The 72089-nt window shown below is 39.5% G+C and overlaps 2 long non-coding RNA genes across 2 annotated transcripts; both read right to left on the bottom strand.

Moving 5' to 3' along the window:
* Positions 1–25789: 25789 nt before the first annotated feature.
* LOC117243731 lies at positions 25790–48650 on the bottom strand. The gene is made up of 3 exons (XR_004495577.1): positions 48030–48650; positions 27538–27651; positions 25790–27439 (listed from the first exon to the last, which is right to left on the bottom strand). It is a non-coding gene; the product is annotated as an uncharacterized LOC117243731 (long non-coding RNA).
* Positions 48651–48762: 112 nt separating this feature from the next.
* Positions 48763–54577, bottom strand: LOC117245631. The gene is made up of 4 exons (XR_004500518.1): positions 54497–54577; positions 53160–53295; positions 52324–52464; positions 48763–48935 (listed from the first exon to the last, which is right to left on the bottom strand). It is a non-coding gene; the product is annotated as an uncharacterized LOC117245631 (long non-coding RNA).
* Positions 54578–72089: the final 17512 nt, after the last annotated feature.

The following is a 72089-nucleotide window of genomic DNA, read 5'->3' as shown; positions in this document are numbered from 1 at the left end:
AATCAGGATCACCCTTTAGGAGGTGAAATAATAGTGCGAATTGTGGGGTAGTCAACTCTAGGTAGAGTAGATAGATAGATACTTTTGGTATGCAGAAGTTTTTGTACATCATTTAAATCTTTAATTTTTGTTGGGAATTGAATTTTCTGGGGCTGTATAGTCTGATCCATAATTTTGAGTCCAAGGTATTTCCAAGGTTCACAATTAGAATATCTCAGTTGGCAGGAATCATTGCAGGAGATGGCATGCCTGGTTGTAAGGTGCTGTTGTTCTCCATGGATGAATTAATCTTTCCGAAGTCATGGAGCAATCTCTATTTCCCAGTTTTCTTTTTTATAACACTGGAGTGTTCTAAGGGCTTGTGGATGGCTCTATGTGCCTTTGAGCCAGTTATTCCTATACCAAAGACTTAAGGGCGTGTAACCTCCTTCTATAGGGACCACTGTGGTATCCACACAGGCTGAGTGATAAGCCATTTTAGGGCTAGTTTGGGATATTTTACGCCCTTTAAAACAGTGAATCCTGTTAAAAATCTGTCCCCACTTGGACTCCCCAAGCAGATGAAACCTCCCTCCCCCACAGGTTAAGTGGTGCTGCAGTGATGTAAGGTCAAATGGTAGCTGTTTAACTCTCAGGATTTTTTATCAAGACAGATTTGCTGCTCAAGCAGCTCTGTGTGGTCCGTCTGAGGCCAGGAGCAGCAGATCCTGCAGGTGTGTGGTGGGCCGTGATGTAGCATTGGCAGAGATGTTGGTGACATCTGCCCCATGTCAGTCATCCCACTGACCTTTATTTGTGAGGGCCCAGGACATCTTGATAGTACACACTGTGTTGGGCCTCTGATCACCCTCAGCCTGGGTTCAAAATACCTGAGGTTCTTCTGTTGACCCTCTTGACCCGAAGCCTTGGTCTCCTTGGGACCTGTTCTTGGGACACAAGACTTGAAAAGGATAAGCTGGGAAATTTTGTTTTTTCAGGGATAGTCACAGGTGGAGTAGGGGTTGAAACCATTGGATGTATTCGTCCTGTGAAATCTGCATCAATAATAGCAGGCTGTACAAAAATATTTTGCATCATGACACCGGACTTACCAACCAAGAGGGCACTCAATCCTCTTCCAATAGGCCCCTGGGCCTTGAGAGGGATCTTATGTCTATTTAAGATGGTTACAGTTACTGAGATAAGAGTGGCTATTCCATCTATTCCAGTGGCTCCTCAAGTCCTTCCTGTGAGCTGGTCTCACAGGCTTGCACAGGAAGGTGAGGAGATACTTGTGTCTTCATGTATGTCCCCCTTGCACTGGGATGTCTGTTTCCCTGGTTTATAAAAGATTCCTTAAAAGGTTGTTTATTAGTATAGATTTTGTATTTGTACTGTCTGGTCATGTGACCAGGTTTCCCACATCAATTACAACTAATGATCATATTCCTTTTCCCCTTGATATGTCCCTATAGGAGTGGACTTGTGGGGACAATTTGCTCTCAAGTGGCCTTGCTGTCCACACCTATAGCAATTTTACTTTTACTGCAGCTGCCATGGAATCTACCAGTACTGACATGTTATGGGAATTAGAACTAACTTTAGTGCAGACATTTATCATATCATTTAGTGATGGGCTCTCATTTGGTAGCAGTTCTATGGTGTTTTGACAGTCTTCATGAGCATGTCCCTTGCTTATTGTAAAATCTAATTATTTCTGGCTTCAATATTAGCAATTTGTTTTTCCATAGCATCTTGTAGTCTTTCTATAAATTGTAGATATAGTTCTTTGACCCCTTATCTGATTTTTTTCAATATATTTGGGTCAGGTTAGCTATCACATTGGGCCAGAGCTTATCTGGCTCTACCACTTCAGCCCGTACCTGGGATCACACCCCAGGAGCAGGATGACCTGAGGTGTGACTAGAGCACTTGCTCTATGGCTTTTTGGCTGTCAGTTTGCACTCTGAGGAGACAAGGACAAGAGGGAGGTCTTTTGCATGGGATAACAGAGGATTTATTGCTCTGGGGAATCTTGGGGGCAAAAGACAGAAAATGCAAGTGTGCAACAGCTGAAATAGGGAGGCGATTCAAAGGGAGAGTATAAGGCATCGACCAGTCAGAGATATCCTGAGGAGGCAGGGTTCATAAAATCATCATCCAATGAGGCAGGTAGGGGGAAAGTTGGGTCACATGGACTAATCAAATGTTGAAGTTTAAGGGATTTTAGAAGTGGAATTCCAAGCATGCAGTGGGCCTAAGACAGATTGACAGGAGACTCGGTGGATTGACAACGTGGGGTAGGAGGGTCTCATTAGGATCAAACCATTAACTTGGGCAATACCATTAACAAGGAACATATTGCAACAGTTATCCATGTTTACTACCTTTAACAATGCTTGCATTCACAATTCCTTTACTTGTGCCACTACCAATGCATGTAACCTGGCTTGGAGTTGTGGATCTCCCAGAGGTGGTAGTCCTAGAAGTTAAGGGACCCCTGCCTCATAACATAGGTCCTCTTGTGAAACCTTTAGGTTTTTTAACTCCTGTTTTTCAGGTCTGTTTTTCCACACAGATTTGAATACCATATATTGAACAGTTGTAAACATTAATTTTGCCAGTTATTTTATATCAAAGGGGGTTAGCTTGTCAGTGATTAGGAATTGTAGCATATTAGCAATGGCAGGGGAGCCTAAGCCATGCTTGGCAACAAGCTGACTCAGTTCAGAAGGAACTGGCCATTTGATAGGGGTACATTTGTCAGGTGTAGTCCTGTAACCTATTATTACTGGATGGTAAGATCCCACTGTCCTGTCCTCAGGCTTCCAGCTCCCCAGCACGGGTACATCAATTCTCTCTGCCCCTTCATAGTCCACACTTGAGATAATTGCTTGCTTTACCTTTTGCCAGATGCTTGCAGGATCGGGCAGGGCCGTCAGTAGTGCAGCAACAGCAGTGATTATCACGATGTTCTGCAGAGGGACGATGGCTCTGGCTCTCTCTGCCAGTCTCCTTCGTGTGCCTTGCTGGTATAAAATCCAAGGAAAGCTCCAGCTCTGGCAGCAGCAGCATGCTCAGGGCAGTGGCACTGTTTCTGGTATTAAGTCTCTGGGAACTCCTGCTGACGCATTTCCCAGGCCTGCCCCGGAGTCACAGTTCTATATATCTCTATGTCTGTGCCCCGACATCAAGTTCTATAGCCTCCTCCTTCTTTCCCAGGTGCTGGCAGGTGCTCTTTCCACTCCTCTGCTGGAGTCAGAGAGATTGCAGCACAGTGACTGTCCCAACTGTAAGTCAAAACATAGGAAAAACTAATATATTAAAGAATAGTTACTATTGAAAAGAGACTTGTGAAAACTCATAAAATAAATACATCTATTTTAACCCAGTTGTGATGGGCTTAAGAAAGCCTCAAAACCAGCCAATTTATATTCTCCTGGTTACAGAAAGGCAGAGCTGTAGAGGTTAAAACTAGAGTAATGTGCTGTACCTGAAAAAGAAAGTATTAAAATGTCTGCATGGTATTTTTTATTGCTATATATATAAATAAAAAAAAATCACGTGCAAACAACCCAATTAAATGAAGTTAGGAAAAAATTCTAGTTAATGTAGGTCAGACTGCAGCATCCTTAAAAAGATGTTTAAAAAGGCAACAATTCAGTTATTCAGCCCCCATTAGAGGTTAGCTGCTTCCCCAGTACTCCTAAAAGAGGAAACCATAATCCCACTATCCTTATGGAGACCTCTTTAGTTAATAAAATAGGTGCTAATATCTTGAGCTGTGTGAGTGAATTAATTATGCTAGTTTGTAATGGCTGCCACGTTTATGAAAACAGTTGCAGTGCTAACAGCATTTAATTCATTTTTCTGTGAAACACTGAATTTCATGACTTGGAAAAGTGTCTAGCAGGACTAATTTTTCTTTATCACATGGTTTTTTGTTTGACAAATTGTTTATGCCCTACCCAGGGCAATCTTCACTGAAAGATTTATTTAAATTGCTAGTGTTTTAAAACATAGATGTTCAAGGTGTTACATGATTGTCTAATGAGACAGTTCAGTAGGAATATATATTGTTGAGGCTGTGCTTTATGTTTTTAAAAGGTTGCACAAAAGTTAACTGTATTTTCTAATATTCACTTTCCTAAAAGTAGCAACTTCCACTTATTAATCAAATGTGATACTTAGCCATGTTCAGAGAAACGAAGGACAAAATTTGTCAATTAAGATTTTACCCACTAGGGGGACCCGTTGTTACGACTAAAAATTGGGCTCTGAAGTTTTAAGTAAAACCAGCATGATCAAATGTCAGGTGAAATTTTTATACCTGAATCTTTTCTCTCTCTTGGTGTGAATGCACATCATAAAAATATGTGGGCCTCTCCCACCCATGTAACTGAAATTTGCCAGCTAAGGTGCAACTTCCGTGCAGCACAGATAAGAATTATTTTGCATGTATTGAGGGCTTACATTTCTGTGTTGTATCACTTTGCAGATATGTAAATATAGAAAACAAAAATTTGGTTGCTCGTGGTGTGCAGAATTTACTTAGAAATTATGCACTTACTCAAAGATATGCTGGTAATTTTATTTGATTTTATTTCTCAATGGAGGGAAAAATGTGTCCTTTTTTTTGTTCTGGAAGCCAGATACTGCACTCATGTCCTAGTTTTTTCCTGCCTGAAGCAGTCACTCTGCTTTACGCTGGGCTTTGCGACTCGGTGCCTTGCTCTTGCAAAGGCTCCTTGCAATATCTTGTGCATGCATTTCCCTCATGCTAGACTCAGCTTTGTTCCAAGTGTGCTGCCTATCACTCTGTCCTGCCTCCCTGCTTGCTCTGAGGTGGTCCAGTGAAGAAGATCTGTGGCTGCCCCTGTCCCTTATCTCATGATCTGTCCCCATGAGTGCCATGCCACTCACCAGCATCCCTTTAGCTCCTGCAAGAGCCTTGCAGCTTGTCTTGTCTCTGATCCTCCCTGTTCTTTTCACTAACTCCATCACAGCCCTTACCTTGCTTAGGCAGATTAGGGAGGATCAAATTTATAAAAACCAGCAACAAAATGGTCTGTAAATTTCTACATGCAATATTTCTTGATCAGTGATCACTTCACCTCGTGGTGTTTCACCTTGTCCGCTCCTCCTATGCCCATGCCTGGGGTGGAGGCAGAAGAGGAGGGGCATTTTCTCTTCATTGTTCTGTTGCCTTTTGTCAAGATGAATTCAGCACCCAAATTTTACAAAATTTGAGGCTGCATATTTCTTAGATGTGAAGTAAAAAGCAATGTAAGTTATTCCTGCCTGCCTAGAGTGAAGTTATTTTAATACTGTTTCTAATGCTATAATAACTATTCTTTTTCTCAGAATGGATGCAAAACTTTATTAATCCTTGTTATTTCACATATTTATTATTTTAAACTCTTTCCCAGCTGTGATACAAATGGGATGCAGTAACATTTCTTTAGTTTTCTTAGCAGGGATTTTGTATTTAAATATGTTCAAATGAGTGAAAATGTACTTTTGGATTAGTATGTACTGAGGTAAAATTTTCTTCTCTTACATCAAAGACTGATAAACAACTGTGCTGTGTGACCATTTAAAAAAGTATTTCCAGCAAAGGGCCCATTTGGTTAAGTTCAGTGGCCCTTTTTGATACATTGTGCAGACCACTGAGATGAAATATTCAGGTCACATCTGATAAGTAGTGGATCTACTGCTTGATTTCCACAGTGAAACACAGGAGATGGCCATGTCAGTCACCAAGGTCTTAGCCCTTGAACCTCATGGACTTTCAAATTCCTCTGCTACCATTGGAAAATAAGTACCTGCGCACCCCTTGGAAGTGACTTTCACTTCCTAAATCACATAGTTTCTTTTGAAATTATTACACTCATCCTGTGTTGGAATCTTGATATACTACCTGTGGCAGACTTCCAGGTTTTTTTAATTTACTATGTATTTATTATCCTTGTAAGTTTAAAAAGTGGAGAAAAAAAAACTGCAGAAAAATTTGTGTGGTGTGATGAAGCTGAAGGATAAATCTGCACCCACATCTCCTCTATTGATATTAATGTGTCATGCAGAGCTGAGTCTGATGATGGCCTTTTCTGTGCTAGTCTTTATGAATTCAGCACACCTAATAATTCCAAATACAGGGTGGAAGGCAGGCATTTTCCAGGTGTTTCCCTCTACTTCAGTGAGATGGTACATGTCTGAATCATGGGGAATGGCTGTTACTTTGCAAATGGAGTGGAAATGAAATGTGTATAATTTCTCTTAGTCCTCATGTGGTTGATCTGTCCAGAGACTTGCCCCAGAGAGCTGCACTGGAGCAGCTGGAGAGGTGGTGATAGGATGGAATACAGTGGGGTACGTTTTGTTCTGGCTGCTGTGGGCTTTGCAGCATACACTAGCAGAAAGGACATTGTCTTCTCCTTGCTGCCATTGTAAAGTCTGGTATCTGTGCTCACCTAACTTTTTACGTTGGTGAGGTGCAAACTTGTACCTCTTCTGCCTCTTTTGTTAGGGTAGCATTTGGATTTTTTTTTGTCATGAGGCATCAGAGACAAAAGGGATGTTGACATCTGAAATTATGGAGTCTTTTACCTCCAAGATATTTGTCTGTTGAAACCTTGCATTGTGCTAATTAAAGGCTCAGCTTTGGTACCTGTAGCCTTGCGTTTTTCTTAAGGTCCATGGAAGGCAGTGGAGCTGTTGCATCTCCTGTAACAAACCCACTGAGTATTGGACAGGGTATGGAGGCTCCAAATTCTTGTATCATAGTAGTTTTTGGGTCCTCCCATGGGAACCTGCTGCAGACATCTGACAGTGAGTTCATGGTGCTGCGCTGAGTGCATCAGGCTGGTCTGTATTAGAAAACAGGCTTCAATGAAAAGAAATGTGTTAATTCAGATTTTGCTGTTGAAAAGAATAAAGGACAATATATGTAATCTAGTAGGAAATTACTGTTTTTAAGATGCAATGAAGATCTTTGATCAATAAGAGGTAGAATAAATGAGCTATAATTCCCTAATGATAATAATAGTTATGACCTTGTAATTTAGCACAAGCTCATACCATTTAATTTCTATCTGTTTCTGATTGCTAAATGACCACCTAAAATTTTGCAGTGGGTAGGTATTTATACAGATCTCCTTTGCGATCATTGAAAGTTTACTTTATTTTTTTAGCAGATCTAAAAATCAAAATAACTTAAATGTGCTACTAATCTAATTTGACTGTGTGCTCTAAAGAACCCAAGAATTTGGTGGCTGCTTCTGAGTCTGTTTTTCTCTTTAGCTTTGAAAAGAAATACAAAGACATGGTAATGTTACTAAATTTAATAAACTAAGGAGGCACTGAAAGAAACTTGTGTGTTCTGAAATTGATTAAAATACGTTCTCCTTGTCTAGAAGTGAGTTGGTGCCAAACTCATGTGGAAGATTAATTTCATTATTTATTTGTTTGTTTGTTTGTTTGCATAGCCTACAAAATCTCTGTGTAAATAAGCAATACACCCTAAATCCAAACTAGCAAGGTCAACAGCAGTGTTTAGTAAGGCCAGAGTGTACAATTAAAAAAGCCCAAACCAACTAATACAAACAAGAATATAATTACTACTAATCCTTACTATTTCTTTTTTGTAAACTGTTCCTGGTGTCTGACAGGTCCCTATGCTTGTTTTATATTCTGACACACATAGTAATATGACTCCAGTATCCCTATTTTAAATTGTTATAATGTTAACTGCAGTTTGAAATAACTACAAAATTTAATAAACTGTAGAATTGCATGAAAATTGCTTTTTTTCTCTCATGAACACCTGTTTTTTCTGCTCATTAGAAGCAAACTTTTTCAATTCTAACTGGCATCCTTCCTCAGATCTTGATCTAGGAGCAAATCTATGCATGATAGATTTGCATATTTTGCTATATTTGCATTTTAAAATCCTAATTTAGAAAAGACAAACAAATGTAAGTGGTTGGGGAATTCAGTGAAAGGAATCCAGAAAATCTACCAGGATCTACTAACTTGCCATTTAATCTAAATACAAAATAGGCACAGCAGTTGTACAACTGTATGTTTATATACAGCTCCACATTTTTTACTGAAAAGAGAGCTTTCTTAATATAGACTAAAGTGTGATTTTGCTTGAAAAAGTGAATCTGTAAACTTACCATCATGTTTATTGTCTTAATGACTTTTCAAATTCCAGACTTGATATGTACACTGGCACAGCAACTTGTTTATGCTATCTAAAAGCTCAGTCTGAGGTCAGCAAGTCTAGCTACATTCAAGGGCCCCAAATAAATGCATCTGTGGGAATGGTTGCGTAATTCAACATCTTATCAAGTCACCACATCAACCAGGGTTGTGGTGGTGAGGACTATAAAAATGCTGCTGCCTTGTCTCCAAGCATCTCCACGCTGTAATGTGTTTTCCTGTCTTCCTCCCTTCTGTTTTCCACACAAAAGGGAGTTCGTTGAAATGCCTGGTTTCTCCCCAAACTACTAAACATTGAAATAAGGATTGGGAAAAGAGCAAAGCTTTCAAATTAAATACTTAACTTGTCTTGTTGCTAACCTAAGGCTAGGCTCTGTTAAAGGAGTCATTCAACAGTAGCACATCATCATTTTCCATGCAGGCTTCCAGTGCCACCAGCTCTGTTCATCCTGCAAGGTGCTTTTGAGATGGGCTTGTGCCATCACAGTCCCATTCCTGGGAACATGTAGGCCTGGGTAAATAGGAGGAATGTGTTTGCTTAATACGTGAGGCAACCCTGGGTTGCTAGGTGCCTTCCCAAGACACGGAGAGCCCATCTGTGACTCCTGATGCCACAAAGATGAGTGCAAGTTACTTGTGTTCGGTAAGGCTGTGTCTGTAACACACAAGTCCACAGAACTTTTATTGTCTGTAAACATGGTACAGAAGAGCTGATTCAGCCCTTGAGGAGGGGAGAGTGCTCTGCAGTCCTGGCACTGCATTACTCAAGGCAGCTCACCTGTCAGTGGAGCAGATTTTAGAGCACTCTCTCACTACCACTGCAGTCGTAGTTAGGCTATAAATGTTGGGTTGGTTTTTTTTTAATGTGCATTTTGAAGGACATGACAGGATGCTGCTTCAGCATTGTGTAATGAGATCATTTGGTTTCAGCTAGCAGAGGAATAACTCTGAGAATGTCCTGCTGAACATATACACAATCTGCTTTCCCATCCTGCAAAGTTTTTTTGTATTAATAGAAGGGTTTTGGTGATGATTTTTTTGTTGTTGTTTTTTTGGATTTTTTTTTTTTCTTTGTGTTTTTTTTTCTTTTGTTTTGAACAAAAATTAAGTTGTTGCTGAAAAACGAAATGAGCTGCCATTCCTTTTTCTTTGCTGGGCTAAAGTCCAATTTTACACAACAGTTGCAAAGAAAAAGCAGAAACACCCCTAGATTCAGCGAGAAATATTATAACAGTATGTAATCTCTGTCAAGATAAAATTGCTTTGTGATTTACATTACAATAAATCCTGACCTTTAAGTGCTGCAGACTAAGCTAATCTGTGAAGTACTTTATTCTGTCACTGAATTGACATGTGAAGCTAAAGCAAAGTGACTGTGTTTGTCCCACTGTGGTGCCACTGAAGAGCACATAGGAAAGCAGATTATAATGCACAGTGCCACGTGCATAGCAGCTGTGATATAACTGAAATGTCTACTGTGGATTAATAGAGTGACTTGATACTGCTGTAGGAAGTAAAAGTTAATGTTTTTATGGATATAGAGCATATACTGTTTAAATTGACATGAATCAGGTCATTTAGAATTAAGTTTAAAAATCTGGGCTGATTTTCTAACAATAACTCTCAGATCATTATCTCATCTCTTGCTGCCCTCATTAATTTTGTTTTCATTTTTGTTAAGGATAACAACTTTTGTGTTAGCATAGATATTTAAATTTTAATTTACATTTTTTTTGCTTTTGTCTCTCAACATGTGTTGTTTGAATTCAGACTTTAGTAGATGTTGCTTAGTGATGTCTGGCACTTCATTTAGTGCTCTTTTCTTTGTTGCAGGGAAAAAAATCCCCAGAATGAATATTTCAGTTTCTTTAATCTACCCAGTGGTCGCTACAAGACAACACATAAATTCATCAGATTGTGTAAGTAGGTAACCAAGTAGTTATTAAAGCAGGAGTTCTTGACACATTATCCCGTAACAAAGCACTTAATTTTATTGTGTCATGGTTTGCTTGGAGCACTCTAGTGCAATCTACACCTTCTTCATGAGGGGAAGAGGAGGGGCAGACACAGATCTCTGTGGTGCCCCGTGACAAGACTTGAGTAAATGGTGTGAAGTTGTCTCATGGGAAGTTCAAGATGGATATTAGAAAAAGGTTCTCCACCCAGAGGGCACTGGAACAGACTGCCTGTGGTCTGGGCAGTGGTCATAGCACCAAACCTGACAGAGTTCAAGTAGTGTTTGGGCAATGCTCTCAGGCCCATGGTGTGACACGTGGAATGGTGCTGTGCAGGCCCAAGAGTTGGACTTGATGATGGCTCTGTGGGTCTTTTCCAACTCAGGATATTCTGTGGTTTTCTGAAGTGTTGGTAGGAACCTGATACCATGGAAAGAGTTTATCTGGTCGTCCTCCAGTCTTTAGGTCACAGCACCAATTTCTATTTTAATTTTATTTTATGTAGTATTCTGAAGCCTCTTACGTTGTCTGATAAATGTCAATCAATGCATGTCCCTTATTTTGTAGCTTTCAGTTGTTTATCATTGCTTCCATCTTATGAACAGGATGTATCTGTATCTATTACATTATATATATAGTAAATTGTTATGTATATATATAAAATATATTTTTACATGTATATACATATATATGTATATATTTTTGTTGATTATATATACATTTATTTGTGTACAAATATTCATATATAAATAAAAGATCCACTGGGATTACTCAAGGCTGCCTGTGATAATCCAAACCTGTATCTGTTAACCTGGGTCAAATCAGGAAGAAAGAGATGAGGCCAATAGGAAACATGCTGAAGATAGAGCTAGGCACTGATGTGCAATATTACAAAGAGGAATAAACAGTTAAAAGCTGGAAGGGCAAGTGAAAAGTGTTGTCATGAGAGGAAGAGCTGCAGAAGCTAAATATTCTAAACTGTAATCAATGGGAAGCTGTTTGGCAATGTAAGATTTGCAGTTTTGCACTTGCTGTGGTTCTGAACAGAAGTCATGGAAGATTTTCTGGTTATTCTTTTTCCTTAAGACAAGTTTAGAAAATGTCTAAATCAGTTCTTTTACAACAAAACCATTTTCTGGCAATAGTAACTTTTCAGTTTCACTTTAATTAATTAATATTTTTAACAGAAAGATTTGAAATTGCTGAATTGCTGAAATTGACTGAATCAATTTGACAATTTTTTAAAATTAAAATATCTCAATTTGGCACATAAGCAATTTCTTTGGAAGCTTAGGTATCTCAGCTCAAAAGCAGCTAATATCCATAAAAATGGAAGTTTTAGAAGTTTTGGAAAAGGGAGAATTGAAAAATTTCTCAGATTTCAGCTGTTGGTTTGTTCATATTGCTCCTTTGCTCTTGCCTTTGATGGTTTCCACTGAGATTTCACAGGTTTGACTGCCACATTGTTAGGGATACATTTACCTCCAGCAACCTTCTGCCTGCCTGTGGCAGGGAGTTTGAAATTAGATCTTTAAGATCACTTCTAACCCAAATCATTCTAAGGTTTTAAGATTCTGTGACTGTTCCCGATAACATCCACCTCTGAGGTGGCAGTGGTGATGCCAAGGTGATATATACTTATACTGAAGGACATGCCAAAGAGTGGCACTGGACTCAGATGCTATAGGAATATTTTCTATTACAAACTGTTCAAATATTCTGCTCTGGATGTTTCCAAAAAAAAATAAAAAAAAATTCTTCACTGCATGCAGTGAAGAAAGACGTGCAGACATTTCAACTAGATGCTAGAGGTCTTAAAGCCCTCCCTTGTCTGCTCACCAGGGACCAGGTCAGGCAGCAGGCAGGATAGGTATTAGCAGTCAGTTAGGCCATCCTAGGTGTCATCTAACCACAAAACTGGAATAAGAAAGGATGGGATATGGTGCTGTTTCATGCTTTGAGTTGGAAGGGAGCTCCATACATCAGAAATGCAAAGGCTTAGGGAAAACCCTGTTTTCTTTGGATCTTAACTCATCAGGAGTATTCCATGCAGAAGAAAAAAAGAAAAGATCCTGCGATGGGAAGTTCTGTTGGGTTCACTTATTCCCCTCCCTTCCCTGTTCTGTGCTCATTCATTACTCTTCCATGGTCAGTGCATCCAAGTACCTCCAGGTGAAAATCTGCCTCTCTAGGTTTGGCACTCATTTTCCAAGTGAGTTTATTTAGCAGTCTTCTCGTAACCCTTGTCTTCTAAGCAAAATGCACGCCATCACATGAAGTGGGCTTGCAAAATAGTTTTCTCAAAATAATATATATCAAAGCCTCTCTGGAAAAATACTCATGCCTGTGCATGAGTATCTTACATGAAGATTTTACAGCAGCTTGTCCTGAGATGTTGTGCTTCTGTTCGATATGACCTTAAATATTTAATCAGGTCTTAAAACACAGAAGTCTATCCATTTACTTGAAGTTGGAGTGGGGGGATTTCCTCCCCTTCCTGTTAGTGTATAGTTTTCACTCTCAATTACACAGCAGCTTTACTTTTTGAAAGATCCTGGATTTTTTAAAAAAACACTTATTTTCAAGCAAAAAAAAAAAAAAAAGCCAAAATGTCAAACACAAAGTGTTTCTTCACATTATTTTAGATTCCTTGGTCACCTTCAAGAGCTAGCTAATGACAGCATGCTGCAGACAGCTGGCCTCCTAAATTACACCATTGACTTCCTGTCTGTTCATGTGGGTATCATTCTTGGACACAACCCCCAAAGTGAGTAATTTCTTACAATAAGAAAAAAGAGTGTGGCTTTGTGAGACAGAGGAACTTTAAGTCCCTTTAAGAAGAGAGCAGTTAATCTCAGTAATCTGTTCACAGGTGAAAGCTATCACTGCAAGGAAAAAGTCTTTTCTAGAGTTCGTGTCTTTTTTTTTTTCCCTCCCTCCCCAAGTTGCAAATAGAGTTTTGGAGTTTTTTTCCAGGGAACAAGGTCTTGTCCATGTAGTCATAAGCCTACTCATACCAGTGGTGGTTTGGGAGGGTTTAACACAGTCTGTACTGTGTGCTGGCTGTAGCTGTCCCCATGTGTGGTTTAGTGAAGTTCTATCAAAGGCCAGCACTGCAAATGTCAATGGGGTTGTAATATTTTGGCTGCTTCTGTCACAGGCTGTGACACCTTTGACTTCAAAGGCGGACTTTGAGTGCCCTACAGGTAATGGAGAGCAAATGATTCTTTGTGAGTAAACATGATCAAAATAAAATCCCTGGGACATAAGATGAGGACATGATCAGTAGGGAAGTGCCAGTCCCTCTGCTGAATTTCCTTGCTGTGTTGATGTCCCCAGAGGCAGACTAATGATGTCTACATATATGATAAAGGTTTCCCAAAGTACTAAATTTTATATCTAGCCATTATTGGGTTTGATGATGTTGAAAGCCCAGGTCATTCTTGAAATTGCTCTTTTCACTGGCTCCCTGTGGAGGAATCTGCTCTGTGTGGTATGTGGTGGTCCTTCCTCCCTTCCCACATTTCCAGGCCTGGCCCCAGGCTCTCCACCCCAGGAGTGTCACCCTTGTCTACAGCAGACCAACAACCATGAGATGGCATTTTGGGTGGATGGTTTTTGGGTTCTGTAGGCACTGGAGGAATTGTATCCCTGTGCACTTCAATTTGTTGGGCACACTTGGCTCCTTCATCCTCTCCTGCTCCTGCAGGGACAAGCTGCTGTCCGGTGATTGCTGGTGCTGTCATGCTGATTACCTACATGGGGTCATGTTCCCTATGAACCTCTGAAATCATGTTCCCTATGACCCCTGTCCCTTTTCCTACATCTTAAAATGTAGGTGAGCATCTGGAGTAAGTTTAGAGGTTTCTCATCTAGTTTTTTCTGCGCTTCTTTTTTTTTGTCTGAAAATTGTGCAGCAGTAATAAATCTGAGATCACAGAAGGAGTTCACTGCTGAAAAGAATTAATCTTCATATGGTTTAAACCTTCATGAACCTGTTTCTATAGGTCTCCTCATTGATATTTGAGGATTTTTAAGGATATATCACCAATTTTTTCTACTGTGAGGATGGAAAACAAAAAGAAACAAAACCCAACTGTGTGATCATTCAGAAAATAAATGATGTTCATTTCAGAAATAGTATTAATATTCCTGGAATGATTGTAAATAGCTTGAAATAAACTAGTATACACAACAGAAATTTATAATTGTATCTTCTGTTTTATTTAGATTTATAGAATATTAACTGTAAAAAGTCCAATTACAGCAAGAACCGTGGAAAAATATTTTTCATTAGGAAACAATGTACTGGAAATTTATTCTCACTGAGCATTGTGAACATGTTGACCACTCAGTGTAAAACAAAGCAAATACTCAGTTTCTGAAAGGTTGTTTTCTCTCTCTGAGACTTCCTGAATGTTGCTGTAATTGGATTTTTGGATTGGTTTCTGTGGTCTGCAGCTATGCACAGCAGAAGAAATTGCAGGCATCTTCCAAGCTGAGAGAATATTTTTAGATGTTTTGTGGGCTGTGTATCAATTATTTTATAACATAGAGTTAGCAAAGAATGTATGAAATATATTTAGTGCCTTTGGAGAATATTTTAGGAGCACTGATTTTGACACATGGAATATAATTTACAGAGATGTAAGTTACATCATTATAAAATTATATATTGAGTAAATACCAAAACAAAAAAATTAGCCAACAAAAAAACCTGTGAACAAAATTGCCCTCAGTTATCCACCCTTGAAAAGAGTGGAAGCTTTCACTAAACATCCTGTGCTTTCCTGTCAAAGAAAGCTTTTGGAGGATTACACAACCTGTGATTTCTCTATAAATTATTGTTGTATCAGTGGCTATGTTAATGTCAGTTGCATTGCTAGCTGACTGTTCCTCTAGCCTTAAAATATCTTTCAGACATGTACCAATTTCCTTGGCTCGCCCTGTCTCTTGGCTTCCAAAAAAAGAAGGTAGGAGAAGGACCCTGATGAGGTTTTTTTCACAATTTTTTTTCCTTACAGAAAAAGGTGAGATGTTTTGGAAATACAAGGTTCTACAATTCATTTTGGTTAAAAGAAAAAAGAACCAAAATGGAATTAGTATATGATTCTTAATATGAATTACTGAGGCATTAAACCCAGGTGTTGATTTCCTAAATGTCATTGCAGTCAGTGGGTAGAGAGGAGGGAATTGCCAGTTTTCCTTCTGTTTTACTGGTGACTGGGTACATTGGTTGCATAAGGGTAGCTATAGCTTTATGCTGGCAGCATTAAAAAAAATAAATTAAACATTCTTCCTACTCACAAAGAATAGCTGGGCAAACTGAGAATGGAAAAACCATCCCCAAATTATACCAGCCTTGACAGAGGTGCCAGCATGAGAAGCACTGAAGGAGAGCATTGTGAGGACTTTGAGCTGTGTGAGCTCTGTGAGGACAGAGAATGCAGCTGCATATCTCAAAACACTGTTAAAGAAAGAAGTTCCCAAAGTATAAGCCACTAGAAGAGGAACTTGAGACAAGCACAGATTGCAAAACAGGAAGGCTTGAATTCCAGGTCTAATAGAGGTGAAGATTTGGAATTAGTGCACTGGACAAAATTTTACTGTACAGACTGTGGGAACTTAAAATGAGACCAATCAGGACAAAAATTCATATGGCAACAAACCATGAGAAAGGAAGGAACTGGTTACACAGATGCCAGCCCAAGCTGTGGGAATGGCTTTTTCACCCTGTGGATACCTGGGACTTGGCTGTATAAAAGCGGTTCCTGCAGAAGAACCACTCCAGGACCCCCACCACCGAAGACTAAGGGTAAAGTGGGATGCTTTGGGAATCCACGGGTAGTGATATCTTTCTACCTACTCACGCTCTCTCTCACTCTCCTTCTGTGCCCCTACTTCTCTCCTGTTTGTTTCTGTGTCTCTACTTCACATTTACTGTTATAAAAAAGTCTGAATTATGACTTCTGTATGTGGTCTTGCTTGCAACTTAATACAGCCAGAGGCATCTCTTATATCGTCATAAACCCAACAAAATATCCAGGAGGTGGTTTCCACAAAGATCTCTCCTGCACGCTCAGTCCCATTCTATTCAGTGGCATTCAGTATTAAATTTGGACACATTATGGGCAGCAGAAGCCAAGCTGTGGACCCAATAGAATTCCCTGAATATGGGTTCTTATATGGAGGTAAATCAGCCATGTTGTTTTTTTCTCAAAAATAGAAAATAAATATAACTTTGAGTTTATTATAATTATTTAATCTTGAAATCAGTCTGAAAAAGTCATTAAGTTGATGTTTTTCCTCTTTTAAATAAATATGAAGGCCAGTGAGCTTCCCAGGGAGGAGACATTCTTTGCCCACCACCTTTTGTGTGACTCACCAGGAGGCCATGCTGATATAGCCAGAAGGATTTCCTGTCTTTCTGAAGCTTGGTCAACCTTTTTTTTTGACAATAGGTGTAGTGGGGAGGCTCAGTGGTATTGTAAAGCATCATTTCTACCTGTAGAAACAAATTTACACCTGTGCTTGCAGATTTAGTGCCTGACTGTGCAGGTGCCTATTTGCAGAGACTATTGACCCTTTCACTGCCCCTATGCAAACACTGGGCAAAAACTAATTTTTTCAGTCTTGACTCAGACAATTAAGGTCTAGTAAAAAGGAACATCTCTGAACTGAAAATTTTCCACCCAGATCTCAGGAGGTTTCTAGACTTTTAAGATTTCTGCTTTCAAAATGAGCCATAACGTTTCACCTGCTAAAACAAAACAAAACAAATGCTCATAAAAATGTAGCTGTTCTGTCACACCTCACAAAAAGGTATCTGTCAAACCTCAGTGAGTTTCCAGAACGTTATTTCTTCCAACCAGAGCAACTGACCCGTCCCTTTTGATAACCATTGGAGAAGCTGAAAATATCTACTAAAAAGTGACTTCCTTATCCTAAAATGTTGCATCTCCCCTATTAAAACCACAGCTAAAAGCAGCCAGGTCTGCCCTCAAGGAAGAACTTGGTTAAACTTTGCCAGACTCTCCAGCACAGTCCTGTGTTCTGCGCTGAACCTACAGGGACCTCTCTATGGCTAGGAACTGTTTGGAGATTGGGCTCTATAAATCCTGAGGCAAAAGCTAAACTGAGAAATGTTTTGCAAGAATATATTTAGTTCTGTGAGGACTCAGACACCATAATAAGATCATACTATAGAGGTCACATACAAATCACAAAGAGCAGTCTGGTCTTCTCCTTGTCCTCCTGTATAAAAAAAATAATAATTATATCTTCTGCTTGCTTATCACAAGGCATATATCTCTGATTAATCTAATGAAGCTGCATAACATTTCTCACTGCCTCTGTACAGGGACACTTTTCAATGGAAATTGTGTAATTTGGTGGATTCTTCCATAATCTGTGCCGATTATCACAAACAGCAGCCAGAGGCTTGCCCTTTTTAAAAAAACTTTTAATATTTATTTAATCATAATAAATTCAAATTACTTATTTACCCATGAAACTGACAGCATGTTAAATTGTGAGACACATTTCCTTGTATTTTAGCATAGAGAAGTATTAATGCATACTTTGTTTTCCAGTGGCCTAGAAATAACTGCTAAAGGATCAGTGGCAAGGGAATAAAAATGCAGGGCAATTACTGTAGATTCCTGCTTACTATTACCTCACTTGGCACGCAGATTCAGCTGTTGCTGTGCAGAGGACATAGCAGAAATACACACAAGCATCAGATGAATTTGCCTAAAAGTAGATCATGCAATCAAGGAGGAGTGTATTTTGAGAAACCTGAAAAAAGTATGCATAAAGCCCAGCTTTAGGCAAAAACATTTGCTCACATCTGTGCCAGTCTAGCAGGACAGTTGACCTGACCTCAGAGACAGTAAAATTTGCATTTAAATGCTTAAATACTAGTTCTTGAAGGATTTAATTGTTCATATTTTGTCTTCACACTCCTCGAGGATGCTCCAGTGAAGAAAAAGAGGAGTGAGGAGCCTGGCCTGCAGGATTTAACCAGACAAGAGATAAGCAGCTGCTAGAAAGAGCATTAGCACAGACTAATTAGAAGCTTGCAGAGAGGACAAAGCTCTCTGTGGAGAATTTACAGCTTCTTTGAGTGCCTAAAGGGGGCTCCAGGAGAACAATTATTGTCGTTCAGGTGGTGAGACACTGGTACAGATTGTCCAGAGAAACTGTGGTTGCCCCATCCCTGGAAGTGTTCAGGGCCAGTCTGGATGGGGCTTTAAGCAACCTGATGAAGTGGAAGATGTCCCTATCCATGGAAGAAGGTTGGAATTAGATAACCTTTCAGGTTAATTTCCAAACCAAACCATTTAATTATTCTATATGCATCTCTCCTACAAACCTGACTTTTTGCACAGATTATTTTGAAATAGATTTAGTAATCTACACTTAGATCTTTCCATTAATCTGCTTCTAGTGGAATATCACACAGGCAACAGTTATAGGGACACTTGTCTCCAAAACAGATTGGTAAGTTGGATTTTCCTTCCTTGGAAAAGTTATCACTAATTATTTCTGCTGAATTCTCAGCTAACCTGGCATTATTTCTGTATGTGGCATCAGCTTTTCTTCTTTACAGAAGAATCATATCTGGGCCTTGCTATGAGGCCAAGAACTGAGAAATTTGGACCACACTTTCCTCTTCTTTCTACATTCATGTTTTTTAGGACTTAACTGAGTAGCTAGAAAGGTGAGAGAATGTGAACTTACTAGTTAGCTGCAGGAAAAGTGTCTCTATCAAACCTCCCAGATTCACTCCAGTTTAAGAACAAATGTTTGAGAAGAAAATTAAAATAAATGTAGGAATTCAGGAACTTAGAGGATTTGTCCCCTTCTGGATTACTTCATCAACATATTTTCTTTTGATGGAAACTTAAAATGGTGAAAATTTAATGTTGACCTTAACTGAAAATTCAGGGTTTAGGAGATGATCCAGTGTTTGGTCTTCTTTCTGTGTTTACCAGTCAAACTGAAGACTTGTCCTCTTTCTGCCTCTGGTGTGATTTTGGTACACATTTTCATCAACATCATATTGCAGATGTTGGTGGAAATGTATAGACTTTGGTAGGCTTTAAAATCCATCTTCAGAAGAAGCATTTCTGAACACGAAAGCTTTAACACAAAGGCAAATTTGGGACTGGGAGCAAGCAGGAAATAACAAGAGATTTGTCATGCACTGAGTGTATGATGGTTTATTTAGCTGTTCAGTGTTGTGGTAGGATTCATTGGCATTGAGTTAGATAAATCACAGATAAAATGACAAGTATGCAACAATGCTGAAAAAGATAAATATCATTTATTATCATGAAGATCTATGTGCTAGTTAATTCCACCAAGATTCACTTATCAGGATGCTAGATGCAATCACTGTCATAGAAGACTTAGTTGGGACATGACAATATCTCCTGTTGAGACAGAACGGGTACAGCTGTCTTGTCAGCGCTTTCTTGGGGCTGCATATGGAACAATTTTTCTATCAATTCCATGTTACACATTAGCTATGCTGAATTAAAATACTGTTACAACGTTAAATGTATTGAAATATTGAGAAGGGAGCACTGCTGCTGCCTTGTTTATTATTTTGGTCATTAAGAGATAAGAACCAATAGCTGACATTAAACAGTATATCTGTGTGAAGAGATAGATTTATTTGCCAGCACATAAATCTAACATTCAAATTCTTTCTGAAGAAAAGAAGTAGTAGCAGCATCAACAGAGACCTCAGGGTGAGGAGCTCCTCCAAGTGTGGTAAGCAGCTGGATTACACGGTTCTACTTCAAGCAGTGTTGGCTGCTAGGACATCTTCCCTGTAAATTGCATGGTTCCAGGTGTGACATCAGGTAAGGTGACAGCAGTGGTGCTGTCCCTATGCTCAGCTGTGCTTCCCCAGCTTGTGGTGCCACAGGGTGAGACCTCTCAGTGCACAGAACACTCCACAGCTGGGCACAGGAGCTCAGACACATCTTGGAGCAGATTTCCCAGCCAGCACAGCTGCTCCAGTCTGCCCACGGCCAGCACAGACTCTGCGGCATCTGCTGCTGTGCTGGTTGTGCTCTGCACAGCTCTTGTAGCTCTCTTATCTCAAGCCAGGGAATTAAATTTAGCAACAAGGTGGACAAGCATTTCCCTTTCTTCAGCAGGCCCAATATTGAGAGTTCTGGGCCATTTCTTCCCTGCTGCTTTCAATGGCACAATGATTGTAGTGTATCCTTTGCAGCTCTGTCCTCATTATTCACCATATCCCGAATATGGCCAGCTCAGGCAGGTTCATTTCAGGTCTGGACCAAATATTGCACCACCTGTTGAAAGCACAGCCTGCTTCTTGGCTCCTGCTCTGGAAATTACAGGATAAGAGGCACTTTCCAAAAATGTCAGTACAAATGAGCAGACCATGTGTTGCATGTTGCTTGTCATGTACTGCATGCATGCCTGGGAGCTTTACTTGTGTGGCTTTGGAAGCAAACATAATTAAAAAAACCAGTTGAAAACGGTGAGGTTACTGCTTCCCTGACTGAAAGATGGAAAAAGCCAGTTCCACCATTGCCAAAACCATCTGGATTTATTGGCAAAATATAAAGAAAACAGTAAAGACTTTTCTCTGTGGTTGCCACCAGAAAGATGTGCAATAAAACGAAAAGGTTGCATTGTTCTAACATGACTTGGTTTGGAAGTAGTTCATCTGGTAAGAACTTCTCTTAACACAAGACAGCAGCTACTAACAGTAGAGCCTTCATCTGAGAAACTACGGCATGGAAATTAAAATTGCACATGACACAGATCTACATTGATAAGACAGAGAGAAGGTGGAAACACAAAGAAATTTGTAAATAGTCTGATGTTTCTGAGCCAATTTACCATTTTTAGGGATCTCACTACTATCTCCTATGTAGAACAAGATGCTGTGAGAAAAAGGGGAATAAGTGAAACAAGCAGACAGAAAAAGAATAAAAGAACTTGTCGGACTACTATGTGCACAATTAAGAGCTCTGATACCATGGATATGATAGACATGAAGGAAATCACCAAAAGTGTAATTTTGTAAAAATCAAAAGCTTGCTTTATGTGGGAAATACCAAAATGACCTACTTCACTTGTTAAAAGAAACAAACAAACAAAAAAATCACATCCTTTTCCAAGGGTTTGAAATACCAGTAAAGGAAGAAGAGCTTACAGGTACTGAGGAATTGTGTCCAGGAAGAATGCGCTCTATCATCTTAAGAACTTTTATGAAACTCAATTGTATATGAACTGAATGAAGGGTTAAAAACACATCATGGAATATCTTGAGGTTTTTCTAAGCAATGAAAAACAAAAAAGAAGAATACATTTTTTGTAGTGAGGTTAATGATTTGGCTTCATGACCATATGTGCTTTACAAGAGTGGGAGTGCCTCCAATTGGAGGAGAGGTTAAAGATGTCCAGGAGAATAGAAAAAAATTCAGTGATATGGAAATCACTGCTGAAAAATCATCTAATGAATTATAGCAAAATTTCCTTTTGCTGGTGTTAGAAATGAAGAGGGAATAGTTCTCACTACCTACTGGAGGGCATTTTTTAAGAAATGGATGCCAAATATCCTTCACTGCTTGGTGTATCATCAAAATTATGATTTGTGTCCCTGAGGGAAAAGAGCTTACATTCCTTAAATTTGTTTTCAAGATGGGCTTTGTCAAGCATCTTGCTGCTGAGGTGGGTACCAAAAAAAACCAGCCCATCCTATTTCTGTGTTTAGCAGCTCTGGCTGCTCTAAAGCTTTTTACTGCCTCCCACCCACCCCACTGCAGTCATACACTTGGGTGCCAGGCTTGTTTATCTGGATTATTGCCACTGACCCCATCTTCAAGGCTGGTAGAGGTGGACAATGCAAATATGGTGATTAGAAGAGTTTCCCAAAGCAGAGCAGTCAGCTTTTACATAGGCTTTCTCAGACAGTTTTCATGGCTGGCTCAGGGTGCATGAAATTTGGTGGTGCCCAGAGCTCTCTGTCACTGTGTTGACTCTGGAAGCACTGTGCTTGTATTTAATTTAATTAAAATTAGACAAGCATCTGTGGATCCAATCCATCAATTCTGTGGCTATGGCAGAATAAATGTGGATCATGATTATCCACTGGTTTACCATGTTAGTAGAGTTCTGGAATGATGATCTCTGGCTCTGTTGGACCCCTGCAACAGGGGCCAAAGACCAAATCCACGTCCTTCTGCACATCTGTCCTGTGTGATGCCTCACTGCATTTTAGTCATAGCTAGCATGCCATCTTCTTCCCATCTTGTCCCCACCCTTATCCTATCCTTATGTTGTCCTTCCCTCTCCTCACTCTTGTCTTCCACTGGGCTACTGCCTCCACATTCTCTGTTTCGCCTAAATTTTTTCTCTCCTCTTGGACAACTATCCTCTCCAGAGTACATTTATTTCACATGCACCAAGGGGTAAAGATAGATGCACAAGTTGTGCCTGATCCTCTTTCTTTTCCCTTTCTGGTCCCAGCTAAGCAAGGCAGATTACCCAGTGTTCTTTATATTGTATGGGTTTTGTCAGGAAGCTGATAGAAAAGCCACAAGGTTGGATATTTTTGCAAATAAAATAGTTTCTGGTTTTAGCCTTTCAAATATATCTGCACTGGTGGTCAGAAAACAACCAAAAAGTCATAATTCTTCCCAATTATGTCTGCAAAGCATCTTATTGTCTGATATCAACAACCTTCAATGTTTTTACTTTTTTTTTTATGTATTTTTAATTAACATTTACCAGCTAAAAGTAATTGAATGTGCAAAACTATGGGTTTATATATTGTTTTCATTTCATCCTTTGAAATATTTTTAATTATAAGAACATAATGTTATATCTACCTAAATGAAGACCCTGCAATCAGCAGCCATTGTTTTAAGTATTTTTTGTAGTGAGAAATAACAACATCAATAGGAAAGCAGCTGTCTGTTCATCCCATCACTCTGAGAGTAGCTGTGCTTTTTTTTTATTATTTTGTTTTTAGTGTTTTTGTTTAAAGAAACCTGTCTGAAATGGAATTAAGAAAAGATCTCAAGGACATGGTAGTAAAGTTAAAGCCCTGCCCCATGGCCAGTACATTTCATGCTGCATGGTCTTTTTTGAAGGCTCTGGATGATGACTCAGAACATATTTGCTAAATATCTATCTACGAGAGGCTTCCCATTGATCCCTGTGCCAGTCACTAAGGGTAAATGTTATTAAATGTGGAAGAATTCAAAATCACTTCAATTATCTAAAAAACTTTATCACTTGTCTCTCTCTGTGATTCTTTTCCATGTTTTCTCCTATCTTTTCCCTTGTGCATTTAAGGCTTGTCATGACAGGCACTGTCTCTTACTATATGTTTGTAGAATATGAAGGAAAATAGGAAAGTGCCTAGGCGGAACACATGACATATTGCTAAACAAGAAATAATGAATGAGTTTCAGTAATTATAGAAGATGGCAGAGTGTACCCAATTTTCATATATTATCTGAAGAACTCTATTTGTTGTTGAAAACATACCTCTAATTTTTAAGGTATTTTTTTGATATTTCACTTCCCAATACAATTTGGCTTGAAATCTTCCTGTGGCGTTTCATTTTGCCTATTTATTGAGCTCAGGCTGATATTTCCACCATTCTATTTGTCTTTTATCAGGGCTGTATTTATTCTCTCCCTTGCATTCTTACTGTAATTGCACATGAAGTCCTTGGGAAAGTTGTGTTTTTCTTTTCCATGGATGAAATATGGACTGAATTTATGATGGCAGGGTGATTTCTCTTGACCTGTTGTTTGGGTCTGCAGGAGCAAGAACAAAGCCTGTAATAGACCTTGGGAGATTGTAACCCTAAGGCCAAAGTCACATAACGTGTGGTGTCAATGCTTCCTTCCCCTTTCTCTATCAAAAATGCAAGGGACTGACCAGGTGGGTCAGCTGGGCACAAGTGTAAGGCTAACTGTCTTCTTGGGTCCTTCAGCTGGAGTACAACCTGAAAATCAAGGGTGTGAATATCTCACTCAGCTTGGCATTTCTTAGGCTGAACCTTGAAAAGCTGTCTTGGTCCCTTTGGTCTGAGAAGGTAAGACCAGCAGACCCAGCAAAAACCACTTTGATGATGAAAGCATTGGAGAAGTTGATGTATGAAGATACACACGGGGAAGTGGATTTGTTCACTCTGAAGAAATCGTGGCTTGGGGAGTTCTAATTGCAGCCTTCCAAGATCTCAAAGGTGCTGATGGAGAGTGAGTTATCCACTTCACAAGGATGCATGGTGCCAAGACATGATGCAGCAGGCATACGTTTCCTGAAGAAGAATTCTGCCTGGATATGAAAAATATTCCTCACAGTGAGAATATTCAAACACTGGATATTTTACCCAGCAGATTGCTGGAAGATCATCTGAGAGATACGTTGACTTGATGTGGCCCTGCTTTCAGTGCAAGATTCAATCTTAAGAACTTCAGAGATTTTTGCAACCTGAAGTTTTCTATGCTTCTGTGATTCAATGTTTCCTTTATTCTTCACATTGTAAATACATTCATACCTTGACTTCATGCCTAAGTGAAGCTGTGATTTTTCCAATAGAAAGGCATTTAAGGCATATTTCTATATAATGCACTTTCCTTGAAAGAAATATTGAATTAATATTTTTGCTTTTCCAGGAGGATAAATGTGATAGCACGTACCAATTTCTTGAGGAAGGAATAAAGCTAAACAGCCAATAGGCTGTTCTGAATCTTTTGTATTACCTCCATGATTCAACCCCTAGAGAAAGAAGTGCATGTTCAGCCTGGTCTGTGTCCCTTTACCTTTGAGGTAAACTCTCTAAGACAGTACAGTCTGAGCACATTACTCTGCTTTGTGTCAGATATCACTACGGCAATGGAAAAATATGTCAAGACTGAATGTCATACCTTTGGGTAGCCTCATGTGTTTCTGACATGAAATCCATTATATCAGCCTGAAAAATGAATACTTCTTCAAAGCCTTCTGAAGTACCTAGTTTGTCCTAACATAGGCATATTCCAGGTATTTGGGTTATAGCACACCAATATCATAAGCCATGACTAATAAATTCTTTACACTGAGAAAATCTTTGCTAAGTACAGGCCTGCATAGCAGAGTGTTCCTGGAGTGAAGACATTTGAAAGACGTTTTAATTCCAATGGCACCATGCAGAGGGAATTAATCTTTCTTATGATTTCCTCTATTGTAACAAAGAAAAAGATTTTTAATGTGCAAACCTCGTTAAATCAATCATCCTTGGGAACTTAGATACACAGTGTGATAAAGGCAACAACTTTCAATACCTAGAGGCAATTTTTTCCATATGTTTTGGGTGTTGGGTTTTAGGAAACATAAGCATTTTAATGGATTTTTGTCTCTATTTACAATATAAAATTTTAATTTAAGGATGCCTTACTCTAGGTTAATTAATATAAAGTTCTCACCTATAACAATGGAATATGAACCTGTGTTTGGTGCTTTCAGGTATAGTAAGGATGACATTGGAGAGGTCAATCTAAGCTATCAATTACCTGGTGCTGCAGAAATGTGGTACAAAGTATGACAAATATTGAAAGAAACCATTGGCTTTTAGACGTTCTTGAATTTATTAAATTTTTTAAGCAGGTGTTTCAACTATTGCATTTCTTCAGTACCTGGGATTTAGCAAGGCCTCTTTATTCAATAACAAATTTATATAACTTAAAACTGTTTGCATACCTGGAATTTGATTCTTTATTTGGAGAAAATAAAAGAGTAATACTACTTGAAGAAGTCAAAGATTATGTCATTTTGCATCACAAAGAGATGGCTGACTATGTCTAATCCTCAGGCATTTGTCAAGCCTTGGCTTCCCATGGGAGAAGATTTTTACTGAGTGCCATAGCCTTTAGAGCAAACTAGGACATTTGATGTATTTCCACATGGATAACAGCATTACATGACATCTAAGTAAACTTACATTATCCATTAATTGACAACTTAGATCTGTCTGGCTCAAGGGAAACACACAACTGTGTGAAAGCTGGGGTAAGGTTTAGAGGACAAATGTCAAATGTCCCTGGGTTATATCTCATGAGACAACTAGAAGTCCAGCATAGTTACCTGGATTTAGGCTTATATCATAATCATTTTCCATTCTCCCTTTTCAAAAAACATGTTTTTTTGCAAATAGAATAGACCATGGGCACTCAAACAAGATGATCTTTTTTTTTTTCCTTTAATTGTGTGGCTAATAAAATATAATTTCAGAATATTTTAAGAGATGTTTAATGTATTTGTGTAATCAAGTCCCTTTACACAGTTTTGCAGCTCCAAACATTTACGCACTCCACTATATAACAGAAACTCAGGAAACTTTGTATCTCTCTGCTGTCTGTTCTTCCGTCTGAAGAAAAGCATCTCAGTTTAAATGAATGAAATAAAATAATAATTAAAAAAAGAGAACAAATAAAGACTATTAGGGAGTCCTTATGCAATTTAGGATGCCTAAATGGCTTAACTAGGCTTGGTGAACTACTGAGTATTTTTTTGAGAAAACCTGGCAGTCTTAGGCATTGCCTCCTTAAGAAGTTGAAAGATAAACTTTGTAGAACCTTTATGTTCATCACCTTCTGCATTTGTTTATCAAGTACTGTCTTAAGCAAGTAGCTGGTGTCAGAGTATGTAATACAGTTTTACAGTCTTTGTGCAGACTCGAGGATCACAAACAAAAAGAATGAGATGAGAAGGCAGATAAAAATTATCCATGACATTAGCAGTCCTTTTAGAAACTGAAAGTTGCCCCCTCTGACCTTAATCACTCGGGTCTTGATTTGGTTGTCTCTTTCGCCTGTGACTGAAGGTAAAACTGTCCACTTCTGCTCTCCAAGGAAAAGGAGCTCGCACATTCTGGTATGGAAATAGCAGAGATTCTCAAATTTTGAGCTCAAGTAACATCTCCCAGACATCTCCATCCTGGCTACCTGGCTACCATGGAGAGGCCTTGAAGCCCCTGCCAAGGCAACCCAGGCTATTTGAATTAACTATCCTCCACTCTTGATGAGCAAAGGCAGCATTCATGATCCTTCATCTCATGGAAGAAAGTACATCACGTTTTTGATCAGAAAGACTGGACACTGTTCTGAAGAAAACATTTTCTAGGACCTTTGCCACTGTTTTCCTGATGACACCAGTCTGGGCCTCTTTCCTCAGGTGATGCAAAGATGATTTGTGATGATGAATCCCTCTGTGAAGGCATTAAGACTTTCTGCATCTGCAGGAATGAGGAATGTTAGTTAATGTGTATGGGAAGCATCTGTGAAACAGCTGATGTGTTTACAGTTCAAACCCAGAACTATCCCTCTGACTTACCTCTTGTGGGCTCATGCCTTTGTGTCTTTGCTGGATACCTAGACCAAGCCTGAAGAGATAATAATCTAGTCGCTCTTGGCATCTTCTGCTGTCAGATTAATCATTACTTATTAACTGAAAAATAAAGAACATGACTAATTGGATTAAACTGAAGCTACTGTTCCTTCCTGATATGTACCTTTATGAAATTTTTTTTGGATCAAAATCAGTAACAAATTACATATTTCCACCACTATTTCCAGTATTTCAGCTGGTAGCAGCAGGACTACAAAAATGGTTAATGTCCAAAACATTTCTTAATTTCTGCTTGATTATGTTTTGTGGTTCAATTATTAAGTGCTGTCATGTTTAGCTTGGCTCTGATGTGAGCTCTGTACTAGGTTTATTATCAGAAGTATTGTAAATATAGCCTTCTTTCTCACATGAGTTCTTGCACTGTGTGTGTCTTACAGGCTGGAAATTACAGTATTACAAATTGTCTAGAAGTTCATATTTATTAAACAAGACAATAACAAACCAAATATGCAATTTTGTGACAATGCTGCCACACTGCCAATCACAGTGGAGCTTCTTAACAGCAAAAAACACAGGTAAAGCATAACAGAAAATAACTAATATAACAAGAAGGCATAATAAAAACAAAGGCAACGATGTAGTTATAAAAACCATGATGAGAAAGCTACTGTAAGACAGATGAAAAAAACTGTCACAAAATAAAACAGCTTTACAGAAGCCTTGTTCAATGTTTTTAGACATACACAATAAATAATGTGTTTATCCCTTTTTGGAAAATGTGTCAGGTGCAAGTTAAGTTTTCTAAATGCATTTTATAGTCATTAAGGCTTGGACTGATTCTAAAATTAAAAGTAATTCTAAAAGTATGAGGAAGAAAGTATATCTGCTGAAACTGGTGGCGTGTGCCTGATGCTGGAAGAGGTGATCTGGGACCTTCTAAAGGCTAATGGGGTATCTGGGGTGCCATGGGCAAACAACCCTTCCACAGCCACCCCTGGTCTGGCAACAAAAAACAACACCATTCCTTGGTGGGAAAAGAAAGAGAAAAGGAGATAGTCCTGTACATGTTGTTTATCCCCCAAAACATGTGCCCCAGAATATTTTGAGCTGCCCCTGCTGCAAGTCCCTGTCTGCTTTGTACATCAGCTTTCCAGACTCGACAAGTGGGCTCAGGCCATGCAGACACACAGATACATCCTCCTTTTTATGATAGCTCACTCTTAAATTACAAGCCTTTAATGCACCTTCAGACTATAAAATACTGTCATACAGAAATAAAAGCAGTGAAAAAGAGGCAGGCTGCAAATTCACTGTAAAGGTTTAGTAATTTTCAGAACCTTTTATTAAATCTTCCATTTTTCTGGAATTTACAGGCAATTCTAAACCTGAATTTCAGCACACATTTACTTGAGGAAGCTATTACATTAATAACTGTGTATGACATGCATGGAGAACTATAATGTCTTACAGACATGTAGGCAAAACAGTGGATTTTTAGGATCCACTTTAGGAGAAAGTACAAGTTGTAAACATAGTGCAGTAAAAAGCCTTCTTCTCTGTTTCTCACTGGCTGATTTTCAATTTATCTCCTTCCCACACTCTCCTAGCACTTGCTGTATCCCTTCTTAAGCCAGCAATCCTAAAATGCACAAGGTCTGGACATGTCACTCAGAAGTTCTCATGCGGCTGCACAAATGAGGAGAAATACAGAAGACTAATGAGAAAACAAATCTGCTCTACACTGCCATACGCTACAGAAACCAAGAAGTTGTTCAAGACTTAGGGAAAAGAATAAGCAAACCTTACAAGAAGTACTATTGGGGTAACAATTAAGATGTATTTCTGTTCTTTTTTCTAAAGAGAAATGTTGGCTTGGTGCACACATTCTTTTTTTCCCTTTGAATCATAATCTTTAATCACATTAACCTTGCAGACAGCCAGTATAAGCTATATAACTTTAAATATTCAGTATTGATCTCCTAATTGTCTTTTTCCCATGGCAGAAAACTAATGCGGAGCTTGCCCCATCTACTGCCATCTTCTTTTATTAATTTATAGAAATATGAAAGACCATTTTGAAAACTCCATATTTATCTGTATTCTTCCTGGGCTCTGCTGTCATGAAAGCATGTGTTATTCCTTGTCGTAATTTGGGACATGGTTTAGTGGTGTTCCTGGCAGTGGTGGGTTCATGGTTGGATTTGGTGACCTTACAGGTTGTTTCCAGCCTAATGGGTTCTATAGCTCTATATAAAAATGTAAATCTATTTCTATATTATATGATTATATGATTATATGATTATATTATTATAATGTATACCTCTATATAGAAACCCCAGGAAAAGGTTTAGGTGAGCTTGACATGGTATGAGTGGTATGAGTCATGGTAAAGAACATGTGCACATATTTTCCCTTCCTTCTCAGAAGTGCCATAGCTTACCTGCACAATGGAGTTTAAGCAAAAGGTGTGAAAATCCAGCATTTAAGCTGCACCATACATTGTTCCCTCTCTGACTGCAGAAGTCTGCACAGAGATTACATCCAGCTAGCTATCCAGTGGTTATTGGAAGTATACAGACTGAGAACTCAACTCAGCTACCACAGAAGTACGGTAAGATTTAACCCCTTGAAGGGATTTTAGGCACATATTGAAGAAGAACAAAGCAGTTTCCCATATTACCCATTTGAGGTGGTTTGCTTTTCAGCACACAACACTTACCAAGACTGCTACGATTTGCCATGCCTGCCCTGTTATGTGAGAACATTTTTGGTGGGACCCTGAGGTCCCCTCTATCAAAGTTTGCGTTATGAAAACTGATTATCTGAGCTTATGCCTTACTTCACTTGAGACAATTTACACCTATCAACTGTAATGTTCCCGGCTTTCTGCTGTTTCTTGATTTAAATAATCCTCAATGAGTGATTTCAAATATGAAAGTTCTGAAAACTGTGATGGAGTCAAAGTGAAGTTACTCCCCTGACACAGCCCCGATGATCCAGCCACTAGCAGGGATTGTGAATGGTTTGTACATCAGTACAACTATGCCACTAGTTTGCAAGAACTTGAAAAATAATTCCTCCTTCTTGCTGTCTCTTCAATCTGTGTGCTAAGGAAAGTTTGAGGTAAAATTTGGCAGTCACCCGGACCTTTTTTTTAAAGTTTAAATGTGAAGCACCTGAAGAAGAGATGGAGAGACACCACCCATACACCCTCCCTTCAGCTACGTAAATTCATTTGTTGGGTTAGACTTGCGCTCAAAAAAACCAGAAGTGCACAAGTGGATGCACTTATACTCATCAGCATCATAAAAGCTCACAATCCAGAAATGCTGGTCATGATTAAAGCAGTCTGAAGCACCACAACCTGTTTGATATGCTATGACACACATATAGTACCATACTCCCTATGCCTAAGTGCTCCCATTTTAAATTGTATTTTCTTCAACTTAGTGGGAAAAAAGCAAGAAACGCAGGTCGATGTGGAACATCAAAAGGCCACTGATCTCTCCAGGGGTGAAAAGACAAAGAAAAAAAAAATACAAAAATAAGCTTTTTTTTTTTTTTTTCTCAGATGCTTTCAAGAAAAACAAAAGCTGCAGCTCTATTTTACAAAACACACTTAAACAACCTAACACTGAATTATTCATGCATGTTCTGAAATACATGCTTTGTAACCCAGAATTAATTGCCCTTAGTGGTGAGTATGTCTCTTCTCATTGTAAATACTTTGTCAATTGAAATACAAACGTTCTGCACAAAAAGAAAAGATGTTAACACAAACAGTGTCATAAGCTTAAGAATATTATCACCTTCCTTTTCCTAACGACTTTGGACCAAGTTTTATTTTTGAAGCTGACAGACAGATTGGATTTTCACTGGTTTGAAAACTCAGGCCAGAGATTTTTCCAATGATCAGATCTTTTTGAGGAGGGAATTCACTGATTATGCTTGCATGCAGACATAATCTAAATTTCCATTTGTCTTATCAAACTCCCTCTGCTAGGATTTTTATGCAGTTGATAATAATTTTGTAGGATTTTAAGACTGGACTGCTCTGTTAGAGTCCTATTTCTACCCAGACAGTCATTTGACTGTCTGTGAGGTACCTCTTCTTGAAATACATGGCTGAAGTCAGTGTCACTCCTGGAAATACAGAGTCCAGAAGAGCTTGCCTTTTGACTGATATAAGAGAACCACAAAAACTCAAAGTGAAAAAGAGACTGGGGCTTTTCTGAAACAAAAGCAAAATCTTTTGCAGTATGGAAATCAGTTTTTTGTAATGAAGCTTTTCTACTTGATTAGGTACAAAATGCTTTCTCTGTTGATGCCTAAATATCAAGTGCACTTTGAAACCTGTGCAATTGGATACAGGGAGTAGGTGCTATATTTCAAACCAAGGCCTATTCTTCAATGCTGCCTGCTAATGAAGGAAAGTTATTTCTTATCAGAAATACCACCTGTGCCCTGTGTCCTTTAATTGGGTCATTGAGAGTTACTCACAAAACAAAATTTCATCTCACCACAAAATTCAGGGTAAATGCAATTTAACTAATGGACTCAACCTTCAGCACTTATGTTGTGGGTGGTAGGAGAAGAAGAGTGGCTAATTAATTTCCTCTGATCCCATGGCTGTCATTTAAACTTCAGGGTCCTGCTGGCACCAACAATTAGATCAGGCAGTTATTCATGGCACCACACAGTTGGCTCTGGTCTTATCCTGGGAGGAGGGGAGGGAGAGACAGAGGCATCTGAGGGCCACTGAAGTATTTCTTTGCTACATAAGGACCTTTAGCTGACCCATCAGCTCTGGTTAAGACAGTGACTTTGTATGTGATATGTTTGGTAGGTGTGTGTTAAGGCTCTGCTCTGTTGCTTAAACGGGGAATTTCAGTTGCAAAGGGGAAAGGAAAGTTGGGGCGTGGCTGCTGTGCTCTTCCAACCTAAGAGACCATGAAGACATCAGTCTTGTTTTGGCCCTTTCCTCTTATCAGTCCCCCAGAGCAGGCTCTGTTGCTAAATGTTTGCCCTTCTGAGTCTAAAATAATGGTAGATCCAGTCTTGGGTGTTGCTCCAGAATTTTAGCATTTCCCATGGCTAAAATGTATGACTCCAAATGAATCCTGACATCTGCACACCCAAACACATCCTTTGCTGGCATCACACCTTACCATTTTTCTGCCCTCTCATTCTCAACATCCTTTCTTGTGTTTTCAATAGCTTAGATCCAAGTGATGTGGACATTCAGGTCAGGTTTGGGCAAGGTTAATGAAGATGTTAGGGGGTGATGTTAGGGTATGAAGTTCAACTGACTATTAGGAGGCTCATGCAGTTTTTATTATCTCAGCCTGAATATGTACCTGGAAAGCCTTTGGAGAGGGGGAAAGCGAAGGTCACACAAGCATCCTAATCCATTTGTGGGATTTAAAAATCATAGCTTTAGGCCAGTTTATAGTGATTTATAGTCTTAATTTGGTGATGTGCTGATTCTTTTCTTCCTTATGTGGATAGGGAAAAGCACTTTTCACATGCTCTTATAGTTCATTGGCAGCTCTGGTCACCTGGCAAGCATCATGATTATCACAACACCAAGAGGCTCAGAGGAATGTGACCATCCTCACAGGGATGGGAAAGATGTGACATTCTCTGATTTTCTGGCTTTTTTTTTGCTTTTGGGGTTGTTTTTTTTGAGCTCTGACATACCATAACCTATATGAGAGGTGTCGTGGCACAGATGAGAAGTAAGAGTGACAAATGGTTTTCCTTTTATTTGGAGGTGTGAAATATGCTGGGAGATGTTGCAAACTATATTAAGGCTCTTATTATTGTACTAATTAATGACTCATGCATATATGAAATATACAGAGACATTCAAATGTTTAAGAGCAGCTGATGGGTTTGGACATACAACTGGCAGCTAATTACCCTGTCTCCAAAAATCAGATTGCTTCAAAATTTTTCAGAGGCTGTACAGCTAAACCCTAGTGTTTTTGAAAACATCAGCTATTTTTTGCCAGTTAGGTAAAAGTGGAGCTTTTATTCCTCAGAAAAAGTACTAGCAATTAACTTAAAGAATATTTTTTTCTGGTAAAAGAAACCCACACTAGATGTGACAGCCAGGTGGACAGAAAAACATGTACACTCGGGGCCAGAATAAGATATAGTTAGTGGTCCAAGAGGAAGAAAAAATATGCAGTAGAGTTCACAGTGTTCATTGAGGTTGGAAGGATATAGCAGTGTGTCAGAGCTGCACACACACTGCAGAGTCAAGACACTGAGGATAAACACCACTGGGGTGTATTTCACTTGTCAGACTGTAATTGCAAGCTTGATCTCAGTTTTGTTGAAGAGTGCTGTGGATGGGTTGTTCCCCATATAAAAATGTAAATGCTTTCTTTCTCCATTTTTTACAGATAAACAAAGCCATAGCTTAATCTGTGTTATTCCTAATTAAGACTTTTCATGTACTTCACGTCTAAGTTATCCTACGTGTAAAGGCTGTGGTTGTGCATGAGGAGTGACAGAAGAAGCCGTCATGCTCACACATCATAATATAGCATTATTTTATTTCTGCTGTAATGTCTCTTCTAAACATCATAAAACACAACCAGTGGCTAATGTGGCAGACAAGATATGAGAATAACAAAGAAGGAGCCCTGAAAGAACCGAAATTTCTTTTTTTTCAGTGGCAATGTCATTCACCCAGAAGGGGGAGATCTCAGCCTGCATGCTGCAGCAGCCAGCACCTAGCCAGTATTTCAGCTCCAGCTCAGAATTTTTCTGACAGGGAGATTTCAACACAAACCATGCAATTTGGTGCTGGAGCACACTGGACTTCATATGCTTAAAAAGATGCACACATATAGTCATCACACTTCATAATTTAATAAACTGCTAAAAAATTGCACACGTTTTCATTTTAGCAACTTAGGTCCTGCAACTAAACTCACAATGCTACAAAGACATTTGAATTTTTCACTAATATGTCATGAGCACTGCACCCATTGCAAATTAATGAGTCTCTGAATAGCACTGTGCATTTGTCATTTGAATTTATGCTAATGCACTGAGATCTGATGATGTTGATAGTCCACAGCAGCTGCTCAAACTATAGAATATACATGCATATTCCTTCACGTTTTATTCATCTTTCCTTGAATTTTTATGATCTATCATTTGGACTGCAGTCCTGCAGATGGTTATTGATAGGGCTGCTAATTCTCTTTGAGTTTACACCACAGGCTTGACCCCCAACCCTGAGCAGAAGTAATGGACCAGTGTTGAGAGAATTATGTACATCACACAGCAGCAACCTCAGACCAGTGGGTCAAAAGAGTTCATTGAGGACCAATGGTATTTACAAAGAGCGTTGGCATGGTAACTGGTAACTGTTTCCTCCCCTCCACACACAATGAATCATACCAAGTATAATTTATTTCAATAAGTCAGTCTGAGACTCATACAAATGATATGTCATTGTAGATGGATTCTGTTCTTTTCTGCATGTAGAGAAGAGTAAAGGCCTTCACACCCAGAAGAGAGTATGCAGTAGCCCTTGTATAGGAGTGACTGCAAAATGCTGGCCAAAGGCAAGACAGCAACCTTTCCATCCAGAGTTCAGGCAGTGCCATTGTGTAATGAAGAGCAGTGTCAGACTGAATCCATTTGGGGTCCTGACCAAGAAACAAAGAAAAGAAGTACTAGGAAAACTAGAAATAAAAGTTGCAAAACATTTATCTGTGAGCTGTTGTGTATAGGAAGTTTGAATATTCCAGAGTAGACTGCAGTCTTTACCAACTTTAGCTTTAAACATGACAATTATAGTGCTGTTAATATACCCAGGAAACAATTATTTGAGCTGCCTAATCATTTTCAAATGACTCAGAAAAAATCAAGCACAAAGAAAGAAGCAGCACAGATACAGAAAGTACAGCTTGTTAAGAATCACTCCACTTTTTTTTTTGTTCTCTTCCAGGTTTCACAGGGACAGGGAGGCTTAACAGTTTAATTTTGAAACATCTGGGAGTAGTGATGCCATACAATATAGTGTGGCCTTTTGTTTGCAGCAGGTTCTTTTAGAGGGAACGAAGCTGTGTCACATGAGGGAACTTGACTGAATTATCTGATAAATGTCAAAATTGGACAGACACATTCTTACATCTCGTAAATACTGTCAGGAAAGGGTTTAAAAAAATTAACCAGTTCATCTCTGTTATCTCAGAGAAGATCTGGAGCTGAAAAATGGCATATACAAAGGGAAAAGAGAGCAGACTGACTCCACAGTCTCAAAGCAGCTCTGAGCAGAACTCTCAGGAGTGCTACTTAATATATATATATATATATATACATATATATATATGTGTGTGTGTGTGTGTGTGTCTGGGTCTAACACTCTAGCACCATTCCTAGGTTAAAGGCCTTTTTCAGATAAATGTGTTTCAGTAAGAAGCAGCAAAAGCTACTTTCCTATAGCACTGTAGTTTTCCCATCAAGAAGGGTAAAGACATTTTCACTGTTCTCAAAAAACTTTGAAATGTAAACTTGTTCGATTGATGGCTCCTTCTGGTCCTGGCAGCCTTTTTGATAGCTGGTGCTCTTTCTGGAATACTTGTTAAAAATGTCTCTGTAGCAAAGATGTTGTGTTTTTTGTTGGTGTCTTTTTTTTTTCCCATGTAATTTTTTTTTTTAAAGTCAGTGCACGGAAGAGCAGAGATAGGTTCTTGTCTTCAATAGAGCAGACTGACAGGTGAACACCTACTCTTACTGCCCTTTTACATGATAATAATTTGTGAGTTTAGACTACTTGAAAGCAGTTTTGTTCATTTTTCATTTTTCAATTTTAAATTTTGAATCCTTTTTGAGGACTATTCCTGCTCAGGAAAAGTGGCCATTGCAGACTGTTCTGGAGGCTGTGTGTCAGGGTTGGAAGCAGTCACATGCACCACTGTCATGTACTGTTTAAAACCAGTGCATTCTACAGCTGTTAATGCCTCCCTGCACAGAGTTCGACAAAAATTTACAACTGGATGAGATCCCAACACGAAAGACAGTATCCCATGTTCTTCCTTCCACCAGTGTCCATCAAATTCTGACCTTTATGAGCACAGAAGCCCCTGTTCTGGTTTGATGGGTGGCTGTCTGTTTGAGGCAGCCCAGCTTGCAGAACAACTGTGCTTACATACTTGTTTGTCAAGCTTGCACGGCTCTTAGTTTGGGCAACATTTTGCTTTGTGCATGTAAATCTTTTCCTGGAGATTGTCACATATGCTTGTTTCTCATCTCTCATGCTACCTCCTCTGACCCTGTTAGCTTCATCAATGAAGTGTAATTGTAAAAGAAGTCTTCCCAGTTGAAATAACAAGCAGTGTCAAGGGGGTTTTCTGGAGTAATACCTTGATGCTAACCACTACTCAGCTTTTTCCATTTCACTTTTTCTTTCATTGTACTCAGTGTAGCTATGAAGTAGCTATCATTATTAAAGATTATTCTGCTGTACAATTGCAGGATTTGTTTACCACAACCAAAAAACCCAAGAATCTGCAAGTGCCTCCCAGCATGTCTCATGGACTAAACCTTGTTCCTCATTCTCCCTGCACTAGTCTCGCTAGATCCCCTTTTTTATTTCTTTGAAAGGATTTGTGCAAACACAGATTGTAGACAGTGAATAATTCAGCCTGCTGACAAATAAAGACATGGCAGAGGATCCACATGGGCAATAATGTCCTTATAAACAAAGGCAGCTAATCCTGATAGCATGCTATGCTAGCCATGTCTGCTGGTAAAATTTACAGTGCGCAGTAGTCCCTCAAGGCTCAGAGGAGATTGTATATCTCAAAAGTGGCAACAATTTTTTTAGGCTTTTGGAGTCTTTTATGTTAAAAACCTTTGCAAGTGATTTTTTATCACTGCGCTTGTTAAGTGAGAGAATATTTGATTTACTTTGGTTCTATTTTAGAACAACAATCACTTCTCTGAACATCTTTCTAATGTTTCAGATTTCTACAAAAATAGCTTTTTCTTTTTCAGATGACTGTCTTAAAAAAAACATGTGTGAGGGACTAAGGTAGTAATGCGGATGAAACTCACATGTTAAAGTTAGAAATCTACAGGGAAAATGTGAATTTGAGTCAAAATCTGAGCATTCCAAACCCCACATACTCAGTGTCATTGGACATCTGAGGAATTTGGAGCTGGATTCTTAGATAATGTGGGTCAGTCTTGCCTTGTTGATAACAAGGGATTGATCTATAGGGATCATGAATCTGCCTCTCTGGGAGATTTCATTATGGTTCCAAAATGAGATGCTGCCTTCCGATTGTAACCATATCAAATACCCAGCTTGTATTTGATCTCACACCTTAGCAGTGCTACAGATGCCTTGAAAAGTATCCCAGATTAGAAGAATTCAAATATATTAAAAAACTTCACCTATTAGTTCTATTGTTTCTTGTGAATGTTAGAAAAAAAGGCCACATTCAAACCTCAGTCTAGGTCAGAGATAAGAGTTGCTCCCAGATTTTTTCTCTTTATTCTAGGAATACTTGCTAGCATAACATAGGCTGATAGAGTTCAGGGTCAAGCTGGGGATACCACCCAGCATCAGGACTGGGGAAGGTGGTCTGTAGGATGAGGCAGATGGGAGAATTTCATCCTTGCTCTCTGCATCTCTGACAGGTTTTAGCAAGACACCCTCTACTGAAGAACAATCTGAGAGCTGTGTCAGGCATACAGAAGTGCTTATAGTAAAAGTGTAGTAACAAGTATAAGTTCCTTTTAGCAGTTGTTGGGAGTTGGCAATTGGAAGTGGTACTGTGTGTGGTATCTTCTCTACAGACTGCCAGGCACATCCCAAAGGCATGGTGATGAATACTTTCTAATGTTCTCAGCATTACAATGTACTTCTCTACCACTTGGAAACAAGAATATAGCCAGGGAATGACATTTAAATACCTGTGTCAACAAAGCAAACTCATGCCAAACTTGGCCTGTAGTTCTGAGTACTAGAGGAATCCTCAGATGGCAGAGTCTGCAGTCTAGATGGCCCCAAACAAAACCTGGTGCTCCAAACTTTAGACATATCTCTGTTCTAAATTTAACATATTTTTTTCAAATCTATGTATTTAATTTTATACATGAAGGATGTATAATTCTTACTTTTAAAATTCCATATGTGGAATTAATGTTTATTGTCTTTTCAAATTGTGTAGGATTTTAACTCAGAGGGAAAGATAAGTTTTAAAAGAGACTCAAAATTTTGGTGTATTAATCTTCTCTGGGCCTACTTCTCAGCAGAGCTCAACAGCTGCAGTGGAAGAGCAGCAGTACCACCAGTATTGCTTTCCTTCTGGTCCCACGGTGCTGACATTACCCTGTGAATGGGATGCTTGATCAACAGTTCTAATGACTCAAGTGCTGTCCCAGAGGATTTGTCCTTTCTCCTTTGCAAACCCTCCCTAACGTGGTTCCCATGTGCTGTGTAGAGGCTCAAGGACTTGTCTGCTTAGCAGACTTGAAATCTCAGCACCAGGCAGTCTGCCTGCCTCAGTAATCAGTCTTTGTAACCCTTTTTGCTTTGTAAGGCAGAGGAATCGCCACATTTACCTTAAACCTCTGTATTTACCTACAGATAAAATGCTGTGATTCCAGTATGTAGTGGAGTATAGATATATGTGTGTGGGAATGAATCAAGAGTCCTTTTCCAGTACAAGTTCCACAGATTTCATGTTCTTTTTTTCCCCTATAACCAGAATCACAGGTTGCAAAGATTCTGCTTTGCTCAGAGGGACTCATGATCAAACTGAAAAGAAAAAATAAAAAAATCATCATACCATACTTCTTAGTAAGTTCTATTTTCTCTTTCAACTAGCCAACATAAAAACCTTTTCCCCTGGCTTGTACAATCTTTTAAAGTACTAACAAGTGTTCTGTGCTTTCTAAGAGATTCTTTTTTTTTCTTTCATAGATCCAGGGTTACCACCCTAGTAGGTGTGGGAAATCTTTGTTCACTTCATTATAAGACACTTTTGTGTACCATCTAACTGGATTTGACCAGCAAAGAAGAGCAGATATGTCACACGCTGAATGCTTTTTTCCTCATCCCTAACATCCTAGGATATTGCAGACTTTCATGTTCTAATGGAGGTTTCTTTTACCAGTGACCAATGTTTCCTCTACTCTCTAACACACTTACAAGTTCTGACCTGTTATAATTTCCCCTCCTGCAGTGCAGTTTCTGCCAGTGTTCCTGTCGAGTACTGGGAAAATTAATATATTGCCTAGAAAATCTGTATGTCAGAGAATGTTAGCTTGTGTACAACAGCATCTTGAGTCTTCTCCATTATATGTGTGTGAGAATTGCAGTGAAAATCAGGGAAAAAAGGGCAATTCATACAGTGGATTTCACCACAGGCTTTTTAGCAAACCTTTGCTGACAAGCAGTATCTTGGGTCAGGCAGTGGTAGATATAGATAAGCACTCCAGGCTCATGAAAATGAATTTATTCTCTGAAAGCATTGCATATACTATTTGTCTATGACAGAGGAAAAATGCCCAAGTGCATTTCAAACACACATTTAGTCAGTAATGTATTCTTATTACCCAGTTCTGTATCTGGGCTATTTTCAGAAATTGAAAGCACTGCTTCTCTTTCAAAGCTAGCCACTTCCTTTTTGACTGTCTTCCCACTCTGAACATAAAACAGGTGCATCAGCAATATTTGGCAAGTACATACCAAAAGAACTTCTATCTTTAATATCCAGCATTTCGTATTGTTTGCCTTATCTCAGTCATCAACGCTGATTCAAAGCAATTGAGTATCACAGCACTGACTACAAGCCAAGTTAGACAAGAGTTGGCAGGGGTTACAGCTGTGGGAGGACCTGCAGGAGGAGGTAATAGCTGCTTCTGTGAGCCAAGGGATGCCAGTTATAATACTTCCTTCATATTTCTCATTTGGTAAAACAGTTTCCTTTGTTCTTTTATGAAAGGTGACTGGACTGATTAAGATTTCCAGATGCAAACAGACAACTCATCTCACAACCCTGGCAAGGAAAATAAAGTGGAATACACTTCACAGAGAACAGATGATTCCAAATGTATTTGGCAGGGTCATAAACAGTTGAAAACTGGGTCTTACATTGCAGAGGCTCAGGGATCATTAGCCTGATGGTATCTTCAGATGATGTAGTCCTTTACAGATTGTTTTTAAATGTCAAAGTACCCATGCTTTACACTGTATTAGAGAACAAAGGCCAGCAAGAGTTAAATTTAGAAAACACAGTCTTTTAAGTGTTATTTAGGAAAAAAACTCCTAGTTTCAGCTGGGGGCAAGATGAAGGAGGAACTGTCATGAGTTAAACTTTGGAAAAAATAGAAGCCCCTAGGCCCTTCGGGTTCTCAGGTGAAGGATCACAGGTTGGTGACTTGCAGTTTCATGGGCTGCAGGCAAAGCAAAATAATTTGTGAAGAAGGATGAAAGTCCAGAACTAGTGCCTCCTTCCCCTGCCATGTCATAGACTGAATGCTGACCCCTGTAACAACCGTTCAATTCTGTTCTCTTGTTCCCTCTTATGATGCCTTTCCCTTCCCAGTTTTTCAGTAGCAGAAACTATTGTAACTGGTCTGGTGTGCTGTAAGTATACTATACTAATAAAATAAAATTAATCTAATCTAATAAATATATATAACTAAATGCACTTGCACTGCCAGCTATCAGTGATATGCAAAGAAAATATGTTCTGAGATGTGTAAACTCTACAAAGATTTTTTCTTAAAAACCCCCAAATCACTGAAAATAAATAAGAGTTAGAGACTGTCTGTGTCATCCCCATCATATAGAGAAAACTTTAGAGTAATTCCACACATATCTTCTCACTCCTAAATTAAACATCTTGAAAACAAGGAGCTAAAAGAGGCATAGCATTAACTTAGTACATTAGGAGACACCTATGTAATTTAGGATATAGAACTGAAAATTGTGATTTGGTTGAGTATCTTGCCGTCATCCAGTGCCTATCTACAGAGGTAGATTCAAAATGAAGGCAGACTCATGGTCTTACAGGTCACCTTTGATGTTCTGCTGCTGTGTTGGTGGTGTCCCTGTGAAGGTGTCCACACTATTCCACTCTGAATTAAACTGCCTTTGAAGTTTCTTGTCATCCATAGATATCAACTTACAATTCAAGTAATCATGCTTCAAAATGGTTTTTACATTGCCACAGGAAGGCTACAGATTGAGAGATTTTTTGACACATCTTGGCTTGCACAGTGTGCATTCAAACCATTTCATTCTCTGCAGTTTTCAGTGCAAGATGCTGAGGCCATCAGCATGAATTCTGGTTTCAGTGGTTGGCCTCTCATGATGAGAAAGACATTGACATGCTTGAACAAGTCCAGAGAAGGGCAACAGACCTGGTGAAGGGTCTAGAGAATAAGCCTGATGATGAGGAACAGCTGAGGGACCTGCATGTGGTCAGCCTGGAGAAAAAGAAGCTCAGGGAAAACCTTCTCATTCTCTACAGCTACCTGAAAGGAGGCTGTGGCCTGGTAGGAGCTGGTTGCTGCTCCCAAGTGACAAGTGAAATGTCGAGAGGAACAATCTCAAGTTGAGCCAGAGGAGGTTTCGTTTCGATATTAGGAAAAATTTCCTCACCAGAACAGTGGGCAAGTCCTGGCACAGGCTGCCCAGGGCAATGGTGGAGGCACTGTCTCCAGAAAGTCTTCAAAGTGATGCGTGGACGTAGCGCATAAGGACAAGGTTCAGTGGTGGCCTTGAAAGTGCTGGGTTAATGTTTGGACTTGATGATATTAGAGGACCTTTCCAATCTCAATTGTTCTGTGATTCTATGACTTTGCTAAGGAGTTTTTCACAAACTGTTTTGTGGGTAAAACTCCAGTGTGGACTGCTAACAGCAGCTCTGCCCTCCTTGTAACGCCATTTAAACTGGGTCTGAAAAGGAGTGCCTGGTTCTGATCTGTTGTCCTGCTTCCCACTGAATTTGCCTTAAACAAGCTGGTGTTGACTATCACATAAAGTAACAATCACATGGCAAAATGTTTGAGATCACTTTGGGCTTTGGTAAGGAGCTGTGTCCCCTTGCAGCCCATCCAAATAACTGACTCCTGTCAAAACAGGTCCTTCAGGCTCCCAGTAGTGGAGACACCATCCCTGGAAGCATTTAAAAGGTGTGTAGTTGTGGTACTTGGGGACCTTGGTTAGCAGTCTTGGCAGTACTGGATTAAGGGTTGGATTCAACAATCTTAAAGGTCTTTCCCAACCTGAATGATCCTAAGGTTCATGCTTTTCCAAAGAAAGTAATTCCTGTTGCAGTTAAGACCATGGATGCATTCAGTATTGTGATCAATGCAAACATATTGTTCTTCCCAGTGTATTTACTTTAGATGTATCAGTGAGAGTTCTGCTGCTCTTAGCATGTAGAGATTACTAATCATCATTCTTTTCAAGCATATAGGAAAATGATATTGTACAAATTAAAGATTTAGGATTAAATAAGAATTAGTCAGGACTGATTTCCACTCTCATAATTATTGATTTTCCCTCTTCATCTTTCAAGCAATGTATTTTTTTAAATTTTTTTTATTTTTTTAAACTTAAAAACATCTTAGAAAAATCATTGTGGCAAGTCAAATGTTGAAACTGTCTCTGTGTTTCCACCACTAATGCTGTTCTGTATTTTACATAATAGTTTTATTGTTTTAGGTGAGCTGAATTAAAAAGTTATGTGGCAAGAATAATTCTGTTTTATTACAAATTTAATAGCAATTTTTATTTGTAAATTATTCACAAGCAAATGGTTGGATATAAAACTATGAAACGTAAAGCTCAAGAAATTAATATGTAAAAAAAAGAAGCATGTCAAATATATGCATATTTTGTGGAAAGAGTTAACAAGCCATTTAAATATGCTTAAAAATTTAAGCCACCTAAATATGCTGCCAGGGTGGTGATGCTGGTATAATTCAATATCCTTCAGAAACCCAAGAATATAGATGGGAGAGTGATGTTACATGTCTCTGCCCCCTGGAAAATTTCATGAGGAACTGACACCTTAGGCATGAAAGTAAGCCAAAGGGGATACATGAATGAGCCAGCATCATCAGCTTCAGTAGTGATAAAGCTATTTACTGAACCTTTACGGTCAGAGACAAAAATAGTTTACAAATAAAAACTGAAAGACTCGCCAGAACAGTCACCTTGAAGAGGAAAGTTCCATTAACTGAGCAACCTTTCCATGGGAACTTTGTCAGCATGTGAGAGACACCCTCTGTCTTGCACTGTGTTACTGCCACATCCAGGAGATGAATAACACACAGATGCTGTTTTTTACTCAGTGTAGGTCAGCAGTAAATTAGGATGGCACAGGTATTGTGCATTGGTGTACAGCAATCTTTTTCTTCATAATGTTATTTAATTTTGTAACTTTAATTGTTACAATAATTGAATTAAATTGCTGCCTGCATGCCTTTTTAGGCTTAACTCTCTTTTTTGTCCACACACACCTTCAAACATGCTCTGTGTAGAGGTAAGTGTCCACATCATGCTGGAAAACAGAATCATTATGTATCTTTATCTGGTTCAGAGCCCCATTTGTGAGAATATGAACCCTGAAGGGGTATTCACTTAACTCTCATTTTGTCTTTTTTTAAAGCCTGACTGTTTAAATAGGAGAAGCTTTCCTAATGTGGCTGCTTTCTCATCTCATCTTTATATGGCCCTTTTTCCTCCTTGCTTTGATTTGTACATGTGGAATGCTTTTGATCAGATAACAGCCAGTGGATATGTTGCTGTCTTTATTCAGGACATTGGTTTTGTAAGCGGCAAAACTGATAAACACTTATATGTGCCTTATTTCCTTTTCTGCTCAAAGATTCTATTGAGACATCAGCTCATCTGGTGAAAACATGGTTTTTAATATATAGTTGTTGTTATTAATTTTAAATTCAACGCTATCATATTTGATGTCTGCATCTTTAAAAAATGCAAAATGATGTCTTGTTGGCAATAATGAATATGAGTCTAACAGAGAAGAAAAAAGGGAACCTGCCTTAACATTCCTTTGTTATAAAATTCTTATCTGAAGAAACGACCGTTGAGAATATTAAAACTTGACTCTTTGTCTGTTAGCCTTATGAAAGATAGAGGTATTTTTAAAACTAACATTGCTTTGTTGTCTCCACAGTTATGATGCCTTACACAGCAGTTTTTCCTTGAGAATAAATCCTTGAGAGAGAAGATAAAACAAATGCCATGGACTAGTGACTGGCATATACCAACCAGAGACTTATTCACATGAGAAAACTGCTCAACAAATATTTCATCTGTCTGAGATATTTTCCAGCTGAGTTGCCTTGCTATTCTGTTCCCACCACATTCTCTGCGTTGCAGAGACATCTCTGCAGTGGAAAAGCAGAGACATTTAACTTCTGCACTGGACTGGGAATGCTGAGACTGCTTCAGATGCTAAATACCAGGTCAATATTTTTTTTTTTCAATTGGCACTGAATAATGGAAACAAACTTAATATCAGTTCTTTTCTCTGTATAAAAGAAGCAAATCTGGGAAGGGTTAGCTATATGATTCAAGAGCCCCTTTATGCAATAGCTAAAAATTCTCATGAGCTAGAGGTATTTATGTATTTAATATAAAATGATGAAAACCTCGCAATACTGACTTCCTTGACATTAACGCATGGATCTAACTTGTCTAACTATGTAAAAGTACAAATGATAGAATATAACGAAATAATTCAAAAAACCTTGGATTCCAAATAAAGAGGAAACTGAAGTATTGTTATGGAGGTCAATTTATTGAAAAACATTATTTCAATTAGCTGAGCAGGTAATTTTTTTAACAAAAGTTTGGAGTAAAAGTTCTAGGGTAGTGCCAATCGTAAGGGCTGAATGTCAGTGCAGTGAGAGTCGTGTGTCATGAAAACAGAAAAAGCTATTAGACTTATTAGATTACTAAAAATAAATTATTTATTTCAATCACAAAATTTTGCAACTTGTTGAATGGTTCACTCTTTAGAGAAAAACTAAACACAGACTAGGAAAAATAAATTCATTGTACTTCATGGAGTTAGATAAATTAGTAATGCACCAGTCTCAGAAATAAAGGAGGAAAACAGCTGATAGTTGTACAGCTTGTTCCTTAACCTTCACACAGAAAATAAGGCTAAAACTCCCAGTTAATTAGCTACAATTAAACAGTATATGTGAACTTCCAGAACTTAATCATCTAATATGCCTGTGGAGTTATTTGTGTTCAGCTGTGAAGTAACCAAACAACTGTGCAGCATGCATTTGATAAATCTGAATAAAAATGTGCTCAAAAAATCATTATTTGCTTGCAAATTAGGAAAAGAGGCTAAATTTTGTTGTATTAATTATTTAAAACAATTTTTTCACTCAGCTCTGGCTATTAGTAAGATGGGAAATTAGTCAAAAAAGCTCCACATAAGTGAAGAGCGTCAGCGATCAGATTATGTCTTTTTACCTGAAACACACTGCCTATATCCACTTGGTTACCCCAGGTAAAAGCAGGGCTGTTTTAGCTACACCCCTGTTGCAGAGAATTATTTTGTGGGATTGGCATGGTCTAAAGCTCTGACTCTGGGTAACACTGATGTGGTGAGCACCACCTCAGCACCCACTGTAGCATGGTTGTGCTCATCAGAATAGGCATGGTCTGAGGAACCTAGAGGTACATGTGCTGGAAGGGGAGGCCAGGAAGATGCTCAGAGAGCTGGAGAGCCTTTGCTAATGAGGAAAGGCTGGGAAAGTTAGGCTTGTTCAGCCTGGAGAAGACAAAAGCCCTGGGTAGCCCTTAGAGCTGCTTCCAGCTCCAGTAAATAAGAGAGGCTGGAAGAGAGCTGAAGAGGGTCTTTTGAGAAGGCCATGGAGTGATTGGCCAAGGGAGAATGCATTCAAACAGCAAGGGGGTTATTAGGAAGAAATTCTTCACTCTGAGGTTGGCACAGACATCCCAGAGAAACTGTGGCTGCCCCACCCCTACAAGTGTTCAGGCTGAGGCTGGGTGGGGCTTGGAACAGTCTGGTCTAGCGGGAAATGCTCCTGCCCATGGCAGCAGGGCTGGAATTACATGAGCTTTGAGGTCCCTTCCAACACAATCCCCCTTCTGTGATTCTGTAAATTGTCAGTAATTCTCTGGTACAATTGATGGTAGACTTCAGTTTTAGGTACTGCCTGCTTTTCGGCCTTCTAAGGACAAAAAGTTAATTCAAGACAAATTAAATGGATGGATATTCACCATACTCAAACTGGACAAGGCATGTTTTTTGGTTTTGTTTTCTTTTCTGGGCAGAAAAAAAATACAATATCAAATTGTGCAGAAACACATGTAACAGTGATGTCTCAGGTCAGGCAGCAGCAGCTGTGTCTCAGATTTAGAGGGATGTTTTAGAGGTCTGGACTATGGTATTCCTACTTACTTGGGAATCTGAAAATAAGTGGAGTAAAAGAGACCTATTTTTTTATATTTTCTTATGCCACCATCACAGGAAAAGTAAAAATGATAAGAAAAAGTTACATTTTTTTAACGTAGAAATCTAATGAAAGATTTTCAACAACAGGAGTCTTAATATTTTTGCTCCTGAATCCCTGTTAGATTCTTTAAAAAAATGCCTGATTTGTAACAGTGCTGATCACCAGTGTACCAGTCAGGGTCCCATGAGAAAATTGGTTTATAGACAGTGCATCTATCAGAGCTTTTTCCCTGGAGTGTTTCCTTTGCTTGAGCTCACTTGGGGCTTTACATGAACTTCACTTTCACTTTCATGAACTTTCATTTTGAAAACAAGACTTCGCGCTTTGGAATTAAAATTAGGGAAAATTTTCCACAGTTACATTTGTACCTGGGCAGGTCCATGAAATCAAGCGGAAGAGAAGAAAGATAACAGTTAAAAACAATTTTAAAAAGTAAAATCTCTTAATTAACGATACCAGAAATTTTCAACTAAAATACCAGATTGTGGTAAGGATCATGATTTTTCATCAGACTTCAGTCTAGGGAAAATTCTGAACTTCTGATTCCTAATCTTTTGCTAAAACCTGTCAGTATCACCTTAATTAAGTTGAGCTTTCCTTTGGTAAAACTTTTCATGTCAGAATTACACAGACTTACAATTCTGACATGAAAACTACTTCTTGGTGAGTGTTAATGAGATGCCTCCGTTTGTTTTAATGAGGTATAATGCACAGCTTCATTTATACATAAGAAGAGAAACAGGAAGATTTTTGAGCAGGTTTTTACTCTGTAATCCAAGAAAAATGTACAGACTCTGCTACTCACCATTAACAGGATGACATAAAGAGTTGGCAGCATTTTTCTGCCGAATACCCTAATCTCATGTGGCTACATTTGAAAAGTGGAAAATCATTGTTATCTCATATAGATCCTTACAATGCACCGTATGTATCTAGTGAATGAGCATCAAACTTACCCTGTGGGTGTATGCTGCACATCCTGCCAGTCCATTGATTTTGGGGCTACACTGAAAACAAAAGACTGGCTTTGAGAAAGGGCCATGAACTCACATTTAAGGGTATAATTTTGCACAAGTCAGAACAGAGGAGAGACAAAACTGTCCTCCAGACAATAGCCTTCAGTATGGGGAATGCTAATTATAATGTTGGACAGATACAGGGTCATGCTCTTTCCACTACACTGTAATTATGTACCAGGAAGCACAGCACACAAGAGGTTAACTTCCTTCGTTTGCTTTTTATTATGCTTGGGAATTTCATGCATATGCAAGGCATAATTCCATAAGAATTATATTGTTGGTTATCATTAATGGCTGCTTGTTATGAAGTGCAATATTCCTACCTTTTAAAATTCAGCAGGATTCTAGACAGGCCTTTTCACTGTTAGGATCTTGGCCAATAAATTACTCAACAGGGTGCACAGAGTGGCTGGAGCAATATAATAGCATCACCCTTGGTAACTGTGGAACAGTACTGGTAACCACAGGAGCAAAGGGGCACTTCTTCACAAGGATGCCTTTCACTGGCGCAGACGGTCAACCGAAGGACAAAACAAAATGTTTCAGGCTAGATATAGATTTAAAATGGGGCAGATATTTGGCAAGCAGGAATCATACATATAAAGCTGACCTTGAAAAAATGTCATGCAAAAAAAAAAAAAAAAAAAAGAAAAAAAAGCAGCATCCGCTGTTACCACAGGAATCTGAATACATTATATAGAACTTTATTAGCTGGGTCTCATTTCAACAGGAAAAACAAGTTGGAGAGAATCAAACCTCTGGGAACAAAATGATGTCACTTCTGTGCTGGCTTTTTCTCACTGACCATTTAGTTCTTGCTGATTGCATTTCTGGGAGGATTTCCTAGACAGAGAATATCTTCATCAGTGGCTGGTTAATATCAGATCTCATTGCAATCCAGCCTGTTTGAGACATTCCAGGTGACTCTGTGTATCAGATGTCACTGGAACTCTCCATACTCTTTTGTAGTGAATTCTATATATTCCATCAGCTTGGATCAGTTCATGGGGAGGAAAAAAACTCTAACAAACATTTAATATTTTTTGTTGGGGCCAGTCCTGTGAAGGAAGTGAAAGGTGTGATTTTGCTTTGCACCCCGGTTTTTGGGTGAGCATGCACAGTATGAAATTTCTATAAAAACAAACCAAGATACTTTTGCAGGCAGGAAAACATCCTCTCTCTCCGAAATCTATTCTGGAATAGATTTTCCCACCAGGGGTTCTGTGTTGTAAATATCCCTCCTGTAACAGGTGAGAACATGTTCACCATTCCCTAATGGAAACAAAGTCTCACCTGAGGCAAGTGCTCTGGGACAGTTCCTAAGGTCTCCTTGCAGTAGGTGCATAAAGCAGAGGCATACACAGGCTCACAGCTGGGTGCTTTTGGCTTTCTAGCCTAATGGACCCCTAATTCTTTGCAGCTGGAGTGACAAGACATGAGGACTGTAATCAGAGTCCAGGACATGACATGAATTAGTGTTTCTGGATTTTAAAGGCTGTCTGCACCAGCCTTGCTTCAAAATGCATCACCTGTATATTATCACTTATGTACATTTTCAAAGGTGTCTGACAGATTCTCAGCTTCCAGTTCAATATCAATCTACATAACAGCAGAAGCAGTCCTGAATAACCTGCACATACCCTTCAGGTGCACCACAGACTCCCTTATAGATATGTGTCTATGTAATATTTACATCCTTAATATACCTCAGTATAGTCAAGGGCAACTTTCCTGCAGTTAAAAATAAAATTGCTGCTATCAAATAAGAAGTGCAGTCACTCCTTAAAAGTTGAGAAGATTATCTCTGAAAAGCCTTTTCAAAAACTCTCTAGTCTGTTATTAACAACCTAAGAAAAGATCTCTTGAAAAATGGGATAATTTTCTGAATGTAAAGGACAATATAAAAAGATGTTGTTTATGGAAGTTTTAGACTAAACCAGGTTCTCTATTATTAAGCAACAGCTCATGTTGTGTGCTAGAGACTCTACATGCCTTTATGGCACTTCTACATATTAATTGTCCAATTTTATCAAAGTTGTTAATAATTTACTGATTACAAGCATTGGGATCTGAATAATATTTTCCTTCCCATTAAGTTTCTTTCCCAGGATTTTTTGACAGTTATATGGTCTCATCATTAATGTTATTTCTCATCACAGACCAAATTGAATATTCACATGAAAGATCAAAATCACTGTTATTTTGTCTTGTCACCATTTTCCCATATAGACTGTTAGCCCATCATATTTTTTATCACGTTTTACAGTAGTTGTTCCATTTATAGCATAACTTTTAGTCCAATTCATTATAAGACTAACATTTTGGAAGAGCATTTGAAAAAAAATCTTTATGAAATCACAGAGATTAATGTGAATCTGCCTCCCATTTCTTTTCCTTTAGTGCTTCCTGGTATCCTGAGAGTATTTCCTTACTTTCTAATTCAAATTTTTCTGGTTTTTATCATTCAGTCATCAAAGAGCTTTGAGAAGCCTTACTGCAGCTGGTGCTAGATTAAAGGATCACAGAGGAAAAGACTGTGATCTTAAAACTGAAAGCTGAAATTCACAAGATAGGAAAAAATTTTCTCTGTTCTTGATGTTTTGTTTTTTGATTTGCTGTTTACACCCATTAACAGAGATCCTCATGAAAATAAGAGGATAATTACTACCAGTCCTTCTAGAATACATCTTCCTTCTTTCCTTCCTTCCTGCCTTCCTTCCTTCCTGCCTTCCTTCCTGCCTGCCTGCCTTCCCCTGTATAGGCAGAGAAACAAAGATATTCAGAGTTTATAGACTTTGGGTGATGAGAAATGTTCAAAAAGCATACTATTTCTTTTACATTTTTTCTCCCCAAGCACTTCATTCCCCAAAAGTCCCATGTGACCTTGGTACAAGCCCATTAGACTTAGTCCATCTCATGCTGCCACACCAAAAATTGTATGACATCTGTGGTTATTATTTGTATCACATTGGCATCTGGAAGTATTAAGATTTTTAGAAACAGCAAGAGGCCAAGGAAGCGTTAAGGATCTAAATAGATGGGAGAGAAAAAGGTGACAAAAACCTTTCAGTGATAGGAAGCATAGTCAGTGAGAAATGAAATTAATTCCCAACAGAACACAAGGAATTTTTGGCAAAGTCAAGAATTCAACTTAGATGTCCTCTTTTCAAGTTCATTGTGTTGCTCTTTTCAAAGAAAAGAACAAATAAGCCTAAATATCTTGATTTTTCATCCCAAATATCTTATGTGTAAAGCTGATCTAGGATGTATTTCAGATAAGGTTGTACACTTAAATTGGCTGGTGTAATAAATTGAGCTATGCTCATGGAGAACATGGGACTTAAATTCAGCTACAAATAAGATGGGGTGGATTTGGAGAAAAGAAAAACATGAATAATAAAAATCTATGTACATTAAATTTTTTTTTTTGTGTCGTAACAGGTGTCTGCACATCTTGTGTCCAGCACAAAAGGATACTGGCTTATGCATTTCACAAGAAGTGGTAAAGGTGTTTGAGATGATGGTGTAATTTTACAAAACTCAAGAAATCACTGGATATCTGTAATTTGGAAGCATGCCAGTAAAGTGAGCTTAGATGAATGAAGCCTCACTTTTAAAAATTAAGATTTATCCAGTTATGAGAATTGAATGGCTACTTGCTCTTAGTCTGCTCCTGCCGTGGAAATCAATTGGATTTTGCCATGTCATATTGAAAAAACATAACTGACCCCTGAGACTTCATATTGAAATATGGCGATTTCCTACAGAAATGGAATAATTGTATTCATGACTGGCCAGGTAATTAGTTTTGAAATTGGTTTCAAAAATGTTGAAAAACACAGAAGTCAAACCATCCTGTGCTGGTCATCCCAAGCACAGAACTCTAGATGCAGATACAAGAGATTTTGTGCATGGAACTTAGTCTATAAATGTTTGATTTGGAATAAAATTTTATTTAGCTTTAGAAAAAACACCTCCTAAGTGATTAAAAGGACCAGTAAATATTTTAAAAGTATAGCAAATGCTGCAAAAAAATGCTACAAAATGATGAGTTACCAGTCCATTTGAAAGAAAAACAAGCAAACAAACAAACAAGAAATCAAATTAAGAGTGGTCTGATCTGTATATAAATATTAAGTTCTGCTTCAGAGGAAAAGTAAAAAACAGACGTAGTGGAAAGAAAAGGGTTTTTTTTCCAGAAACCAAGTAATGATAATTAGGAATTTGTTACCATCCGCAGTAAATTATGATGATAATCTTGTAGTTCCTTAGCATGAAACATTATTAAAGCACCTCTCCTGTGAAGACGTTGTTCTCCTGGAAGAAGAGAAGGCTCCAGAGAGATCCTGGAACCTTCAAGAGCCTGAAGGGGCTACAAGGGAAGTGGAGAGGAAATTTGAACAAGAGTGATAAGACAAGGCAACATGACTTCAACCTAAAAAGGGGCTGGTTTATGTCAGCCATTAGGGAGAAGTTCTTTATTGTGAGTCTGCTGAGGCATTGGCAGAGGTAGACCAGTTAAGTTGTGGATGCTTCATCCTTGAAAGTGCCCAAGGCCAGGTTGGATGGTGCTCTGAGCAGCCTGGGATAGTGGAAGGTGCTCCTGCCCATGGCAGGGAAGCTGGAAAGGAGATGATCTTTAATGTCCCTTCCTACCCAAAGCATTCTGTGATTTTTGATTAACCATGGACCTAAATTCTTACCAAAAGGAGAAAATGTTTCTTTCTGAGCCATACAAAGGTACAGAAGAGGTTTTTCACTTGTAAAAATTCAGAAAGACATAATTTTTAAATATTAACAAGCTGAAACTTGTGGATGTGTGTTTCATTGGCTTCCAGCCAAGCTGTCATTTGGCTCAGCAAAATGCTGTTTGGTTCAAATAACACTAAAGAAACAACTTTAAAGATTTTTTTATAAAGTTGACATTCTTGTTCAGCATCTGTAGATCTTTTCTTATGTCTGTTTCTCAGGAAAGGCCACAGGCTGGCCTGAAACACAACCCAGTAAGTCCTCAGAGAGAATTTCAGGGCTGAACTTACAAAGGAGATGCTTATTGCAAAATCCTACCTTTGGTCTGAGTTAGGCTGGCAGATGCTTGCTGAGCACTCCAGTTGCTCTTCTACCCAAAGCAGCAAGCGATAAGGGCAGTGCTGGCAGGGGTGATGGAAGCAGCACTTCTGCAGGTCATTTCAGTTCCATGTGGCTGAAATGAGAACAATGTGCCCAACAGGGTCATTTCTGACTGTGTATGGAGCTGCTGAGCTCTGAGCAGCTGAGTCCTTTCTGTGGAGATTGTGCCAGCCCCGAGTGGGCTACTGCATGCCTTTGGTGTGCTGGCCAATCCCATATTCCCGTGACAAGACATATTTTCTGGATCACTTATTAAATATAAAAGAGATATATCTGTGCTGATGTGGAACAGGACCTCTCCCCCAGCTCAGGTGCAAGTATTACTGTCATGGACTGCAATGATTTAGGGTAGTTGCTGGTCCCTGCAGTGGTCAATGGCAGTGCCACCGGACAACTCCCTGAAAATAGGATTCACCAGTTATACCAGCTGTATGGCCCAAAGATTTTGTCTTGGTTTTTGCCCATGTCTCCCCAGGCCAGATATCAGGACACCCATAAGATGATAAGGAAGACAACATCTACCTCTTACTCTGAAATTAAAACAACAGAGAGATCTTGTTTTAGTAATTACTATGACTTTCAGAGGCTTCAGCACTGTCCTGCTGATGTTTTCTGCTCAAGGCAGTGCTGTCATGAAAAGCTTACAAAATTTACATATTGTCTTTATAAGGGTCCAAAAGACTAAAGTCAAGTTTAGGGTCTCCTGCTCTCCTGATGCCACACTCAATGCTTCTGGGCATAACTACTTCAAGCTGAGGAGCAACGCACTGGGAGTAGCTTCAGGGATCAATTTTGGTATTTTACTGGATTATAACCTTTGGTAATATGTGAAGGCACCATTTCCTTATGGCTTTCCATAAAGCTGTGCTGCTATCTGCATATACAGAATGCAGCATTTTTCTTCCCTTCTCCATGGAAAGTGGAGAGACCTGGGACAGCCCTACAAAACACAGGGTCTAAGCACATTCTACTGGAGCTGAATTTGTTCATGGGACAAGAGCTTTACCCCCACCCACTGCTGATTTGCAAGCAGCTTGCTCTGCTACACTTACTGTGCTCTGGAACAGCTTCCTGGTTTAATTCCCCGTGGGTGTACTAACAGGGTCCCCCCAGTCCCCTCCCAGTCTCCTGCAGCTTCTGGATGACGGTTTTTTACAGTCCAGTAGCTACCTCTGTGCTTGATTTCCCAGCAGCTGAGGAATACAGCTATTTGAATTGGTTATGTAAAGAAAAAAAAATGAAAAGGAAGATTTTCTTCTGAATTATTCTCCTACCAGCCCCCGGTGAGAACTCAGTTTCTTTCTGAGCTTCACTCCTGCAGTCACAATGTACATGTTCAGCAGTCCCCAGGCAACAGCTTCAGAAAGAGAGTTCCTGGGTCTGGGCTTTTGAGGCACAGATAATATTTGCAGCATTTCCTTCATCTCCAGCTACAAGGAGGATGCTTGTGAGTCCAGCCTGGATCTGGGGTTTAACTCACTGAGGCTGGCACTCAGCACCTCATGTTGACTCAGAAGTAATGTTTTGGGTTTCTAGTAGGTCAGGACAAATAAGTCAGTGCCTTGTGCATATCCTGCAAACCCTGCAGGTTGTGTTAATGGTCAGACAGTAATGAAAGACACTGCTGGTGTTCTGGTTTGGTGTTTGCTGGGAAGAAAATTAAAAACTCCACAGCACTGGACCAAGACGAAAGCAAGAAATTATTTTGTATATAGGATGTCTGTGAAGAAAGAAACTTTGTAAATATGATACTGAGATAATAAAGCAATTGATATTACAGAAACTTTATTTTACAGAGCTGTGTGTGCATATTCTATTGCCTCTCTGCTCATATTGCCTCACTCAAGTCAGCTAGTTAGCTTATGAAATGTGAACTCTGAAAGCCCAAACCTGTTAAAACTGCATCCCATTGCCAAACAAAGCAAAAATCTTTCCACTTTGGAGTGAACCATATTCTGTGATCAACTAAATCTCTTTTCTGATGAAAATTAATGTAGAATTCAGATCAATGAAGCGTGTGTGTGAAAGGAAAAGAAAGTAGGTGTCTGAAAATGAGAATGGGTAACCTTCAGTTTCCATATCTGCACATTATAGTTAATAAAAAAAAAAAAGCTTGTAGTATTTCCAGCAGAAATGGAAAGCTGTAACTGTACAGTCTACAGTAGCTTGAATCATAAAAACCAAATGGAATATCCTGTAGATTTTCTACATATCTGTTCTATGCACGCTTTCAAATAACCTTTAACAAAGGCAATGAATTGCTGTTGCTGTCATAAAAATCTCTGTGTGCTGTACTAACGTGATGCTAATGTAAAGTATCATAAAGAGCAGAAGTTCAGATTACATGAATGTCGGTACATAGATCTGGTTGTTCACCTGTATCATTTTACTGGGACATTTTTTCTCATTGATTTTTAAAGAGAAGCAGGTGTGGGGTGGTAGTGACTAATTCACACTGCAAAAACAAGAATTTGTGTGGTTTTCTGTTTCTGTGATCTCTCTTCCCCACCCTCTGAGCTCTGCCATAGTTTGGCAGAGATTCAGCTCCTATATGAGATAGCTAACATAGGTCCTATAGTAGAGAGGTGATTAAGTAAGGTGAGAAGACAAAAAAGCAGGAACACTAACTTCCTGTGGAGCTCCATTACTGAACTGCTCCCAGGAACTCCATTAGCCTGGGAAGAAAAGAGCAAAAAAGTAATGACAGGCTGCTAAATGCTCAGTACATAGCCAGTAAGTATTACCCACCAGGATGTCCCAGTAACTCATTGCAACATTATGTTCTGCCCATGAGGTACATCTTTTCCTGCTAATTCTCAGGTACACTGGGAGAAAAATGTTCTGGGAGTAGCTCAGGGAATGATTAATTTTGTTTCAGATCATGGCATGCTTCCTCCAGCTTCATCCAGCTGAGATGCATGTTGGCACCCTGCTAGGGAATTGTTAGAGGTTTGAGTAAGCAAAATGCTTATCATGTTCTTGTTCATTCTTGAACTGATGTGGTCCAAACAAATGTGTATCAGAAGTACAGAATGCCAAACTTTCCTTAATAGACTGTACATAAAAAGAAGTGGCTCTTTTCTGACATTTTTTTCTTGTCTTGGGGCAGAGGAGAGATTGACATCCCATTAACCTGAGATTATTAAAACATGACCTGCAATCCCAATAGAGTCCTTTATTCATCTATCTTTTTTTTTAAGCAGCCATTGGTTTCCAGAATCTCATCTGAGGAAGGGTAAGGAAAGCTGCAGAGGCTATGATCCTCTGAGCAAAAAAGTAAGACATTTATTTTCATGATCAAGCTTGTGGCTTAGGCTTTTCAGACCGCTTTCTCTGGACCTCATCTTGCAAGTTTCCCAAAGAGTTTGCAAGGTTGATAGCAATGGCTGTTGTGAAACTCATGTCTTGTCATACCTGTGAGTGGGAAAGGTGGCTGCAACCCCTCTCCACAGCTGGTCTTTCTCTTACAGAACTAGCTGCAGTGTGGTCACTGTGAGTGCTTACATAATATGCCTCTCCTTAAGTGGTTAGGGCTTTCCTTTCTGTTGTCCAACATTTTCTTATTCCCAAGAACATATTTCATCTTCCCACACCCATGCTGGCAATGCTAATAACTCTGGAAGGGACATTACCTTTTATATTTCAGAAGCTTTCACATTGAACAGACATTTAAAAGTCCTGAAAGTATTAAAGTTATATATAAGGGAAATTCTAGTAACATTATTAATGCCTGTCATTTTAAAGATAAAAGCATTTCCTCAGTCTCCTTGTGATCTGATGGATTAACTGGCATACAAAATTAGTACCTTTCAGTCTTTGAAACCAAGTAACATCTCACTGACCTGATTCTTCCCAGATCAGCATACAGCCCCATGAAGGTGGGAATAATTTACAGGGGCCTGATTCTGCCTCAGTGGGTCTTGGGACCCTTTGCATTTACGGAGAAGGAAAAAAAAATTACTCTTGAGGATAATGTCTACATTTTCAGTGTGATATAAGGAAAATGTTAATTGTCACTCTCTAACCTTAAGTGTTCACATAACTCGTATTACAAATGATACAGTATGTTTCCAGTGCTTCTTTTTTCATTTTGGGATGTTTATTGTAAGCATGAGGTAGATCTGAATGTCCTTGTCTAATTATGGGTGAGATACCCTGTATCACTAAAAGTATTACCATGAGGAAATCACTATTAATACACAATATCACTCTGCAACTGTTATTAGATTCTTTTATTTTTCAACCCATATTTTCAGTGGCTTTCATAGTAAAATTACCTTTAACTGTAAAAATCTGACAGTTGTTTTTCTCAAATCAGCAAAAATAAACTGCTGAATAAAATCCACACACTCATTTCAGAACAATGAAATGAAGGAAATATTATGCCTCTCTACCAAGTAAATGCTAAATGCATCTTGCTTCCTTTCTTTTTTTTTTCCTTTTTTTTTTTTTTTTCTTTTTCCATTACAGACTCTTAAACTGTGTTTGAATGTAAAGCTCTAAACTTGGCATCTGCAGTTTTCAATGAAGATCACATGCTTTTGGATTCTTGGAAAAATGGTTAAGCAGCTCATTACATACCCAACATATATTATTTTTCCATGCTGCTTCATCCAGCTCAGTCCTGTGGGACACAGAGACTGCCTGAGAAATGGGCAGTGCCGTTGATTCCCAATGAAACCATTACGAGCAGAGAAATTCTAAGCCCCAAGGGATGTGGAAACTCAAACTTTATGTTGTCGTCCCTTTCTTTCCCCCCTGTGTTGCCAGGAAACCAAGCCCCCCCCCCCCCCCCGCCTTTACAATGGCTGCACAGCTTTAAACATCTCTTCTGTGTGAAAACTTGGGCTTCTCTTCAGCTGAAGACACAGAAATGCGCTTAGGCTGCCTTTAATAATACAGGGTATGGTCTCAACTCAGCACTTCCCAAGCTATTTTCTCTAGCTCTTTCTTCCCTCATGAACTCTGTGCCTCGCTTTAATTAGCTCAGTCCAAACCCACAATATGTTGGTTATCCTTCTTCCACACTGGGAGCCAGCTCATGTCCTCCCTTCACTGATATCCTGAGCTGGTTTTGCAACCCCCTGCACTCCCACTGTGGTGGGGACAAGCCCTACAGCATGGGAATAGCTGCCATAATTAAACTGTTTAAAACTGACGAGCCTGAGAGGTTTGATTTATGGGGAAAAGCTATAAACTAAATATAGCTTCTCTAAACAATGAATAAGTTAGGATTAATAGTCTTGCAGGAATTAATGCCTTGCATGTTCACCAGAACAAAGAAAATTATTAAACAAGAATGTGGAATAAGAAGTCAGTAGGTGAAACTAAATTGGGAAAAAACCCTGACTGTAGCCCATGATCTTCTTTTCGAGATGACCCTGGGCAAGGAATACTAATCCATTCTTCTGCTTGCACACTGATCCCTACCTTCCTTTTTCCATATTTTTCAGCATTTCTTAATGCCTCCAGTGCCTTTTCTTCTCCCTCTATCATCCCTCCCCCTCCTCTGCACATTGCCTTTGGCTCAGCCAAGGTGAGGATGCTCCAGCTGGATGGTGCAGGCAGGGGTTGTGGAGCCACCTGTGCCTGCCTCCTCCATGTGATACTGGAGTGTCTCTTCAGGCTCTCTCATGAGTTGGCAGCTGTCCTGGTGCTGGCTTCTTGATAGTCATTATGGGATGACAAATACACAGTGCTTGGTTGATAGATTGAAAAGGCTGGAGATTTCTTGAGGCAGGTGTTGTGACGCCTAATTTTACCAGCATTAAATGCCAAGGGTTTTTCTTTTTTTTTTTTTTTTCCCTTTATGAGCAATAAATTGCATTGTTTTAAATCAGGACGTCTATGTTAAAAAGCTGTGTAAAACCATTACATTGTAGCCAACACTCCTGCTTTTCTAATTAGGTCATTTGAAAAAAAGATGACCTTTTACTTTCTGCGCTGCTTTTCTAGGGTCACGTTTCTAATTATCATCTGTATTTTACTTTGCAAAGCTGTTGACAAGCTGTTACTTTGTGTGCGTGTGTTCGTTTGTGTGTGTCTCTGTCTGTCTGTCTGTGTTTTGGTTTGTGTGAGAGAGAAAAAGAGGGCAAAAAAAGAGAAATGGTACACATAATATGTAGGGTTGCTGTCTGCAAGATTCCAGCAGCATAGAAGGACACATGCACTAATTTTAAACTGAGAGTGGCTGAATCTATGGGATGAAAACACCCAAACAAGTTTTCCACTGTTTGTGTCCCTTTCTGCCAGCTTCCCTTCAACTTCTCCAAAGACCCTTCATGAATACTTGTGCTGAACATCATGTAAACCAGACCATGAGCAAACAGTGAGCGGTTCTTTGCCTTCCATACAAATGCAAACTGGAAAGTGCATGAAGAGATGACTCTATGACTGGGGTCAATAGTGAAAGAAAAATGTTTAAAAAAAAATCCAAAAATATTTCTCTTTATGTACTTTGAATATAGAAAATCTGCCATCAGAAGCAGAGAGATTATAATTGCTTGCCTCATAGCAGTTCTTACGCTCAGCCCTGATAATGAACAGAAGTGTAGACCAACCTGAACCTCTTGCAGAACAATGAGAAAATATAATAATGGGCCTTGACCTCTGAGAGCTTTGGTCCTTTTATGTCTAGCAGCATAGAGACACAGAGCAACTCTGTGGTTATGGGCAATAAGTGGCAAGGGCAGCATGTGAGGTCCTGAGCACTGAGCCTGAGTGGACATGAAGCTCCAGGCTGGTATTTCTGGGTGCAAATGACACCTTCTCTGCTTGAAGAAGGTATGAGAGCTTGTCTGGAGAAGCAGAGCTATGGCCACAACTTTCTGCTTCAGGCACAAAGGTATCACTGTGCGGGGCTGCGTACTCTGGCTACTCTGCAGTGTGCGTTTGCCAATTGTCTGGGGCTCCAACAGAATCACAGCAGTTTTGGGACGAAAAAAAGAGTGAAAAAGACATTTGGGAGGTTTTGTTGAAGTAGACAATATGTACAATGAATACTTTAAGCAAAAATACTGTAATCTCTTTGCACTAGAACGGTACTTCTGATTTCATCAATTGGTTCTACTTAACAATAAAAGGTGCTGCTGCTTTGACAACAGACCTATACATGACCTTTGGAACTAGGCCACTAGCTTGTCTAAAAGGGAATGTTTACACTGTATTTACTTCAGCTGGATGTTTAGTCCTTAATTAGTCCAGCTGATCTATTGCACTTCCCTGTGTAAACCTCTGGTAGGTAGTTGTAAACTTAGTGGTGTGATGAACTGTTAATAATTTAAAAGACCTTCTGACTTAGTGTAGTGATTCATTGGGCATTCATGGTTATTTCATTTGTACAGTAACTGGAAAATAAAAACAAAATCCTTGAAATCTGACACAGGATTTTACTTTTGCTCCAGGAATGAATTTCATGTTATGATTTCTTATAGGAAAAATCTGTTTACAAAGAAGACAGGAAAGGGGAAAGAGCTCTTATCTGTTAGCACTGCTTAACGAAAATAATGTTATCATTTCACATGAAAGGGTGAGAGCCCATATTATTTAAGAAAGGTTCATGAGTCAATTCATAATGAAAATGCAATTTTATCAATTTTTATTGAGAATGTATTTCATGGGTTAAAAAGAGGCTGTGCAGCAAGAGCACAGGCAAGTGACTGTTATAGTGAATGGCCCTGATTCAGAAAAGCAGTGAACAGGTGCTGGATGTTAAACTTGATTTTTTGGATGTCAGTTTTGAAACAAGGTACCAATATTGCACAGGCTTCCCAACAGCAACTGAAATGTTGCTATGACAGTTTTCCAGGATTCTTTACTTCTTTTCTATCTGTAGGTGGATTCCAGGAAGAGGCACAAACCAGCATTTATAGAAAACTGAATTACCTAAAAACTGTGTTAAAATGGAGCTGGCATTTATTTTTTATATGCATGAGTATCTCTGTGTACACACACACAGAGGCACAGACACAAATAAGTGTGAATCATTAAATTTCACTTGATTTTGGTGTCTCCTGGTGCAAGATCTACCAGGAGCACTGTGTGGATCTAGGAAGGTATTTCCTGCATGGCATGAACATGTGGCACCGGTGTGCAAATCCTGTGGCACTTGCCTTGTGGTCATCATTTACAGCCCTTGCCCTGCTGCCTTCAGGTTCAAAGTTCTATAACAACTGCAGTCCTTGTGCTTGGCTGCTTGGGTGAACATCTTGATTTCAAAATGAAAAAGAACAGACAGACCTGTTTTCCTGAAAAGGCTATACTTAATACGGCAGAATGGCAGAACCAAGCTGAAATCCAACCAACCGTGTCACAAACAACAAAAAATTTCTTGGTCTGAAAATCACTTTTTAAAATTGCTTCAAAAGTAAGCCTAATTGTAGATCTCCAGTCTGGAGCAATTAGTTCCATTTTACTAAGTAAAATAAAATATTTAGACAAATCACACATCATTTGCTTGTTTGTCTTTGAGATTAACAGAAATATTTTGTTGGTGATCAAGGGGTAGAGATCAAGCAGTGTTTTGGGGATTTCTGTTATGTACAAATTAACACACTGCCGATGTGGTCCACCTATGCTGTGTGTCAGACCGCACAGCTGTCATGTGCAATCAGTTCACTACAAATCTCCATGGGGATGTTTTGGAGGCAACTGAACCTCACCAGGGCCACCTACATGCTTAAGGAGAACGACACATTCGAACATTTCACTAACTATTGAGGTTACTCACATAAGGTCCTGTTCAGTCCCAAATTGATTTTCTGCCAACCAAAGTGAGAGCAAGCCATCCCTCAGCAAGTATAAGAGTACACCTTGGTGTACTATAAACCCTGACCAGCCTTGAGCCTGGGGTCCCTTCCAACCCAAGTTATTCTGTGATTGTCTAGGTTTGTAGTGGCTCCTACCTTCATACCCAAGCCGGGTACCTTGCATGGCTGTGTTTGCCCACACTGTTCCTGCACTGTCCCCCTCCCCACACCAGCTCAGCAGCAGCTTGTTATCGCTCTTGTCATCTCAAGATATATATGAGTTACAATTAAACAAATATTTTTATGGCCTGAAAGCAGTATGAGCAATACTTCTAGTTTCTGCTTTAATTCTTGGGTCAGAGCCTTTCTGTCAGTGTTACTTACATGATGCATTGCCTTGAGGAAATATAGTAAGTAATAAGATGTTCCTGAGTTTATAACTAGGTTTTCTGAATATCTTCCAAGTCTTCTATGCCCTGTTTCCTACAGGTAAACAGCAACACATACCCGTAAGAGGGACCATAAGATTAAAAAAAACCCACCAGAAAATCCGGAAAGAAATGGTTAAATCGACCTACATACTAGAAATTTTGCTGACCAGATTATTTAAAAGGCTAAAAGGCTGCAGATGTCAAATCCATATATGTATCAGTAAAAATGATCATGATAATCACAGCTTATAAAATAGAGCTGAAATGCTTCATTAGGTACTGACAGCTTCTAAACCATGTTGTCACTTTCTGAAAATGTGTCACAGTGGCATTTATTATTTTTTTCCTAGATAGGGAAAGAAAGAAATAGAGAATTTCACTGTGAAGTGTGGATGAGCTGAAAGCAAATCAAAAAGGTCTCTTTTTGAGCCAATGGTGAGATCATCATTCCCTTTCAGCAAAGCAGGACAATGTATTAAATAAAACTGCTCTTAACCTGTTGGACACTTGAATCCCTTGGGTTTCTTGTAGTTATTCTATTGAAAAGAAAGCTTAAGAAGTACAGATTTCAACAGCTTTTCAAATGCCTGTGTCTCCAAGTAAGGAAAAGTAAAATTTAAAAGTAAAGTGAATTCACTGATACATTCATATTACAGTAACTTCCATTAATTTTTTTTTTCCTTTTAAAAACGGTTGGTTTGGCTTTCTAAATATTTTTAAAATTCGTTTTCCGAAGAATCTGTTTTCTCCAATATGGCTTACCTGTTAATTTTAAAGATTCAGAATAATATCTGTATTTCTTCCATGTAAAGACCCATTCCATCTTTACAGGAGTCATTCTTAGAAAGACAGGAATATTTCACTTAGAAAAAAAAGGCATATGTTTGTGGGAAAAATATGCCCTTGTGTAGTCAAAAGAAATGATACGCATCTAAGAACCCCATTCAAAATGCATTTTAAGTGATATTTTAGTAATGACTAGGCCTACTTCTGCATAGCTTAATAATGCTGTCTTTCACTGAAATGCCTTAAAATTAGTTTCCCAGGCTGAGCCTACACATGCAGTACACGAGAAAATCCATCAAACTGACCTCTGAAGTCCATCCAGCAGGGGATTTTCCAGCACTATCAACTTTTCAAGTAACTGTAAAAGCCTGATGGAAGTTGTCTACGTAACAATTTTCCATCTATTACATGTAGCCACCAAAATAATTCACCCTCTAATATGGAGAAATCACATGTCTGCTCTGGATTACACCTCTTTTATTGTTGCATAAGGATTCATAAGGATTCCTGCTTCTCCTTTGTGTACTTTGTGATCACCACAGCATTATTCTGCCCTGGAAAACAAGCAAAGAGTGAGATAGAGTTTCCATATTGGGCTATATTTAATACTCCTCATCCAGACAGAGATGGTGGCAGGGAGACTTCAGCTATGTTTGCACCAGAAATAATTAGACTGTGTCCAGTGTTAGCAGTAAGGATGAGAATAAAAATAATTACCTGTGATGTGGTCAGGGGTCATGTAAGAGCCAGATGAGATCATCTTATATTTTAAGCTATTAAATGCAAAAGAGGATAAGATTTACTTATTAAGTTCATTTCCTAATCATTCTTTTAAGTTTTTAATGAGTGACAAACTGACTCTGGATACAAATTTATGATTTCCCAAAATAACAATTTGATTGGTTTGAGTGATGTCTTGCATCAAGTAATCACAGTTAATTTTGCTTCTGAAGCAATTTGACTTTTCCAGTCTATCACATCTCCCATGTGCACAGCTGTATTTCCATGGCTGTGACCCTGTTCTTTGTCTACTGTAAATCTCCAGAGCCCAGAAAGAGTTTCTTCTCCAATCTTCCTGTCCTCTGTATGGACCACCTGACTGCCCTCTCTATCTGAGCTTCCTTGTGCTTCCAGCCACATTGAAGCCTCAGTTTCTTAGCAGGATGGGAATGAGGAGACAATTTAATTGAGAGCAGCAACAGGTGATAACTGTGGGATGACTTTTTCCCACACCACTGTTTCTATTAAATAAGGAAATGGAGATCAGGATGCTGTCCCTAGCCATTTTCTTGATGGCATGGGTGATAGAGGAGAGGGAAAGGACAGATGGGCTGCTCCTGGCTGAGTGAGGCTAATCTAACAGAGCTCATCTACTTTTCTGCACTTCCTTATGTAACCACATCTTTAGCAAAAAAATAGCATCAACATCCATCTTATCTTGTACCTGGAGGTACTGAAATCAGTTTTCCCCTTTGATGCCAAATCCAGGCCTGCAAACCACTGTTACACACCTAAATAAATATGGTTCGCTTTGTCAGGAGCAACCTTAAGAGGGGAAGGTGTGCAACATTTCAGACAAGGTACTTGCATCAAATTCTGCTGTGCAAACCATTACCTCTCAATCACCCTGAGTCTGACTCTGTATGCACGTGTGGATGAAGGCTCCGCTAAACAGGGAGGCAAAGATGAAAGAGTGACAGCAGTACTGTTGGGAAGAGGAATGAACCTATTACAAAGGAAAAGTGAAGTCATAAACCACTCTGTAACAATGGCAGAGGGCTGGCTCAGAAATGTGGATGGTGTTGGCTGACTCACGGCACAAAACCAGGCAACTGCTAACCAGATGTGTTCAGCTGTATGCGTGCTGCCCCGCTCTGCGCACAGCCTGTCGCATACCCCAGCTGCATTGCTCAGAGTGGGCTGTGAGAAGCAGAAGGGAAGGCCAGAGCACAGTTGACATTTTTCCATTTTATTGTTTGTTTTATATCCTCCCACTCCTCGTTTTCCTCGTTGTACACCCTGGTGCTGCATACTGATGAGAAAATACTTGGTTCAGACCCAGGCAGTTATTTTTGGTTATTAAGGTTGGTGGTGGCTGCCCAACCTACACTTTCTAACTTGCCAGAGTTGCAGAGGGCTGTTGGTTTTGCATTGTCAGCATTTAGGGACATGTTTAAAACAATATTCTGAAAACGAAATATGCACACACAGAGGTACAGACACATGCACATACAGAACCTTCCTTCCTGTGCATTGAACGAAGTAAAAGAAACTGCCTTTTGGCAGGTTTCACAGATCTCCTCTGCTTTCCAGGTCACATGAACAACATTTGTAAAAAGAAAGGAAAATAGCAAAAGAAGGTATTAGATGATGAATTAAGAGACCATGCTGTTAGGAGAAGAGTGCAACAGGAGGGGCATAGGGATAAATGGTATTACAGGAGGATGTATGTATTTTGTTCCACTTGGAAAGTGAATCACAGAATTGATTAGGTTGAAAAAGAACACTGTGATCATGTCCAACCTATGACCAATCACCACAGTGTCAACCAGACCATAGTTCTAAGTGCCATGCCCATCTTTTCTTACACACTTCCAATGATGGTGACTCCACTGCTTCCCTGAGTAGTCAATTCCAATGTCTAATCACCTTTTCTGAGAAGAATTTTTTCCTGATGGCCGACATAAACCTCCCTACGCCTTCTATCTTCTGTAAATTAATACACAAAAAAATTAGGGAAATCACCTGGGATGAAATTGTCTGAACATTATCTTTCTCCTAATTGTTTCCAGATAACAAAATTTCAAGCAAACTCCAGTCAGTAAATGGGGCACTCAACTTCCCTGTTGAGCTGGGCATGCTCAACTTCCTTTTTATAACCAAATTCCTGGGCACAGATCTGCTCAACATCTTTGCCTTCCTTTGGTGAGCTCTGACTGAGACACTCCCCCTACTGCCATCACAGCAGGACTCATGCTCCACCTGAGACTCAAGCTGAGTTTTAGGTTAATTCTTGTCACTGTTCTTCCCTGGTGGGGGGAGACAGGTGAGGAGCAGGAATATGATATTGACACACCATTTGGCCATGGTGCTTTGGTTCTTCCTCCTCTCTGGATTTTTGCCACACAGGTTGGGTGATTATGACCAATGAGACAAGTAGCACAGCAGAGAGACTTACGACATCTTGTGACATTTTGCAGTTATTCCATTTACCAGTCTTCTGGACCTTGAAATGATATCCAGATAATTCCCTTGAAAAAAAAAGAAGCAAAACTGGGCCAAGAGCTACCAGATTGTTTGGTCCTTTGTTTTTATTGGAGATGACTGCTGCACCCACCCTGTGCTTGGCGGCAGAGCATACAGTTGTGTTAGGAAGTGAACAAAGCCGGCTGGTAGTGAGCTCAAGCAAAAGTGTGTGCTAACCTCTTGCTGTAACTCGTGCTGTGATTTGTTTTAGGTAAGCTGTCTCAGGAAAACCTCGTTAAGAGCTCATTGCTATTGCCAACTGCCTTCTTCAGTAAAGGAAGAACTGTGTGTTACTTCTAAAATTGCAGACTGCCTTGCAAGTCTGGATGTTGGCAGGATCACTGTCTTTTAGATATCTTGCTTTAGGAAGTCCTGTGGTGGCCAAGATGCTCATACTGGTGTTTTCTGTGCCCCCCAGATAAGAAGCATGCCAGGGATGCCTGTGTTGGCAGCTGAGCATCAAGATTGCGGCTGTTTAGGCGTCTTGCTGGTCTCCTTTCAAAATTTTCTGTGCTACATACCCAAGGATCCTCTCCACTGGGGTGTGTCAGTCACTTCATATCACAGTGCATGAAGCAAAAGGCATCTCCATTTGCCCTGGAGCTCTAATGTATGACAGCTGTGACAGCAGCTGAGGCTTGGTCCCCAGGCTGTACGAAAAGGGCCTGAAAAAAGGTCAGCAGACTCATAGGGAGATGTTGTTGTGATGCTCATGCCCTCGTATAGCAGAAGAGGGGTTTTTTGCTCAACATTTTGAAGCCAGAATTTGGCTTCTCACTGTGAAAAGACTCTGCTCTGATGGTCAGTGTACCACAAGAGCTGTGGGAAGGAGAGCAATTAGCCCCTTGGAAATGACCACAACCATTGAGAAAGGCTGGGTCTGGGAACACACATGTGGATGATGGAGCCAGTGCAATGGGTTGGATCCTTAAGCATCTCCGAATCACCAGACTCTGGAGGGGATGTCTCTGCCTGCAAAGAAATTCTATATTTTTCCCCATTTGTCTCCCCCTTGTAGCAGCCTCTGACCGCCCAGAGCAATCCCGAAAACATCCTCGTGCCTGTAAACACCAGCAAACCAAGTGCACTAAATCTATGCATGGCTATTTTTGGTAAGCTAGAGGAAAAATAGCAGCTTGCACTGGGAAAGCCTAGGAGTCTGCCAAGGCCATGATGTAAAGCTTTCCAAGTGAATGCTATGGCTGAATCAGAAAAAGCATGTCTGAGTCAGGAGCTGCTGTAAGACCTTGCCTTCGGAAATTCAATCCCTCTTCTCCCACAGCGAGGTAATATTTCATGCTGTTTAACCCTTTGTTCTCAGCAGAGCAGTGAGCATTATAGCTGCATAATTCAAAAACTTCATTCAATTTAGGAGGAAATGCTTTGTTTATTACTCAAAATTTGTCTGCTAACAATGAAGCCAGAATCTACTAATGAAGACAGAAATTCCCAAAGGAGAAATAATGAAAACCACTGTTATTTTGATATTTTTTTTTATTTTTAAATCACATCAGTGTATTCTTGCACAAGAGCCATAATCAAATAGATGCTAGCTCAGAAAATGCAACAACTTTGAAAGACAGATTTCCATATTTCCTCTTCAAGTTTTCATTTGTATCCATCCCCATCCAACTAGGCTTGTGGTTGATTTTCTTCTTCTGTAAGATGTAGATAGGGTTGTTAACAGGGCTACCCCTACAAACAAAGGGATTCAGCAGCAAAGAACATTTGCATATTATTGGAACAGAAATTATTTCCCTAGCATTCTCTCTAGTATCTCTGCAATGAAGGTGATTCAGGAACCTAAATGATTTTGGAACTTTGATGCAAAATACAAAATCTCTTTCCTTAGTAAGAGTGATTTACAGATTCCTAATATGTCTCTGGGAAAAGGTTTATTAATGAGGGAATGGTTAGTAGTAGTAAACTATGTGGATTACACAGCTGGTCAGTTTAAGCAAACTCTCAGTGTTGCCATCACTGAGAAATGTTGCCAATACTGAGAAAAAATGCACAAGAATATAATTTTCTCCGAAAATAAAGAGAGATTTGGGGCTAATGCTAATAAACCTCAGCTTCTAAATTTTGTGTTTCTGAACAACTCATCTGACCATATGCAATGTGCTTAACTCACCAAATAAATGGTAACGAAAGAGATTTTGTTTCCTAACAATGATTTGGATAGGTTTCTTCATCCCAGACATAGGAGCTAATGACCTAGGAGCAAATTAATAATGTATTCAAAAACTATGAAATGCAAATATTTTAGTTGCAGAAAACTAGGAAGCCAATCAAAGCCTTTCAGTCCTGAAGCAGAAAACTCACATCTATGCTGTCCACACCAGTTTCTGAGATGTTGTTGAAACGCACTTGCCTCAAAACTTCTATGTAGTCTTGTGTCTCCTGCATTGTAGGTCAGAATTAAATTGACTGTCCTACATGCCCAAACAGAGACATGGACGTGAGCAGGTATGAAAAAGTTTTCAGTCTTTGTGGGATGGTAGAGCAAGCTGATTAAAGATTGTAGGTTCCATTGATTTACCTCTTTACATTACTGCTGTCATTTCAGAACAGGTTTGATTATTTTGTCAGCTATGTATATGAGGTTTTCTAGGCTAACAGAAAAGTCTTTAGAACCCAAAGTCCTTTCAGGTGTTCCATGCTGGTGATCTGGGAGACGTCAGTGCTTCAAGCACCGGTTCTAGTTTGGAAGAAACTAGATAATGACAATAATTTAAAATACCACAAAACATGAAGGTACTTTAGGTGCAATGGCATTTGGTGCTTCCAAAACTGTTGCCTGAAGTGCCTGTGTTCCTGTCCTTTTTGCACTCCTGATTGCTCTAGATGAAGATGGGACAGGGATGCAGTTCCTGCTCTCCCTCCATCTTCTGTAATTTTTCATTAAACATTGACTGTCTTGGAGTGCTTAAGCCAGGGAAGTGGTGTACGTGCTGGTTTGCATTAAGGATGTAAAATGAAATAAAGTTGTGTTATAATGAGTTACTGCCTCTCATGACAACTGTTTATTACCGTCAGTGGTCTTCATGATGCTTCTCTTGCAAAGGCCAATTTAATCTTTGGGGCATTTTAACCATCTTTTACTTTCCTCAGCCACTGGAGAGCTTTCCTGGTGCTGCTAACCCTCCTGACTTTTTTGCATTTGAGGCTACACTTTTGACCCAAGCTCTTCATTGTTTGCTGTTCCTCCATGAATTTGCCTTATGGCTTTTCACTGGGGGAATGGCACTGACACATATTTCCTTCCAGCAGCATCCTGTTCAATTAGTGTTCTATGACACGTTGCAGTCCCTACTCAGCAGCAGCTGGAGAGTTGAAACATAAGCTTGTTTTTTCACTTGGTAGCCCCATAGAGGCTTTTCCATCAAGATCTGAACCTCTGGTGAACAACTGAATCTCATTCCCTGCTCATTTGCATTTTATGTGTAGCATCTTACTTTGCATTCATCTATATTTATGATACATCATGGTGTACAGGCAACTCCTTTCAGAGCAATTTTCTTGATGTCATTAGCCTCACTGGCAACTTGCTAAATGAACAGCAAAAGGCTTAGGAGGATTCAAATAACAATTAGATAATTATGTCTACAAGAATAACATGACATTTTGTAGGTAGACAAGGGAACAGAAAGTGGTGCCAGTGATATTAGCAGATGCATGTTTTAGATGAATACCCAGAAGTTCAAGAGATTCTCTAAACCAGCTGAAGTTCCATGAGGCCTCACAGACCCTTTATCTGCCCACACGGTCCCATAATAGAGTTTTTATTCCTTGCTCTCAATGTTTCTCTTTCCCAACAGTTCAAGGCCTTCCAGGATATATCTGCTGCTACTCTGTCCTGAAGCTCCTTTCCTTTCCCAGCTAAACCCTTTGGTACAAGGCTGCAGTTTTGAGAAATTTCAGAGGAGAGGTTGGAAGGATAGCCAGGTCTGTGGCAAAGCCCAAAGTGATCTCAAACATGTTGTCATGTGTTGCAGTCTGTTTATTTTGTTCTGGTTGTTAATTTGAATGGTTTGTTCCTGTTGTTATTCCCCCCATGTTTTGTAATGGTTTTACCCTCTTGTCAGTATTGTAAACCCCTCCCCTTTTTCCTGAAACTTCCTTGTCCATCACCCTGTTCCTGCCCCAGAACCCTATCAATCAATGTTAACCCAACCTTCTGTTCCAGCATGTTCCCTGTCATTCATCCCTCACTCGAAGCCCCATTGGCATTGTGACTGCCGCCCCTCCCATGTGTTGTTCCTATTGGTCCCCAACATTGTACACCCTTCCCCCAACTCCTCCCCTGAGATGTCCTGATTGGTTCCTGTGTTTGTACCCTCCCCACCTTAAATTGGGGCGCACAGAGGTGCTCCTCGCTCAGATTGTCCTACCCTTGACTTTTCCAGTCCTTCCCCTATCCACTGCTCCCGACCCTGGAATAAAGCCTGGTTTCTGGAGAGAACCTGGGACTCTGAGCCTCCTCCTTGCCTTCATCGGGCACCCACGACGCACCTAAGACCGCAGAGCTTGGTGGCTAACAGGCTCTGAAGGTTCGGTCTGGGACAAATAGCTCCCAGACCGTTCCCCACTCCCGCCGCTGCCAGCGGCTAGGGAGCAAGAGCTAGCCAGGGCCAGGAGAGCCGCGGCAGGGGCAGCGTCAGTCATGTGCTTGGCAAATGGGGTTTATGTGATAGTCAACACTAGCTTGTTTAAGGCAAATTCAGTGGGAAGCAGGACAACAGATCAGAACCAGGCACTCCTTTTCAGGCCCAGTTTAAATGGCGTTACAAGGAGGGCAGAGCTGCTGTTAGCAGTCCACACTGGAGTTTTACCCACAAAACAGTTTGTGAAAAACTCCTTAGCAAAGTCATAGAATCACAGAACAATTGAGATTGGAAAGGTCCTCTAATACCATCAAGTCCAAACATTAACCCAGCACTTTCAAGGCCACCACTGAACCTTGTCCTTATGCGCTACGTCCACGCATCACTTTGAAGACTTTCTGGAGACAGTGCCTCCACCATTGCCCTGGGCAGCCTGTGCCAGGACTTGCCCACTGTTCTGGTGAGGAAATTTTTCCTAATATCGAAACGAAACCTCCTCTGGCTCAACTTGAGATTGTTCCTCTCGACATTTCACTTGTCACTTGGGAGCAGCAACCAGCTCCTACCAGGCCACAGCCTCCTTTCAGGTAGCTGTAGAGAATGAGAAGGTTTTCCCTGAGCTTCTTTTTCTCCAGGCTGAGCACCCCCAACTTCTTCAGCAGCTCCTCATAATACCTGTGCTCCAGACTCTTCTCCAGTTCCATGTTAGTCCTCACCCATCTTTGCAACTTAGCCCCTGGAGCTATTGATGGCTTTATTCAGGAGGAAAAAAAGCAATTTATTCCTCAAGTGGGGACTATTGCAAACCTAAGTTTTTTTTTAGAAACAGATATATAAAAGATATGTGAATTCACCGTGGAGAGGTTGAATGTTCATCACATAGATATCTGATGTCAGTTTTTGAGAGTTCATCATATTTTGATCAAAAATTCCAAGAAAATATTTAATCTTAAGATCGTAAAATAGCTGGAAGATATTTTTAAATGGATAGGCCTGCTTCCAAGCTCATGTAGATCCCTCAAGGAGACCTTTTCATCACCAACCTGTTAT

The sequence above is a fragment of the Parus major genome, chromosome Z (assembly GCF_001522545.3).
Source record: "Parus major isolate Abel chromosome Z, Parus_major1.1, whole genome shotgun sequence".
In the NCBI taxonomy this organism is placed as follows: Eukaryota; Metazoa; Chordata; class Aves; order Passeriformes; family Paridae; genus Parus; species Parus major.
Note: the sequence above shows the minus strand (reverse complement) of the source record. Positions and strands in the feature narration are given on the sequence as shown.